This window comes from Pinus tabuliformis, chromosome 5_2, assembly GCF_031772625.1.
Source record: "Pinus tabuliformis cultivar Carrire ecotype Pingquan chromosome 5_2, CPIR1, whole genome shotgun sequence".
In the NCBI taxonomy this organism is placed as follows: Eukaryota; Viridiplantae; Streptophyta; class Pinopsida; order Pinales; family Pinaceae; genus Pinus; species Pinus tabuliformis.
Window position 1 is genome coordinate 1,050,643,840 of NC_142306.1, and position 72,089 is coordinate 1,050,715,928.

At 40.0% G+C, this 72,089-nt stretch overlaps 1 pseudogene; it reads left to right on the forward strand.

The window, feature by feature from the left end:
• Window positions 1-4,233: 4,233 nt before the first annotated feature.
• Window positions 4,234-27,690, forward strand: LOC149162843 (calcium-transporting ATPase, endoplasmic reticulum-type pseudogene; annotated as a pseudogene).
• The last annotated feature ends 44,399 nt before the right edge of the window (window positions 27,691-72,089 follow it).

The following is a 72,089-nucleotide window of genomic DNA, read 5'->3' on the forward strand; positions in this document are numbered from 1 at the left end:
GCTTCTTCTAAGAGCTCATATAAGTTGGCTTAAGCTCCTAGTGGACTTGTGCCAGCTGACCAAGTGACAGCTGCGGCAAGAGCTAGTACTTGTGCATACAGCACCGTCGCTTCCAAGTTTGTTACGAACTACCGAGTTGATAAAATTAAAGAAGGGAGTTTCAGGAGTTGTAGCATTATTGCTACAATACTGGGGCTCACCATCTTTTTGGCGCCATTGCCGGGGAAGCGTCAGAGTATTGGTGATTGCTGCTTTTCTTCTATTTTCCACTACAATCTTCTACTAAGTAGTTTATTTCATTTCCATTATGCAATTTTGTTTTTGCAAAAGTAGATTAGCATTTCCCGCTTTCATAGATTAGCATTTCAATTCTGCAATTTCATTTCTGCAAGCGTAGATTAGCATTTCAATTCTGCCAGCGTAGATTAGCATTTCATTCTTGTAATTTCATTTGAACAAAATAGATTAGTCCTTTCCTGATTTCATTTCAATTCCGCATTTTCATTTCAGCAAGATAGTTAGTTGCAGTTCAATCTATTTTAGTTTTTGCAGGTACAAGCAGAAAAAAAAAAAAAAAAAAAACAACCAAAAAGATTTCCTTTCATGCCTTGTAGGAGTAGAGATAATTTAGAAAAATGATTGCACAACACCCCCACTACTTCACACAGCCAACATTCTCTCTTCTTCGATGGCTGTGATTAAAGAACCCTTAGGTGGACAGCAAAAAATATTTGAAGAACCTCAAGGGAAGAAGAAGAAGAAAACATTCCTCTGGAGCAAATGGCTACAAACAAAAATCTTGGGAGCAGCACCTTGTCCAAAGACTAATTTGAAAATCATATTGAAGATTTCAAGAGTGATATGAGGCAGTTTCTTGCCATGCAACTGGATACCTTGCGGATCCAAAAGAAGCAAGAAGAAGCCAAGAGGGCTTTGGCCATTTTTTGTCCTAGGTGCACTAGAAAGCATCCTAGGAACGAATGTCCATTGTACTCCATAAAAGTGTGTTTTGTATGTGAAGAATACCATCCTACAGATCAGTGCCCTTCCTTACCCAGAATCAAAGCTGCATATCAGAGAGCCAAAGGAGCCACTGAATCACTCTACTATATGAACCAAAGGAGGCCACATGAACCTAGACCTTATCAGCAGGAACTGCAAGGGACATCCGAGACCTATTATGGCCCCTATCAAGCCACTTTCATGCCTTCTTGGGGTCCCCCTACTCATCCTTCCTGGTTCACACCTCCTCCTTGTTCCTTCATAGATCCATATTATGCCCAACCAGCTGCTCATTCGTTTCACTCTTATGATCAGCCACAGCCTCAGTGGAATGCACCTCATCAGGGGTGGAGGCCCCAGTACAACACTCCTCCCACTTCTTTTCCTCCACCACCTGCTCATCCACAACCATCACCTCCTCCTCCACCAAGGCAACCCCAAATGCCTACCCAACCACAACCCCATCCGCATCCATCTCGAATATACACCCCCACTGAGCTACCCATACCAACATTTCCAAACTTTTCCATTGGAGTAGCTCAACAAAATTGCAATGCTGAGACACAACATGTCCAAATGACTCCTCTTGAGCTCGATGATCTTCACCATAGCTCAGGAAGAGTGTTGCAAAGCAGAGATTATCTTGAAAGCATTGAAGGACCACATCCGGCAAAAGAAGATTCAAAAGAGGAGATCAAAGAACCATGGGCTGCACTTGATGAAGAGAAGAGATCAAAATCAGAGATCGAGAGAGCTCCCTCATGGTTACCATCAAATATTCCATGTATTCAAGAGAAAGATCAGCAAAAAGAGGAAGATGAGGAAGTCACGTTAGAAGGTGACATGAAACATGATCCAGGTCAACAAAAGAACCAAAGATATCAGAGCTATATTGAGATATGGTTTCAGAAGGTCACTAAGTTGCAGCAGTACTCTGTTCTTCAGCTATGTTTGATCCCTTCAAAGTCAAATCATTTGGTCTCTGAGATCCGGATAGCTGTCAAAGCATGCATTTCAAGCCTCCACATCAGTTTATCTCTAATCTCGATGTGCACATGGCTCCATTGGAAGTATTCTTATACTTGAGAACGATTTTGTTTTTCAAGTAGGGTAGGGTAGAGAAAAAAAAAAGGAGAAAAAAGAAAAAGAAAAAAATGAAAAAAGAGGAAAATAGAAATCTAAGGTGAAAACCTTCTCGGAGGCGCCTTAGATTGGCTCATTGATTGAAAACCTCCATGAGGCAGTCAATGGGTTGGGAAAAAAAAGAGAAAAGAGAATAAGATCTCTGGGTGAAAACCTCCCTTGGAGGCGCCCAGGGCAGGCAATTAGGGTGAAAATCTCCATGAGGTGCCCTAGTTGTTTTTCAAAAAAAAAGAGAAAAAGAAAAAGAAAAATAAATCTAATTTCCATTGAATAATTTCAGGTTGCAACAATGACATTGCAGGTCAGGAGGATCATTCAAAACAAAGACAAAGGAGTTTTTGTGCCTTCTAGAGGAAGTTCTATATTTCTACAGGAAACATCCTGTAGAACCTTCAAGCGAGCCAGATTCGATTTTGGAAGGGGATCTAAAGCTTGGAATCCATTTTTTATGCCTGCAAGCATCCATGTTCCCATTCCTCACCCTTTTCCATCATCTTTTCCACCTCATTGTGCTTCTACAAGAAGTTCCTGTAGAAATTGTAGGAAGCTAGAAATGGATTTCAAAAAGGTGGTTTGGCGAACATGGTAGCTTCCTCAAGGGTTCAGAAGTCCTCTTGCACTTTTCAAACTCCTCCTCCATCATCTTAATGCCTGCATCACAACCCAAGCTCATTTTTCTTACCATGCAACAACACTGCAAAATGCCTTGAAGAAAAAACACATAGAACAGAATTTGTTTCTTCCATAACTTGAAAACCATGCATCCATTTGAAAAACCGTTTTATGGGGAATTGTACAGGGGTGATGGTAACATTCCTGAGCAGTTTCAGCCAATTCCGGTGCACGGTTTCCAAGAAATTAGCCTCCATCACCATCAGCCAGTTTTGCATTTTCTCCATATCCGTGCATCCGTTTCAAAACCTGTTTCATGGGGAGATGCACATGGATGATAGTAGCCTACCCAAGCAGTTTCAGCCAATTCCAATGCACGGTTTCTGAGAAATTGATCTCTGAAATCTTCAGCCATTTTCCATTTTTCTCAAAATCTGTGCATCCATTGATAATGATTTTGCTATGGGAGGTGAACCATGATGATAGGAACATGCTCGCAAATTTTCAGATCGATCCAGTTTACCGTTTAGGAGCAATGGCGAAAACAAGTTCTGGTCCTGTGAAAATTCAGTAGCAGCAGCTTGAAGGTGCAGATCTGAACGTGGAAATGAACTCCTGCAGCATGCATCTAGCCAAAGGACACCTGCACAAGGAAAAAATAGCCATGAATCATCAACCAAGCCATCATGCAACCAAAGAAACAAATGCATGCAGCAACAAAAAGGACACAGCAGCACACCGACTTACAGGTATGTGTCTAAATCGGTTCCTCTATTTGCATCAATATGATTTAAAAGTGCATAAATGAATGAAATGGTGAGATTAAGCCAGGAATCTAGCAAAGTTAACCCAACAGTACCTTCTCTAGTGCTCAGCCAGAAATCATGCAGTATACGTGGATAGTCGACTCACGTGGAAATAAAAAACAGGGAGTGTTGGCTGTTTGAACTCCAGTGCAACTGATCTAGAAGAGAACATGCAGTTCATGATAGCACTGCAGTTTGCATGTGGCCACGTACCCCTAGCCACTTCACTCCCTCACCGCAAATCATGCCGTAATTGAAAAATGCTCGGCTGACTCTCACCACCCGCTGATTCATTTGCACCTGTAACGTCCTTAGCCGAAGTACGTGTCCTCTGCTCCCACAATCTGTTAACTAGTCGTCCTCCATCGGGTTTTCTACCTGTTTTCGAAATTATCCCGCGTATCAGGCTCGCTTAGAGGTGCAGGGGCACTCTACAGGCGTTTCTACAGGAAGTCGTCTACAGGAAACGCAGAAAACAGCTCTGCAGAAGGAAAACCCGAGATTTTTGTCAAAATTCAAGCTTGAAATGAGAAAAGTAGTTAAAGCTCGTGTCCAAGGTTACCAGGGTTCTTGAAAGTATTGATTTTGGAGTTTTTCAAATGCATTATAGATCTGTTAATGGTGGAGCAATCTGTTTGAATTCAGAATCTGATCATCTATTTCATAGTCCATGGAGGACAAGATATTCCCTGCTTGGTCTAAAACTGTTGAAGAATGCTTAGAAGAATATGATGTGAGCTTAGAGAATGGTTTAAATTCTCATGAAGTGGAAAAACGCCGTCAAATATATGGATGGAATGAGCTCCAGAAGAAAAATGGTACACCTTTGTGGAAGCTGGCAGTGGAGAAATTTGATGATACAGTTGTTAAAATACTTCTACTGGCAGCTGGCATTTCATTTCTTCTCGCCTACTTTCATGATAATGTGTCTTCTGAGGAGGGCATAACAGCCTATGTAGAGCCCCTGGTCATTCTCCTGATTCTCATCCTCAATGCCATTGTTGGAGTATGGGAGGAGAATAATTCTGAGAAGGCTTTGGAAGCTCTCAAAGAAATGCAATCTGATCATGCAAAGGTCTTGAGAGATGGACATTATGTTGTAGATCTTCCCTCCAGAGAACTTGTTCCAGGAGATATAGTGGAACTGAAGGTGGGAGACAAGGTTCCTGCAGACATGAGAATTGTGTCCCTCAAGACATCCACCTTTAGGATGGAGTAGAGCTCCCTGACCAGAGAGAGCATGCCTGTGGTCAAAAGAACATATCCAGCCACCTTGTGTGACCGTGAGTTACAGTCAAAATCATGCATGGTGTTTGCAGGAACTACAGTTACCAATGGCTGCTGCACATGCATTGTTGTGAGCACTAGCATGTTTACAGAAATAGGTAAAATTCAGGCACAAATTCAGGAAGCTTCAATGGAATGTCATGATACCCCTTTGAAAAGAAAGTTAGGTGAATTTGGTGAAAGACTGACAACAGTGATTGGTGCCATTTGTATTCTTGTCTGGATCATGAACTACAAATATTTTCTTTCATGGGAAGTCATAGATGGGTGGCCAAAAAACTATCAGGTTTTCCTTTGAGAAATGTACGTACTACTTTAAGATTGATGTTGCTCTGGCAATTTCTGCTATACCAGAGGGATTGCCTGTTGTGATTACTACATGTTTGGCTCTTGGCACTTGTAAGAGGGCACAAAAGAATGCTACTGTGCATAAGTTATCGAGCGTGGAGACTTTGGGTTGCACCACAGTGATTTGCTCTGATAAGACAGGTACTCTTACAACCAATCAGATGTCTGTCAGTGAGTTTATAGCCATAGGGCACAATGCTGGTTCACTTAAAGAGTTTACTGTTGAAGGAACAACATATAATCCTGAGGATGGAAAAATATTGGATTGGCCTGCACATAATATGAGGGAAAATTGAGAAACTCTGGCAGAAGTTGCTGCAGTTTGCAATGATGCAGGGATATCTTGTCAAGGTCACCAGTTCCATGCTACTGGTATTCCCACTGAGGCAGCCTTGAAGGTATTGGTTGAAAAAATGGGAGTTCCAGACCTAATGGCAGGTGATACAAGTGCCATTCTCAACAGTGGCACAGTGAAATTGGGCAATTGTGATTGGTGGATACAGAGATCAAAGAGGTGGGCTTTATTGGAGTTTGATTGTGATCGAAAATCCATGGGTGTTGTTGTCATGGAACCAATGGGACAAAATCGTCTGCTAGTGAAGGGTGCCATGGAAAATTTGCTTGAAAGGAGTGCTTTTCAACAACTTGCAAATGGATCAGTTGCTGAATTAGATGATGCATCAAGGGAATTACTCTTGAGGAAGTTTCATCAAATGAGTTCAAAGGCTTTGCATTGTTTGAGACTTTCTACAGGAGGTTTAGAGAAAGGGCGGCAGAAGGAGAAATTGGATGAGATTTTAGCTAAGGAGGCAGCACCTGTGTTGGCCACCCTATGCGCATCCATCCCCTCCATGAAGACTCATTTTTTTTTCAGGGTTCGGACACAATTTAGTCATGGTTCAACCTTCTACAGGAAGCTACAGGACTTTCTACAGGAACTTTTGTATTTTTACCAGAAACATCCTGTAGAGGCCTTTGGGCAGGCCAGAATCAAGTATGGAGAGGGATTTGAAGCTTGAAGTCTGTTGAGGAGGCATGCAACCACTCTTCTCTTCCATCCTCCATGGGTTTCATCTCCTTTCACCACCATTGCCACCATCAGATTGAATATACTTGCACAATCATACCAAAGCTGAAACTTCTGTAGGAAAAGGAGCACAGGCAGTGGGAAGAACAAAGAAGCATGGTTTCATGACAGAGAAGAGGACATCACTTCAGAAGCTTGGAATGACAGCGAGGCCACCAAGGCCATCAAAGATGAGGAGATAGATTGGTTGCTCAGAGGATGAGCAACACTTTCAGTAGGGGGGTGATGATGAGCCCCAAAAATGGATAATTATTTGGGCTCATTCAACCTCCTAATTCGACTTAATCCACCATTCTCATTAGTTTATTGCATGTTTTTAATTATATTTACGCTAATAGAGTGAATTGGGTTAGTCATTATGCCAACAAGTCTAATGTGTGCTTTGTGTAGCCTTTTTGGTCAATTTGGACACAAAATTGAAGGTTTTAATGAGCACTTGGCAGCCAAATTCGTCGGAGAACAAGGGAGAGGATTTGTAGGAAGGTGTCCCCTTCATTTATGGGCCCTTACCTTGAATTCTCCACCATCAGCTCGGAGTTCAAAGGCAACCAAACCAATTAGCACAAGGGCAGCCAAGCAAGTCAAGTAGGACTGCTGTTAACTACAAGTCTTGGGCAACCGAGTCCCTAAAGTTTAGGAGGACTGTTGGGGTCCTCAATTTATATAAATAAGAAGGCTTAGGGCCTCATTTTGGTTAGCTGGTAGTTAGTCATTTCATAGTCTTGTTGTAGTCATTTTGTAGTTTGATTTTTTAGGCAGTAGATTAGCTTTGCTTTCAGCTCATTTTCAAGTTCTCCTTGTGGACAATTTTGATGTAACTCTTCTTTTCTTGCTCAATAAAGATGAATCCGGCTTTGCACCAGCTCTAAATCTCTCTTAGGAGGCTGTAGCTCTTGGGGTTGGGCCCATCTCAAGCACCCAGTACCTCCTTTGTTTACTTTCATGTGTCTTTGCTGCATTCTTAGAGTAAAATCTGCTATTTAGATTTAAAACTTGTTGTGTTATTTAGGTTGCTTTTGATGATTAAAGTAGATTTTCATGTTCAGATTGATTTGGATAGATTAATAACATAAAGGATCCTTGGAAAAAGGGGCTCAAGCACCTCTGATCTTACCTCTCCCTCAGTGGGATCGTGAGTTGGGACAAAGGTGACCCTGCTGCCCACAAAAACGTTGTTTTGCTTCACCATGCAAGTATTAGTGTTGGATTCTTAGTTGCCAAACTTGATATCAGTTTTGACTGCATGCTTAGGGTTATGATTGCTTAGTTGCATAGTTAGTTCATCTGATTTTTTGCAAATAAACTTCTGTTCCATTTCTTTTGCTATTATCTAGGTCAGATTAGGTCAAGGTAATTAGGTTCTTGATTTTCCAAGTCTTCATTTGTTAAATTCGAAAAATAACTTGCAGAGCACCTGTTATCCTTCTCTATCTACCCATAATCCATCAGATAATCTGCTCCAACCCTTAGTCCATGATTCGTACCCTTCATTTGCCATACTTTCCCCACCTTGCCCTAATTCCTACATTCTTATGCATCATCACTTCCTCCATCCTTGAACAAATCCAATTGCTCCTTAGCCTCATCCACCAAGTCCTAGACCTCTTCACACCCCTATTTCACCTCCATACTCATTCCTCCATCTTTTTCCCTCCATCCATGCTCCAAAATCCCATTTCGAAACATCCTGTAGAAGAATTACAGAACATCCTGTAGAAATCCTGAACATCCTGTAGAAACCCTGCAGACTTCCTGTAGAAGCTCATAAACATGGTTTCTTGGCAGCCAAACTTTGTGAGACTCTCTGGAAGGGTGTTAGGGACCCCTTAGACCCTCTCTGAACCTTCCCAACCTTTCCCAAGCATTTCTCCTCCTTGATCCACCTCTGCACATTCAAAAATAGTTAGAAGCACATGCATGATAATTCCAACAACTTAAACAAAAATACAAAAAGATGTTTTCTTCAGATAGAGGTAGTCTAGACACATGTATTTTACCTTCATAGAAGCAATGGCATCTCTTTTAGTAGTTTGCATGCTCTCCTTTGCGTGAGTAGGACTAGCTGGTAGAATTAGGGTTTGCTAGGGTTTGCGTTTCTTTTTGGCTTTCAGTTTCTTTTTGCAATTAGATTAGCTTCCTTCGAGTTAGCGTTCATCCATCAATTAAAAAGATTCTTCTAAGAGCTCATAGAAGTTGGCTTAAGCTCCTAGTGGACTTGTGCCAGCTGACGAAGTGACAGCTGCGGCAAGAGCTAGTACTTGTGCATACAACACCATTGCTTCCAAGTTTGTTACGAACTACCGGGTTGATAAAATTAAAGAAGGGAGTTCCAGGAGTTGTAGCATTATTGCTACAATACTGGGGCTCACCAATCATCGATCAAGTACTGTATCGATGGCGTCATCCATTACCAGGTAAGGCAAGTCATACCATTTCCACGCATGGTCCTTTCGCACCGTGATGGCCACATGGTGAAAATCTACTTTGAATTCTGCGTAGCCCTGTGGGTTGGCAAACACTGTAGGTGGCAACCACAGTTTACAATTGATGGCCATGCAGATGTTCATCCCTATCAAGATCCAGAATATCTTGTTGTTCTTGATTCCTTGTGCATCCTTGGTTGCCCACAGTGAAGCGTACTTCACTGCTTCTGGTAGGTCTGGCGCGACTGAAGGGAATTGGCTATCCTCTGGCAGCTCCCATGCTACTAGCACAATCGCCAGCAAGAGCCACGCATAGTGGAACATCTTGCTGAGCTCCTGTGCTTCGTGGAAGTTTGATAGGAACTCTTGGTAGAGATATTTTGCGCAATTGAACTAAACTCCTTTGGCGCACTGGGATCCTAGTGTGACGACACGCACTGGCACCTCATCAACGCAACACTTCCTCATCACCTTCCCTATCAAAATCTATGTAGCCCCCTTTTATAGCAGGGTCACAGATGCTAGATATGGCATATCCATGTGGCATCTTCACCAACTTAAACTTCTCCTTCATGGCCTCTACGAGGGCCTTCTCACCACCTTTTGCACCAAATATCATGGCTAGAGTTTCTCCTGTGTAGGGAAACCCCATGATCATGTGGATCAATCTGTCAGTGATGGGTATTGGCTCCTCGAGCCACAAACACCCATCATCCACCAAGCATAGCAGCTGCTTGATGACCAATAATGTACCTGGGTGCGATTGTAGTACGAAACCCAAAGAAGGTTGAGAAAGATTGCCTTGTCTACTCCTTAGAGCCACCTCCACAGCTCTAATGTGGTGATTCCAGTGGTTGTATCGATGATGCAATGCATCAACTGCTTGATCACCAGGTGTGGGAACCTCTCATGGTCGGCCAAGTCCCAGTCTTCAAGCTTTAACAAAGGAACTAGCCCTAAGCGCGGTCGTTCAAAACCAATTTCATCCGGCAGTAAAGGGGTTTGCAAGGGGACCTTGCTCTCATTGATATCCTTTGGTACCTTGGCCTTGCCCTTGCACAGAGGGACATACTCAAGAAACCGAGTGATAGGGTCAACACCTTGGGCTTCAACTTCCTCCACGTCTATCCCCACATCCTCATCATCCATCGAGATGTCTTCAATTTCATCCTCCTTCAGCTCTACATTGATGGCTTTTCCCTTCTCCTGTGCAGTGGGCTTCGGTGGGTTTCTTCCTGGTGATGTGCACACTGGTATTGTAGGTTGCTTTCCCTTCTTATCCATAGTGGTCTCCTTGGTTGGGGTGGGCTTTGGTCTCGGTGTTCTTGGTGATTTGGGGACTTTTGCTAATACTTCAGCAACCTTGAGAGAAACTTCTTTGGCCTCCATATCAATTTCTGACACCAACTCCTCTACTTTAGTATCTATAGCTTCTGTGGGTGTTGACATGATGTTCTGCAAGAACTCTTGTGTCTCCTTCGGTAATGTCTCAAATACTGAACTGGCTATCAGAAGTTCGAAGTGCTCGCACTTCATGTGCACCTGATAACTCAACAACTCGATTCTTGAAATGCAAAGTGTTTTTCCCTGGACAACCACCTTAATTTATAGGGAATTTTGAATTCAAATCTGACAGTTCCCCCCAAATTCGGTTCATTAATGCCAAATTGGTGGCAAATTTTCAAGGATCTAATCCATAAATTTTGTCTTAAATGTCGGTCGCCTACTCCATTTGGTCGCATTTCTACCATAAAATAATGAATAGTGACTTTAATGGTCATTTTCTAATTCACTTGCGCTATTTATCCCTAGATAGCGCAGCTCCCTTCGCGTTGCCCCGAACCCTGTGACACTTCCTTTCTTCGCACAATCCTCCAATCGCGCAGCTCCCCAACCTGGGCAGTGTAGTTTATAATCTCATGCCTCCTTTCAGCTACCTGGAGCACTAAGACTTTGCTACCTTCATATAGTCACGTGGTCAGACCACCAGTGTATGGCTTCAAGCAACTACGATTCAACTTTCTTGGGAAGGGATCTCCATTCAATTTGACCAGTTGTACCACTCATCTGTCGGTAATATCTTTAATGACATAGGGCCCTAACCAGTGCATTCTGAATTTCCATAGAAATTTATCAAACTTGCTGTCATATAAAAAAACTAGGTTATTTACCTAAAAGGTGCACAACTTAATGTGTCGATCATGCGCTGCTTTTTCATGCTTCTTTTGGACCTATTGGTGAAATCTAGCTAGAAATATTTCTTCCTCAAGCTCAGCCAGGTATGTGAGCCTCTCTTCTAGGGCTCCGTGATCTATCATACCCGTGAGTGCCACTATGTGAAAACTAGGCACAATGTATTCCATGGGCATCACCACTTCAACACCATAAAGAAGCCTAAAGGATGTTTGTCGAGTTAATTTCTTGCATGTCATTCAATAGGCCCATATTACTACGGGTATGAGTAGGTCCCAATCACTCTGCTAATCTTTGAAAACCTTGGTTAGTGCATTCTCCAGTGCTTTAATGAATGCTTCCACCATCCCATTAGCCTGTGGGTGATAAGGCATCCTCTTCTGGTGATATACCTGAAATTCCTCCATTGGCTCACTGATCGTTTCATTTAGAAAGTGTGTACTGTGATCACTCATCTTTTGGACACCCAAATCGCACTAGGACATACTCAAAGAGGAACTTTGCAGTAGTCGCGCCTGTGCAATCCTTCACAGGATGTGCGTCCACCCATCGATTCAAATACTCCATCGCGGTGATAATGTACCTCACCCTCTCTTCTTTCCTTAGGGCTGAATGGGTCCCACAAAATCTATCGCCCATTTTTCAAAGGGTTGTAATGTCATATGTGGATTCAGAGGTTGCTCATCCCTCCACAATCATCTACCAGTCCTTTGACATACATCACACGCTTTACAGTACGCTTTTTAATTGTGATGGAGGGTTGGCCACCACAACCCTGCGCATAGAATATTTTGTGAGATCATTCTCCCTGCATAATGTCCTTCCTCTGCACCCCCATGAGCGTCTATGAGGATAGTGCTCCTTTCAAACTCTGGTACATATCATCACAATATCCCATTAGACCCCATTTTGTACAGATGCCTGACAATGACAAAAAGGTCTGTCACACGCACCATTAACGTCTTCCTCTACTGGATAGTGTATGCTTTTGGGGCAGTTCCTATCATTAGGAAGTGTATGATATCTTCAAAGTGACCATCCATGATGCACACTGCAAATAGCTCCACGTCAGGCAATCCCTCTTCCAAATTAGTGGGCTCTTCCCCTGTTCTGATGCGCGACAAATGGTTTGGTCCTACATTCAGTTGTCTAGGCTCACAATAACTTCAAAATCATACTCTTGGAACAATAACAACCACCTACAGATTCTCCCCCCCAACACAGGCTTATTGTCCAGGTATTTCAACGTGGAATGATATGTATACATCTGAAAATAACCACACAAAAAATAGTGTCTAAACTTCTGGAGTGCATATACCATGGCTAACCCTTTTTTATAAGTGGTGGAATAGTTATTCTCTGCCTTGGATAACCTTCTGCTTGTGAACGTTATAGGATGGTCCAAGTCCCCTCTACCAGCTTGTGTTAGTACTGCTCTTGGTGATATACATGATGCATTGACATGTACATGAAACTCCTTCTTCCAATTCGGGAAGACTAGAATTAGCGTGGTGACCATCTTTTCTTTCACTACATCCAAGCTCTTCTTGCAGTCCTTGTTCCAGTAGAATGTGACATCCTTTTCCAACAACTTTCCATAAGCGCACTAATCTGGGCATAGCCTTTGATAAAAATTTTGTAATATCATGTATGTCCTAGGGTAGCGTGCAATTGTTTCACACCCCTCGGTGCTTCTAAGTTAAGTATCACCACGATATTTGCGGGATATACCATCAGTCCCTATCTACAAACCACATGACCCAACAGGATCCCAAAAGGAAAACAAAACAGACACTTCTTCAGATTGAATGTGATCTGGTATCTTCGATAGGTTTCTAGCATCAGGTGCAAGCTTTCCACATGGCACTTCACTAGCCCAAACAAAGTCGATTCATAAAAGTATACTTCCACAAACTTGTGAATAAATTCCTTGAACGTCGCAATGAATACGAGTGAAAAAATCGTAGGCACATTCTTCAATCTGAAAGGCATTACAGTGTACTAAAAACATCCCTACTCAGTCATGAAGGTCATCTTGCTCCTATCCTCTGGAGCTATTTTGATCTGATAGTACCTAGTTAACCTAATAGTGTAGGAATATGCTTCTTAGCCACCTACATTGTCCAACACTTCATCAATGAATGAAGTCGGGAAAGGATCATGTACACAAGCATCATTCAACTTCTTGAGATCTACTTATATCCTTATTTCATCATTCTGCTTCTTTTCCTGTACCACCATTGGGCTTAGGCAATCAAATTTTTCTACGAGCTCAATGATGACTACCACCAGCATCTTGTCTAGCTCTAAGAGTACATTCTCCTTATACTTTGGATTGAGACAGTAAGGTATTTTCATAAGTGATTTTGCATCAAGCTTTAACGTGATCTTCATAACACCCAGGTCCCCAATTATCCCTTTAAAATTGGTAAATTTGGTAGGGAACCAATCTTGGTATTCGCGGAGCAATTCAGCGACCTTATCCACCATTGCAAAATCCCAATAATATCCAATCTTCACGAATTTGGGCTATGCCTCCCTACCAATATTTACCTGTTTCATTTTCAGTGGCACAGTTATATCAGGATTCTCAATCTGTAATTCTTCAACATCGCGGTGACCTTCTGTTTCAGGGATGTTAAACTTTTGCAGATCCTCATCTTCTTGTTCATTGGTTACATTATATCATTCCAGCACGTGACTCAGCTGAGTAGTCTAATCGAGCTGAATCAGATCCAAAGGATCCTATGTTATCTTAAATATTGTTGCTTTTACTTCTTGTAGTGCCTTGTCAATATAGTCAAACCCATCTTCAAAGCTGAATTTCATTATGAATCCTTTGCGCAGAATATCCCATTCACCTATACCATGGTGGAGATCCATTTATAAGTACCAGTTCATCAGGATGAAATATAGGGTGTGATAGAACTGTTAGCTCTACTATACAACGAGGATTTTCTATGGTCAGAGACAGGCCTGGTCTACTTGGTTGTGCTCAAATAGGATGCCAGTGTTAGCCTTGTGGGAAAATGGCCAGAAAATTGGATTTAAAACACTCTTGAACTCTTGATTAAGATCTTCCCAAGGTCGAAACAATCATATGCAAAAAGCCCTCAGGAGAGTGGAAATACACTATCCAGAGGGAAAAACACTCCAAAACCATGAAAAATACCAAAATCATAGGCTTAAACAATGGATGCACAACAGCCATTCAATCTAGATGATCAATGGTCCAAATCTAATCGGTGGATCGCATCAGCAGATCTGATCAGCACAGTTAGGCAGTGGCAATCGGCACATGACACTGCCAATCAGCGATCACAGATGATCAGATCGGTGGGTCGCAATCGGCAAAGCCAGATTGGCGTTATCGGCACAGACCAGGGGGAAGGAGCGATTGCGATTAGAGATTAAATGTGGACCGTCGATCACGTGCGCAGATCGACGACCCACATCGTATTGCTATATCGCTATCGGCGGAAACCAAAGGGGCATAGCCTTTACATGTATATGAGCACAATGCAATAAGACCCAGACCCGATGGATTTCAGAAGCAAAATGTTTAATCTTTCACGTCTACCAAAGCCCATTTTCAAAGTATTTTTGTGCATTTTCGTTGTATAGACAAAATACAAAGGAACCTTGGGGCATTGCGATATGTGACAGTGACCCAAGGGTGGACCCGATAAAGGAATTAATCATGTTTATGGACTTTTTGAAGTCTGAAAAGGACAGAGAGGAGCGAGAATTTTCAGAATTGATGTGATTTCTGTTCATAACAAAAAGCAATCACTATCCATGTTGTAAAGGGATTTCATAGGCCCGAAGAGGCATTCTGTTGGGTCCCTATAATACTAGTGATTACCCCATTACTATTATAGTTATACCCCTTATTTATATTGTTGTGCCCCTATTACCCCCATATTGTTATTTCTATGCCCCATAGAATCCCTCTATTGTTATTTTTGTGGCTTTATATTATTATTGTTAGGTCGGCTGGATTATATTGTGACTCCTTAGACTCCTATATATAGAAAGGAGGTTTTGTCACTTGAATCATAATAGAATTTTTCATTTATGTAATGTAAAGGAGGTTTCCCCCTTGAAGAGGCTGAATTCTAAGGCGTTGATCTATCTTTTCTATCTTTTCTTGAGCTGGTTTCATAACATTTGGTATCAGAGCTTTGGATTCTAGGGTTTCACTGCTCCAAACAGGTCATCGTGGAATTTTCACTATAAATATTTTTTCTGTGACGTTTCAGAAGTCGCAAAAAAAACCCATTTGGGAAGAAATCGCGCTAAACCTTGGGTCCAAAATTCAGATCTTTTCGCATGATATTTTCGGAGATATGATCTGAGGAAGTTGGTCTTTTTGCAGACTCCTGAATTACATTCAAAACAGGTGACCTGGGGAAAATTGTCATAACTTTCTCTCTGGGAATCAGATTGAAATTTTGTAAGAAGGTACAGAAAGAGGACGGACTGTAGTTTCTTGTATATCGTGTTCAGAACCAAATATCAAAAATTGTACACGTGGAACTTCATACAACTTCGCTCTTAGGGAAAGGTCTATAATCAGGTCATCTTGGGAGATTGTGCATAACTCTTTCTTGGAGAATCCAATTTGGATCAGACTGGTTGCATTGGAAAGAGGACATAGAGAGCTACTACAAGTCACAAACTGAAAACTAGATGATTGGAAAGTACAGAGATACATCAGAGGCGATAGCGAGCTCCTACAAAGTGAAAAAGGGTGTGTAGATTTTTTTAAATTTTTTCTTAGGCTTGGTTTGAAAATTTATTTTGAAGGAATTCAAAGGGCATATTAGAGCATTATTATCGGTAACTAATGCCCGGAGGAAAGAAAATGCAAACACCTAGTAAGGAACCTGAAAGCTCTAGCATGACTCATAAAGAAGAGGAAGAAATGCTACATGATATATCAAAATTACAAGAACAAGTGCAACAAATGTCACGCTCACAAAAGTTAACAGATGCTAAGATAAATGCCGTGGAAGCTAAGATAAATGGCATGGAAGCTAAGATGAATGGCAAGGAAGCTAAGATAGACAATTTCAAGATAGATTTGAACACAAATTTGAAGACAGGCATGGCAGATTTGAAGACAGATTTGACAAATTTTCTACAAGAAATACTTACTAATGGTGAAAAGGTAGTAAAGGAAACTCATGATGAGAACAAAAGAAATGTTAATCATGATTCCATAGACGCTAATATTGGATCGAAGAATCACCATATTCCAAAAATCAATATGAGGAAGTTTGATGGCAAGGATCCCGCCACATGGATATTACAGATGGAGCAATTCTTCGATCTCAATAATGTGCAAAACACACAAAAGGTACGTATGGCAACTGTATATTTGGAACCAAATCAGTTTGTATGGTATCAATGGCTTTGTTCTCGTAAACAATTTATCACTTGGGCAATTTTTACGAAAGAATTGATAGCACATTATGAGGATACAAAAATCAACACTTTTTTTAGCCAATTTGATAAGTCTCAAACAAAAGGGTTCAATAATGGAGCACATTAAAGAGTTGCAAAAATTGAACATAAGGGTAAAAGATATTCCAGAGGAGCATAGGATTGATGTGTTCATAGGGTCTTTAAAGGATAATATCCAACATGATGTTTGCCTTTGGGAACCTGATTCATTAGAGAAGGCATTCAAGTTAGCAAGAAAAATGGAAAGCAAAACTATGGCAACTAGGAAGCATACCACTCACAACTATAAAGACGGAAGTGTTGGTGCCCCTAGTCTTCCACAACCTACAAGGTTGACACCACAACAATTGGAAGAAAAAAGAGCAAAAGGGATTTGTTACAATTGTGATAGAAAATACACAAAAGGTCATAAGTGTGCTGAGAAGAAATTATTCTACATAGATTGTGAAGAGGAAGAAGAAAAGGAGCAAGAAAGGTCAAAAGAAGAGGATATATTCCAGGAACAATGCCTAGATGAAGAACAAATAAATCCGACCATATCTTGTAATGCATTGGCGGGAATTACCACTCCTCAAACCATCAAGATAGAAGGACAAATCAAGAAGAAAACGGTAATAGTGTTGATTGATTCAGGAAGCACCCACAATTTTATTCATTGTAGGGTAGCAAAAGAATTGAATTGCTTCCTATATCCAGCACCAGAGTGTCAAGTGATGATTGCAAATGGAGGAACAATAAATTGCTTTGGAAAGTGCCATAATATCAAGCTATCCATGGGAGAATATGTATTGACTAGCCCAATGCTTTCCATTCCAATGGGAGGTGCCAATGTTGTACTAGGAGTCCAATGGCTACAATCCTTGGGTACAATAGCTTTTAATTTTCAAGAACTTTTCATCAAATTTTCTGCGGAAGGAAAGGAAGTTGAATTAAGGGGTATTGCAGGGAAACCAGGAAAGATAATTAGCTCTAATGGCATGACTAAGCTTCTAAAAAGGGAGCAAAGAGGTGTAATTGCACAATTATGTTCGCTAGATGTTTCCACATTGGAATCATCTATTTCTCCAAATCTCCAAAATGTCCTAGACAATCATACCAAGGTATTTGAGACTCCCAAAGGTCTCCCACCTATGCATGATCATGATCATGCTATTCATATGATTCCAGGAAGTGTTCCTCCAAACATCAGGCCGTATAGATATCCCTATGTCCAAAAAAGTGAAATTGAACGTATGGTTGCAGAAATGCTAGAGGTTGGTATAATTCAACCGAGTCAAAGTTCTTTCTCAGCTTCAGTAGTATTGGTGCACAAGAAGGATGGATCATGGCGCATGTGTCCGGATTATAGGGAGCTCAACAAGCTCACTATTAAAGATAAGTTCCCCATTCCCGTCATTGATGAATTACTGGATGAATTGCATGGATCAATTTACTTCACCAAGTTGGATCTTCGTTCGGGATATCATCAAACCAGAATGAAGATTGAAGACATTCCAAAAACGGAATTTAGAACTCATGAGGGTCATTATGAATTTTTGGTCATGCCTTTTGGCCTTACCAATGCACCTTCAACATTTCAAGGTTTGATGAATTCAATTTTCGAACCATTCCTTAGAAAATTTGTGTTAGTATTTTTTGATGATATACTAATCTACAGCAAGTCTTGGAAGGATCATGTTGAACATGTTGATAGGGTGCTACAACTATTGGAGGACAAACAATTATATGAAAAAAGATCCAAATGTTTCTTTGGAGTCCAGAAGGTGGAATATTTGGGTCATATTGTATCTCATGAAGGAGTTAAGGTAGACCCTAGCAAAATTAAAGCCATTAAGGAATGGAAAATCCCCACATCCATAAAGCATCACCTCTAACAACATTACTGAAGAAAGATTCATTTTCATGGACTCCTGAAGCAACAAAGGCCTTTGAACATATTAAAGAGGTAATGTGCCAAGCATCGGTCTTAGCTACATCGGACTTCACAAAAACCTTTATTGTGGAATGTGATGCTTCAGGAAATGGAATTGGTGTTGTTCTAATGCAAGATGAAAGACCCATTGCTTTTGAAAGTTGTCCAATCAAGGGAAAGTTTTTAAGCCAAGCTATTTATGAGAAGGAAATGTTGGCAATACTCCATGCACTTAAGAAATGGCGACCCTACCTAATGGGAAGACACTTCAAGGTAAAAACGAAAAATGATAGCCTTAAATACTTTTTAGAACAAAGATTATCCTCTGAAGAGCAACAAAAGTGGGTCACAAAGATGTTGGGTTATGACTTTGAAATCATCTACAAAAAAGGGAAGCAAAATGTGGTGGAAGATGCACTCTCAAGAAAGGATGAGGATGTGGAAGCATTGTTGCATGCCATTTCTATTATCCAACCAGATTGGATAAACGAAGCAAGGGAGGAATGAAAGAATGACGAAGAAGTGTGGGCACTTATTCGAAAGCTACAACAAGATTCCAGTACTTCTGATACATTTAGCTGGAAAAATGATTCGTTATGGTACAAAGATCGCTTATAACTCTGTAAGAATTCCCAGCTAAAACAAAAGATTCTTATGGAATTGCACACTTCTCCCTTAGGAGGGAACTGAGGATTTTTAAAAACTTACCACAGGGTTAAGAAGGAATTTTTTTGGGATGGCCTTAAATAAGATATTCAAAAGTTTGTGGCCAAATGTTTGGTTTGCCAACAAAACAAAGTTGAAACAATTAAGACATTGGGTCTATTACAACCTTTATCCATTCCAAGCCAACGTTGGGAGGAGGTTTCAATGGATTTTATCACAGGTTTACCCAAGTCTGAGGGAAAGAGTGTCATCATGGTGGTAGTTGACAGACTTAACAAGTATGCACACTTTTGTGTATTATCACACCCATTTAAAGCCATTACAGTTTCTACTGCATTTATGGAAACAGTTCAAAAGCTACATGGAAACCCAAAGATTATTGTAAGTGACAGAGATCCCATTTTCACTGGAAATTTTTGGACAGAATTATTTTCTTGTCTTGGTACTCAGTTAGCTCATAGCTCATCTTATCATCCTCAATCTGATGGGCAAACTGAGTTAGTAAACAAATGTTTGGAAGGATATCTTCGTTGCTTTGTATCTGATAAACAGACACAATGGGTCAAATGGTTGCCTCTGGCTGAATCGTGGTATAACACTTCCTTCCATACAGCAACAAAAATGACCCCATTTATGGCACTTTATGGGTATCAACCACCACCCATCACATCATATTTAAGAGAAAATTCTAAGGTTCAGGCAGTGTAACATCACATTGAACATCAACAACAAGTCCTCCAACTCTTAAAGGATAACCTCGTGTTGGCACAAAATAGAATGAAACAACAGGCAGATCAACATCGCAGGGAAAGAAGTTTTGATGTAGGTGATTGGGTATTCCTACGGCTACAACCATATAAGCAAATGTCCCTAAAGCAAGCTAAGAAGGATAATAAACTATCACCAAAGTATTATGGTCCGTACAAGGTGTTGCAAAAGATTGGTACTATGGCATACAAATTGGAGCTTCCTGCAGCTTCTCGATTGCACCCAGTTTTCCATGTTTCATGTTTAAAGAAGGTTAAAGGCGACAAGCTCCCAATTCAAACAATATTGCCAGAACTTGACGAGGAAGGAAAAATTATATTGGAACCAGAAGCAGTCACAGAAACAAGAACTCGACAGCTATGAAATCGATCAATTTCAAAGTATCTTATCAAGTGGAAGAACTTATCCGCTGAAGATTCCACATGGGAGGATGAGAATTTTATGCAGAAGTATCCTGAATTACTCAAGTGTTGAGGACAACAGTTTTTTGAAGGAGAGGGGCATGTTGGGTTTCATAACACATTCCACCACAGAGCAGAAGTTGAATCAATGACAAAGCAGTCTTGGAGCATAGACAGTGCAACATAGCCATTTCATACTCCCGAAAGGATGAAGGTGGCTAGTGTTCAACACTCTGCACAGTTACTCTTCAACCATCGCATCTAATGTGAAGAATGGCCGAGAAGGAAAGGACCAGCCTTGGTAATTCACATCATTTAACAGTTATGGAACTTCTTCCATACGACACTCCACCTGCTTGAGAAGGACAACAGAGCAACCAAGAAGATAAATTTTGTTCACTGAAGCAGCAGACTACACCGGAGACTCCATCAAAGAGTTAAGGTGGTTGGTGCTCAATTATGACCCCTCCACACATAGAACAGTAGCATATCTTTGTAAATAAACTCTATATATACCAAGAAAATAGATGTAATCAGGGTTGATGGTTGTAGTTTTGATGTAAGGTTCAACTTTTGGAGACGGTAACTACTTTGATACTTGCAGTGTCTGGTCTTCATTTTTAGCTAATACAAGCTTCTTTTGTTGTTAATTGCTCACTTTCCAATTCTACTCTATTCTAGGCTATGCCTGTTATGCATTTGTTCATGTGCTCTTGATATTTAGCATTAGAGGGGTTGTCATCCTGCCTCTATGTTGAAGTCTAGTATGTATCATTGAATGTGTTATGTAGGTTTCTGTTTACTTAGTGCCAGAGAGTTTTCATGCTATCTGTGCATTAGGAAATAGATTTGCAAACATCTTTACTGGTTGCAGTCAGCCATCACATGGTCTTGTGCATCTGCTGGTGTGGTCAGTATTCTCCATGTTCACCTAATCCTCAAACTATGAGTAATTGGTGGTCTAAAGCCTTGTAGTTTGGGGATGTTCACCCATGATCAGAGTTAAGCATAGTAGAAGTGGTTATCTGGCTTGAACAAGCATCATTCCTTCCATTCATCCATTTCCAACATTTTGTTGAGTTTTTTAATGTTCCCGAGCATCTCCGAGATACAACCTAGGAGAGTTTCTTGGGGTGATAACATTAATTGGCACCATTTCTGGGGAGAGGAGGTTGAAGCTTAGCTTCCCTGGGAGAATGACACAGTTCCAGATTTTGATGATAGACAAAGTCTGGGAAAATTTCTGGTTGTAATCATCTATCTGGTGACTCCACTGGAGGAAGACTATCCTTTGGCGACTTGACATCATAGTCGTGGCTTAGTTTGTCAGACATACTCGAAGAAATCCTCATACATCACCAGCTGAACTAGTGCCTGACCCTGAGAAGATCGTTAAGCAGAAGAAAACTTCAGAGAAAGGAGCATCACGATCAGGTAAGCCTAAAAAATCCCATGTATCTCTGCTAGTGAAGAAATACCTTCAGAGATTCACAGAGCTGCTTGTTCATTTAGTCCCCCTTTGAAACTCAGTCCAAATAAAGCATCCCATACAGTCCATCACATTCCTTTTTCTCCATCATCCATTGCAATGCTTCATACCGCTCAATCTACCTGTTAGAGTCGGTTTGGTCATCCCTCCGTTAGAGATCAAAACTCTTTCTGAATTTCATGTTTAGGTGTCCCATCGCTTTCGATCAGTTTCATTTCGCTAGGAGCATGTCATAAATCTGACGAAAGGGCTTTTTTCATTAATCCCCCTCATGCTTTGCACTGCTGGCTCAGGTTTGTCAATCAAAATCGAATCTTGAAGTCATTTGTAGTCCTGTTGCAGTTTCTAGGTCATAACAGTCATTTTAGTCATTAGGTCTAGGGTTAGTCAATTTGGTCTTCGACAAAGTTTAATAAAACCAGCAGGCCAGAGGGAGGTCCTTGATAAGTTGTTATTTCAAAAGATTCTTATCGTCATATGGATGGATTATGACTTTTCTTCAAAACTCTATTTTGAAGATAAGCTGGCATTTCGTTTTTTGTAATAATTTTCCAAAATTTTTAGTTCTTGAATTCTCCAAGTGCAGCCGTGGTCTCCTTTGCCAAATCCCATGTCAACCATCCCTCCAAAAAATTGCCAAGAAATTCATCATTTCAACCAAAAATCAAGGAGGAAACAAAAAGGTCAGAGTTCTATTAATTGTGAAAAAGTGTCAATTGCAAAACATTACAAAATGGGTTTTGGAGAAACAAAAATCAAATTGATGTCTATATAAATGTTTTTCCATGAAGATGAAAGTCATGTTGCATGCCAAGGTTGGAGAAAAATGTTTTAGAGTGAATTGGGTGAGAGCAGTGTGTGTTTTGGAGAGAATTGGCTTGCAGCTACCGGCGCAGTGCACTGGAAGCGTGTGGCGCACTGGGGATTTCCGCGCAGTGTTAATTTGAATGGGCATGACACACATAGAGAGCGTGGCGCACTGGGTTCTTAGTGTGACGCATATAGCCTCAAGCCCGAAAATTGCTGGAAACTTCACCAAATTGCCCATACTTTGCGTAGTTTTTCTAGGTAGGCTTGCTATCTTGCTATTGCATCAAATTTTATGATAAGAGATGGTGGTTTATGGGTGATAGTGGTTGCAACAAAAATTCTCAAAACCTACTTCTAAAGATCCTCAAGCCAATTATAGCCAAGGTTTAAAACTCACTATTTTGCCACCAAGATTTTGTCTCCCTCCCATTGTTCCCTTATCTTCACTAATCCCTAATTCCCTATCACCTAAATTCATTACTCCCTTCTCCTACATACTCTATCCCAAATCCTCTAACCTCACACCTCAAAACCTATACAACTAATCCCAAACCCTAAACCCTATTCCCATACATCAATCCTTCAAACCCTCTCCCATATTTCCGTATTAAATTTCTCCCAGTAATTCCCATTCCTCAATATTGTTTCCCTTCCTAGCAATCCCTAACAGTCCCTGTTGTACATCCCTAATAGTCCCTGTTGCATTTATTTTTTCCCTTGGTGGCAGAAATTGAAATACAACACCAAAAAGAGCAGTTCAAGCACAGTTCATACGCAACAGTCATCTTGCCTTTAAGGTATTTTGCATAGTAGTCATGGCATTTGAGCATTCGTCGGACTATGAGGTGGAAACCCAAAGTGACTCTCCCTTGGAAGAACAGGCACCCCGAAGGCCTCATAAAAGTGGTAGACATGTTAGGGAAGAACTGACCACCCTTACAGAATTGCAGGCCTGCTCTCTTGCTATGCAATGTTTTCATCATCAATCATGCTATGAGTTTTTTCAAAAGGTGGCCAGTGTCCAATTTCATCATGAGTTGGCTCGTCTTTTTGTCTTGCACTTGCACGGAGATCAAGCTATCTTGGATGGTGTCACCTTCGCACTTACACCAGAATCTGTCTCATTAGCAACTGGTATTCCAAACATTGGTGAACCATGGCACAAGAAACAAAAGATTGATCGGCAGCATTATGAGCCACAAATTAAAACCAGTTCCTTGAGGCAGCTCAAGAGAGTGTTCCTGTTTCAGTATCTGAAAGATGAATATGCTCCACTAATGAGATTGATCATGAAATATTTCAGCTGTGAAGGACAATTCTCTTGTCTTTATGCTTATCACATCAGGTTGCTCATGCATTTCACGAGGGTACGGATGATGAGCATTCCGTATTTCAATTGCCGAAACATTGAGAGAATGATCACCTTTATACAGCGTAAAACCCCTCAGCACCAACTTAACAGTGTATATCATTTTGCTCTTATTAAGATTTTGGTGGTTCATCAGCTCGGATTGCAGGGCATCACTTGGGATGATTTCATCTCTCGTGACTTCTTCAGAGCTTCAAGGGGAGTATCAAAGGTTAAGCATGAGGGTGAACCTTCTCATCAGTATGAGCGCCATGAGACTGCTAGTGTGCCGGTTTTCATCACATATCAGAGAGGCACCAGATATTTGTTTGCAGCGGCAAAGCGAGCTTTATCTCCACCCGGGGTGGAAGGGGCCTCACTTTCTCCATCAGCTTCACAGGAATAAGAAAAAGACAAGGAGACAATGCAGGATGAGGGGCCTTTAGGTGAGCCATCAGGTGGACGAGAGACTGACTTCATTCTCCTTCATGATGCTGATACAGATACAGGTCCACAAAGCACCAAACTTAGAGAGATCATCCAGGAGCAGCAATCAAAGATCGAAGCCTTATCCCTTGACTTGGAGAGGGCTAAGTGGACCATGAAATACTCGGAGCAGAGGAACAAATAGCTTGAGGATCAGCAAGCGATCATGGAGCTACAAAACATTCGTGAGCATCACCAAGCTACACAAAGGAGAAGAATTGAGCTCACGTCACTCGAGCAAGAGATTAATGAGGATCGGGAGGCCAATCTTGAGAGAGTGAACATGAACTTAGAGAGGCTATTGGACAAGGCTGACAAAGACCATGCACTACTGAGACACATGGCTTTTCACTACATGGTGCGCAACAAAGTGTGCAAGGCCCGAATCAGGAATTTGAAGGCGAAATTGAGGAAGGCAATCAAGAAGCAAAAGAGGAAAAGGGAGCTTGATCGTCTTCAGATATTGGCCGAGGCCTCTTTAGCCCAGCATAACACTTGATAAGGAAGCTCTAGCCCAAATTTCAAGAAATTTGGGGCATTTTTGGTATTTTTGGAAATTTTTGTGCAAAAAACAGGGTTTTTCTCCCTATGCGCCGCGCCACGTGGCGCGCGCTTACAATAGGAGGCTCCAAATGAAAAAAAGTTTATATTTTTGGATTTTTCATGAAATTTGATGACTTTTGGTGCATGGCCAAGAAATTTGGGCAATTTTTTAGTCCACAGGAGGTCAAAAACACCCTAAAAATGACCTATCTGCCCCTAATTTCACACACAGGAAGCAGTCTTGGGCGATTGATGTTTTGGAGGGGCAAATGGGCACCAAATTCAGAAATTCCACTTGGGTTGGAAAGTAAACAAGTGGGTCTTTCCACCAAGAACATTTGTGCTCAATTTGGACTTCAGAAGTTGCCTAAAAATCAGCTCCAAAGTGGCACGATGAATACAGATTTTGATGCGACACACAAAGGTTTTTTGACCAATTGTTCACCTTCCAGCTCAGAAATTCGGCCAGTTTGACTAGTTTTGGTTTTTGATGTAATTGAGTGAAAATGATGTAATTTTGACACTTATTTACTTTTTCTATAGGATTCATTCACCAAGGAGTGAAAATTTAATGAATGAATCAGTTTCCTATCTTATAGAGGCAAGTTGTTTTGATTGCCTAGATTTTAGTGCTTTGTTTATAATTGGTTGAAACAGCTCCTAGAATGATGAGCTTGACCCCTAGAGGCAAGGGAATGGGTTGGGCTAGTCTATATCATGTATTTTCTAAGTCATTGTCAGGGTTGGAATCTTGGGAAAAGCTTGGCACTCTATTGTACATTCACTTCTGTACTTTTGGCAAAGGAAAGACCAGTGTTTTGCAGCATTGTTTGGGATCCATGTGGCTTTATGTTTTGATGGTGTTCCTCTCTGAGTAATTGTAAGTTTATCTAGTGTTATGTGTATCATTTTCTTGTTTCTTCTTCTATATTTGAAACAAATGAGTGATTAAGGTGGAATCCATAACTGTTATGCTCTGCCTTTGAATTTGTTTAAATTTACATGTTTTCTTCAGTTTAAGGAGAATCCTTGAGACTCTCTTGCTCTCCTTGGCTCCTCACCTGCCTGATATACCCATCTCACTTGCTTTAAATCATCAAAATGATTGCCTTCCTTGCCCCAATCAGACCTCTGCAGAAACTGTGCCTCATCCCCAAGCCCAAATTTGCCTTTCCCTTTTTTTCAACAAAACCATTTAAAAACCAAATCAAATCCCTGCACCTAATACCTAGCCTAAGATCAGTTTCAAATTTAGTCATCTCGAGCCTCATCGATTACCTTTTGCCGAGATTGACCCGGAGAGTGCTGAGATTGACCCGGAGAGAGCCCTCTCCTATCCTCGTAGGGCTAGCTACCAGGCTGAGCGTGGTTTCTTGTGAACCTAGAACCTTGTCTTTTTAGCCTGAGACAAATCTAGGCTCTAACACTACCAATACCATTCCACCTACCTCAGTCATGGCAGGCCAGCAAGCACCTACAAAGATAGAAAGAATCGTTGCTGCTAGGTATGGACCCGTGGTCTTTCCTGTCCCTTTAAATGCCATGCTTGCAGGAGATTATCAAAAATATATGCCTAAGTTTACTGGTACAGAGGGAGTAACAGCTGAAGAGCACCTTGAATCCTTTTATAATTATGCTGATAACTTAGATATAAGTGAAAGTGATGTGTGGATGAGGGTTTTTGTCCAAATCCTAGATGGGGAAGCTAGAAAATGGTTCAGAGAATTAACCCCTAGGTCTATAGCAAACATTGAGGCCTTAGATGATGTGTTCCTAAAGCATTGGGGGGATAAAAAAGATCTGCTCTACTATCATACTGAATTTGGGAACTTACAGAGGGAGAATGGTGAACTGTTGTTTGATTTCAACAAGAGATTCAACCATATGTACAACAGAATACCATATGAAGTGAAACCCACCCCTACTTCTGCTATGCTAACTTATGCTAATGCCTTCGATTCTCATTTCTGTTTGTTACTTGGCGAAAGAAGATGTGCTTCTTTGGCTGCTATGTAATATGCAGCCTTTGAAGTAGAATCAAACATCATAGCTGCTGAGAGGCTAGGAGGTGATGCTGATAGGAGAAGACAGAGGCGTGAGCTCTCATCATCCTCAGATCCTAAGATCGATAAATTGGCCAGGATGATAGAGTCATTAGCCTCTAGAGTTTCCACATTAAGAGTTGAGCAGCATTCTAAAGAAGCAGGAGCTCATAAATCCTTTTCTCTTCCAAATCAAAATCTACATAGAGGAACACAGGAGTAGCTGCAGATTTTGCAGGGAAACAAAGATGCAAATGAACACAAAAGGGCGAAGACCCTTTCTCAGAGTATAGTCATGGAAGAAGAGCAGTTTGAAGAAGAGGAGGAGGTCCATGGTTTGGAAGATAAGGGTAGTGCCCCTTTCTTAACTAGAGCTGCCTATGAAGAATCATTATCTAGAGGCACTGCTCGTGAGTTTGTTGTACCTGCAGAACAACAAGATTATTAGCAGGAGCAATCAACAGCATGTCCCACGATCCTCGAAGACCTTGAGCCTAAAGCCATCCCATGTTCCAATGAATATGCAAATATGTGAATCGACCAGCCTGTTGTTATCCCCAACCCAGTGATCAAAAAGGGAAAAATCAGTTCCCCATCATCTCATGCTTCTTCGTCTGTTCAAAAGACAAGCCCTCATGATTGCCCATTAGGCACTAGAGCAAGCCATAATTCAATGCCAAGGCTGATACTGATTATCTCAGACATGATATTCTGATGCCTGCCCAGTTAGCCTCCACACAGCTTGGAAGGGCAGTGTGCCAGATCACAGAGGAAGAGGATGCACAGTTTTGGGACACTTCCTTCGATGTGGACTGCTCTAAGAAAGATGCAGGAGTAGATGAAGTCTTTGTGTGACCCGCACAAGAATACATTGGTTCACCATTCATACTAATTGTGAAGGCCACAAATGACTTAGACAAGTGCACAACAATCATTATTGTTTAGAAGGTGTACAAAGGCTTCCACAAAGAACATCCAAGGATGAGAGCATACAAAGAGGGGGTGAAATATAAGCCATCTCTACCCGATAAGGTCAAATGCCCTAAACTCTTTGAGGTAGAAGATCAAATAAACCCAATTTTGCAGATCTTTGATGAACCAGCTGATAGGCCGGTCGAGAGGAGGAGAAACAATTTTGATGGTCCAGTAGATGGCTAGTTTTTGAAGATTTATGTTGTTTAAGGTTTACGAGCCTTAATGATTGTAAGCATGTTCTTTTATAGGTTTTAGTGTAGACTTAATTAGACTTCGTGCTCAATGGAATACTATGAAATGTTTTTAAGCTTGTTTTGTATGAAGGCATTGGTCTGCAGTTCTTGAGACCTCACAGGGAGGATCTCATCCCCAGAAGGAGCCAATGTTAGCTCTGCTATACAACGAGGATTTTCTATGGTCAAAGATAGGCCTGGTCTGCTTAGTTATGCTCAAATAGGATGCCAGTGTTAGCCTTGTGGGAAAACAGACCAAAAAAGGGATTCAAAACACTCTTGAACTCTTCAAGAGTTGATTAAGATCTTCCCAAGGTCCAAAAAATCATATGCCAAAAGCCCTCAGGAGAGTGGAAATACACTATCGGGAGGAAAAACACTCCAAAACCATGAAAAAGACCAAAATCGCAGGCTTAAACAACGGATGCACGAGAATCATTCGATCTGTCCGATCAATGGTCCAGATCTAATCGGTGGATCGCATCGCCAGATCTGATCGGCACAGGAAGGCAGTGGCAATCGGCACATGACACCGCCGATCAGCGATCGTCGATGATCAGATCGGTGGGTCGCAATCGGCAAAGGCAGATCGGCGTTATCGGCACAGACCAGGGGGAAGGAGTGATTGTGACCCCCATCATCATCGCTTCCTGTCATCCCACTATAACTGAGTTTGAAGTCCTTCGCCCAGACCAAGCTATCTCAATGAATGAGGTAGGTCTGCCATGGAATCAACCCATATCTCCTAGCATCCAAGGTCGAATGAAGGAAACTCAGAATAGTATGATTTCCAGAGGGATAACTGGTGAGAGGTCCTAGAGATTAAATGTGGACCATCGATCGCGCGCGCAGATCGACGACCCACATCGTATCGCTATATCGCTATCGGCGAAAACCAAAGGGGCACAACCTTTACATGTATATGTGTGCGATGCGATAAGACCCGAACCCGATGGGTTTCAGAAGAAAAATGTTTAATCTTTCACGTCCACCAAAGCCCATTTTCAAAGTATTTTTGTGCATTTTCATTGTATAGAGAAAATACAAAGGAACCTTGGGGTAGTGTGATATGCGACAACGACCCAAGGGCAGACCCGATAAAGGAATTAATCATGTTTATGGACTTTTTGAAGTCCGAAAAGGACAGAGAGGAGCGAGAATTTTCAGAATTGTTGTGCTTTCTGTTCATAACATAAAGCAATCACTATCCACGTTTTAAAGGGATTTCATAGGCCCGAAGAGCCATTCCACCATAGAGCAGAGGTCGAATCAATGACAAAGTAGTCTTGGAGCATAGACAGCACAACATAGCCATTTCATACTCCTAAAAGGATGAAGGTGGCCATTGTTCAGCACTCTGTGTAGTTACTCTTCAACCACTGCATTTAACGTGAATAATGGCCGAGAAGGAAAGGACCAGCCTTGAGCAGCTCACAACATGTATCAGTTATGGAACTTCTTCCATATGACACTCCACCTACTTGAGAAGGACAACATAGCATCCAAGAAGATCAATTTTGTTCACTGAAGCGGCAGACTGCACCAGAGACTCCACCAGAGAGTTAAGGTGATTGGTGCTCAATTATGACCCCTCCATGCATAGAACAGTAGCATATATTTGTAAACAAACTCTATATATACCCAGAACACAGATGTAATCAGGGTTGATGGTTGTAGTTTTGATGTAAGGTTCAACTTCTAGAGACTGTAACTACTTTGATACTTGCAGCATTTGGTCTTCATTTTCAGCTAATACAAGCTTCTTTTGTTGTTAATTTCTCACTTTCCATTTCTACTATGTTCTAGGCTGTGCCTGTTATGCATTTGTTCATGTGCTCTTCATATTTAGCATTAGAGGGGCTGTCATACCACCTCTATGTTGAAGTCTAGTATGTATCATTGAATGTGTTATGTAGGTTTCTGTTTACTTAGTGCCAGAGAGTTGTAATCCTGTCTGTGCATTAAGAAATAGATTTGCAAACCTCTTTACTGGTTGCAGCCGGCCATCACATGGTCTTGTGCATCTTCTAGTGTGGTCAGTATTCTCCATATTCACCTAATCCTCAAACTGTGAGTAATTGGTGGTCTAAAGCCTTGTAGTCTAGGGGTCTTCACCCATGTTTGGAGTTAAGCATAGTAGAAGTGGTTATCTGGCTTGGACAAGCATCATTCCTTCCATTCATCCATTTCCAACATTTTTTTGAGTATGTAATGTTCCCAAGCATCTCCAAGATACAACCTAGGAGAGTTTCTTTGGGTGATAACAAGAATAGGTGCACCCATTCAGGTTGGGGCTTCTCTCCATAAACCTGACCCCATTTGGCCAAGTGCGCACGTGGATCATCCTACCCTTCATATTTGTCTATCATTCGTACCTTCGTCTTCTCAAAACATGTTCTCATCATCCTCCTACATTCGTGCCAATCATCAAAGATACCCTTGTGTGTAACCCACCACCTTACGGGCATAGTGCATAGTGCCGAGTCCAAAGCCTAGAACTGTTGCCTTTCTGGTACCTCCCTCTCAAGTGAATCCAAAAATATATCTACATCATTCAGGCCATCATAAGTGGGCAGATCCCTTACCTCTTATGACACACAACACAGTGACTAGGTCAGCATGTTACAGCTCAATGTGGTTACTTCATGTAACTGACTCTACCAACGCTCTAATTCTTCATCAGAGTCCAAGGTGCAGGAACTCTCACAGTCCCATGTAATTCATCCATCCATTGTTGACCCAATCTTGGTCTCACGTTGTTATCTTATAGATACAGTCCAAATCGTCATCGCTCTCATAATCATGGACTAGTTCAGTATAGCGTGATCCTTCAGCAGGATCTAGGTGTACTATTACGTGGAGCAATTTCTTCTCAAATATCATCTTTCACTTCTTTAGGTTGATTACCCTATTCATTTCGGTAGCTTAATCAATGCCAAGGAGTACACGGTAGGGGTTTCTATCATCCAAAATTTCTATTACTTCAAAGTCAGCCAGTGGGCTCACGCCTTCAATATCTATAGTTGCCCCTTGCATCCACACCATGGCGATGATCTTATGTTGATTTGCCATCCTTAACTAAATCGGAGACCACTGCAGTGCGGGTCTTCACATCTGTTCCCAATTCTTCTTTGGTAGGACATTCACATCCAACCCCAGGTAAAAAATAATCTGATCCATCTAATACTCTCCTATATGCGCGGTCAACCTCATCTCCCATCCTTTCCTTGTTTTATGCTTACCAATCTTTTGTACCACACACGGTTCACCCGGAGTGTTTCCATTGCATCTATTTATAATCTCCTGTAATCCTTTTACAACCTTGCTATTGTGCAACAACTTCATGTAGGTCTCTAGAAAGGCTGTAAGCATAGAAGGGTCCGTCTCCTGATCAGGATTATCCTTGCTCCCTAAGGTGGAGGCCTCAGCAAAGCTCTTCTTTTCTTCCATGAATGTTTCATGTTCGTGCTCCAAATTGAATTCATCCTCCTTCATCGGAGCTTTGCAAACCCATGTGTTGTCTTCAGGTTGTTTCCCCTTATCATCCCCTATTGCAATTCCACTTTGGAGTACTATATTCACATTTGGATCCTCTTCATGAGGCTCAGACCTCATCATCTGCAGGTTCTGAGTCAGTTGAGGTGGTAGTGCCCCTTTGTCACGTATCCTTGCTATCAGCGTAGGATAGTCTTCTATCTCATGATAAAAAAGAGTGCAATATTTGCACGACAGATGCATTGGGTTAGTGCAATCGCGGGCATAGTGTCCTGGTCCTCTGCAATTGTAACAGATTAGCTATCCCCGACCTCTGCTAGGTCCTCCTCCGCCTCGGCCTCGTCCACACCCCTGAAAGCCTGTTCGCGCCATCCCCGCACTCTGGTTAGGGGGTTGTGTTTCTGCCTGAACCATATAGGCAGGTGTTCTATCCATCATCAATTCATAACCTCTGAAGTTGTGCCCATCATGCCCTACCAACCTACAAAAGTTGCATAACAGTTGTTGTGGTGTTTGTATAAACTTTTTGCAGCAAATGACAGTGATGTAGGAAAACCTTGCTTATACCCACAGTATGCATATTGAAATGCAAAAACCATTTTTCCCATGAATTAATATGACTATCAGGTCAAATCTTCATTTCATAATGGTTAAGGCCCCTTTTATTAAACCTCTGCAGAAACAATTCCATAAACCAACCATGGTTAAACCCTTAATCAATCCTTTCATCATCGGGACTTAAAACTTCATTAACCTTTATGTCTACACATATAAACCAAACCCCGCACTTGTCCTTTGATTATATTGGTCTTAACCCATAAAACTTCTATCGTGATATTTCTATTATGATTCTCGTATAATAGAAATACACATAATACTAACGTAAACCATACCTTTTCCACTTTTCCACAGCCTTTGCACGTTATCCAATGCTTCCTTTATCGCTATCGCAATCGCAATCTCGCAAATCATACTAATAAGCCTTCCTCCTTTCGCATTCGATATGCTATAACCTTCTAGACTTTAAATCAAATAAAACCGCATTCATACCATATCGGTTCTGCTCTTATCGCACATCGCAAAACTTCAACATCGCACATTGCATATCGAATTTGTCAAGGCACAGTACTCCTACCATAGAATATTGCGATGCGAACTAATCGTCGATCGCATTGGATATCGCATGTTGCACTTCCTTAAATCCCATGGTCCATTCACTCAACATTGAAATATTACGATGTGGGATTTACTAATGATCCTCAACCATTGATCAAAGCACTTGATCCAATAGTCAACAATAACATCGCTTATCGCAAATCGCAATCACTTAAGGTTGGGGTTCTTTACTCCTGCAATTTGTTGTGATGTGATATTAATTGCTCCATTCCATGTGACTTAATCTTGTCCATTGATTGTAAAGATCCAACAGTTACTGTGTATCAAACTTTACTTACTCGTTCCCATTTTCACTTGGATTGTATTCCAATTCTTTAGTTCGACTGTGGTTTCGGATTACTCTAAGGTTTCTCACCCTTCGTTGCTTTGTTGTGCAACTCCTCCTGAGCTTAACTCTATGTGTTTCTTTGATCAAGATCACTCCAAACCATTACTTGGGTTCTTTGAATGGATTCAATGACCCATTACATTCCTCTGTATTATTATTCTCCTCTGTGTATTCGCCTGGACTCTACCTGCATACATATACTGTGCAGAACTCTACTTCACACATAACTTATCATTAATATGCAAACACACACTTACATAGTTTGGAATTAAATCTTTGTATATGTATATACAAACCAATGGTTACATAATAAGACTCTATGTCTATCTTTGGCCTGATCTTCTAATTACAGTGGCATCTGATTTACAAGCTGCGTATAGGCTTACAATCACACTCTAACTAGCTAACCTATCTAACCTCTCTCTTATGCCTTTTTTTGCTTACATTTATACAAAAGCATTCTAAAACCAATTCCTGGTTTAGATCCATAAACCTCTCAACAAAATCCTAAAATCTCTTCCTTATCCCTAAGGATTCTCTTAAATCCACAAAATCATGAACTAACTCCTAATCTGAGTTTTACAGTCAATTCTCAAATCCCTCAGTTCTCTCAACTATTCTAAATCTCTCATATTCTCCTACATCCGAGAATATTTACAAATATGCCTCACTATATTCAATTAAATCCTATTCTATCTTACCTCATTAAAATCACTCAAAACTCTTAATAATTACATTAATTCAATACTTAGAAAACCAACTTCCCTAAAACACAAGACCCCCTATCTCTACTAAAATACAATGATAATGTTGAGTTGAATGCTCCTGCATTAGACTCTCCATGTAAGAAAATTTATGACCACCTGGTCATAAGTTTAGATAATTAATTCCTTCTCGATCCGAGACTTTATTTTGTAATCTACCTTTGCTTGTCAATTGTTCTATTGTTGTTGTTCTCCAGGTCTCCATACCTTATGTTGTAATGCTCCACTTTCCATGCTTTCATAGTCTAATCCTATCTTCCTCTTATTATCACTCCTTTCCTTTCCTGTTTTTGTCTTCTTCTCAGACACTTTCATCATTAACCTTCTTATCAACTCGATTTCTTTGTCCAACATATCCTCTGACTACTGATTGCCTTCAACTCTTGATTGCTGAACTCTCATTCTTGCTTCCACCGTTACATCCTTACCCTCTTGTTCACAATTGTCTAGCACCTTTTCAGCTGTTGCCATATTGTCTTTTAACACAATTTTCTACTTTTGTTTTTCGTACCTGTCAACTTCTTCTTTTCTTTCATTTATGACAAATTCTTTGTCATCCTTCATCAGCAGTTTATCCTGAACATTTATCCTATGTTCTTCCAACTTCCTCCATTGAAAGTCTAACTCTCTATATAATTCAATGATTTTACTTGGAGTAAACTTTGGAAATTTTACACAATCTCCCATTTCTTCATTTGCTATTGGCCCATCATCACATGGTCCTTCTTCCTCTGCTAAATCTTTCTTAACATCCTTCAGTAGATGTTCTTCCTCTTCTTCTATCATTGGGCTGTCCACCTATGCCAAATATGTTCTAGCTTCTGCAACAAAATCTTCATTCATAAGACAAACATCAAAATGAAAAATACAAGGCCTTTGTAACTCTTCTTATTCTTTTGGCAACCTTTCAGCGTGTTGCTCTGATCTCTCCTTTAACTCCTCCGTCAGCACATCAATATGCTAATTCAAACTCAAAGAACTCTTGAGACTATCAACAAGTCTCGCTCCAACACCATCCATTTTTATGATGCCTCTCTGCACTTGTTCACTGTAGCAAACTATTTATTTTCCAATATCCTTGTCATATTTTACTTCAAAACTTTCATTTTTTGGAAAGTATTCTTTCATGTTTTTGACAGCTTTAAAAGACTGTCTATTTTCTTCCAAACATGCAACCATACACAAATTATCAGTTTTAAAATCACAAGTCCTTACAGTCTCATTTGATGCTTCAATCATCAAGTCTTCTAGCTACTCTAAATCATTCATATGATCCTACTCCACTGGCTCTTCATCACTTTCAAAAAGTAATTGTCCACGTTCTGGTTCACATATCAAAATTTCCACATCTTCTTCAGCATCTCCCTTTTGTTGTGGCTCAACTCTTTTGAGCTTCTTTGTCTCCAATTTGGCATCTAAAATATGTTCATGTTCCCTCAGCTCCTTTATTAACAACATATTCACCTGCTGATTCCTCTTCCCTTGTAGCCTCTGCCACTTCACTTTCTTTCTCATGACATAACCATATTTCTGGTCTGTTTCATTTCCCTGCAACATCTACATTAATACTTCAAGATGAGTTGTTATCTCATCCATTTCTATATCATATTCTTCATTACTCATTCTTATGCCATTTTCCTTGGCATCCTTCTCCTTTTTTCCTTTGATATGATCTCTTTCAAAACCTCTATTATGACTGTCACTAGTCATCATCCTTTCCATCTCTATGATTTCTCCACTCACTTCACTATGAGTTGCACTAAAACCTCTATAATAGCAAGTCCTCCCTCCTGTCACTTACCTCACCAAGCTCTACTCTGTACTTGGTATTTTGGCAAGCACTTGGTTCTCTATCTCTAGAACCTCCTTTGAGCACTTCTCTTTGCTCCTTCTAGGCTTCAACTCATCTGCATCTTCTAAGAACACAACTTTCCTCTTTATCCAATCCCTGTTGGAATTTCTCAAGGTTTTGCCACATTTTTCTTTCATTCAGAAACTCTTACCAGCTTCATTTATCTCTTAGAAATTCTACCCACATCCTCTGTGGAATTGCCTTTGGGAGCTGCAATAAAACTTTTGCATCAATACAAAGACCACAACTTTCCAATCTTCAAATCAAATTAAAACGAAAACATTCCATCTAACCATCAAGATCTATGTCTGATCTTGTCTCCCCATTCACCTGCACTTTGAATGGATTGCTCTTTTCACTAGCCTTCAGATGTATCTTCAAACTCTGTTACTTCAAGATCTTGCAAACGTCCCTCTTATAGTTTAACTATTGTAATCCTGCTCTAATATTTAACTCATTCAATATCTTCTAATCATTAGACAAATTTTCATACCTTCACCTATCTTCAAGATCTCACCATTTCTGAAAATCTGTTTCAGCAGATCTTCATGGTTCCACTGTGTAAACTTTCACCATTTAGCTACTGTCAATCAGATTTAGAATATGGTTCTTTATTTAAATCTTCTAGCTTTATCTTGGCAAAGCTTAACTGTCGACAACAATTTCTCCTACCCTGAGTTTTCTTCCACTCATAAATCCTTACCAGTTTCTTTCATTACTGCTTCTTAAAGATTATTATTCTTTTGCTGAGATACTTCATTAGTTGCAACTATCAATCTTCAATCTATTTCTTTATCCAGCAAAACTCAAATCAGAGTTAAATAAAACAATACCTGCATGATTTCACAAGCAATCTCCATCCACTCTTCACATTCCAGTGAATCTCCATTCTTCAGAACATTGTTGTGGATTCTTTATGTTTTTGTAATCTATTCTTAATTCTTACTCACCTGCCTCTAAGAACTTAACTGTTCTTCTCCAATTTCAATTTCAAACATTTCACAATTCCAATTATGCAGATTCATTGGCTATAAATCACTTTCTCTACTTTTCTCAAAATATGAACATTCTATCAAAATGTAGGAATTACAAGATTAGTATTCCTCTTACCAATCTCCCAGCTTTACCCTAGTCAAAATCAGCAACTGTCAACAATACTATGTCCCTTCTTCTGCACACAAAATCTTCTTCTGCTCTAATACCACTTCGATGCATGAAAACCCTGCTTATACCCATAGTATGCATATTGAAATGCATAAACCATTTTGCCCAGGAATTAATATGACCTATCAGGTCAAATCTTCATTTCATAATGGTTAAGGGCCCTTTCCTTAAACCTCTGTGGAAATAATTCCATAAACCAACCATGGTTCAACCCTTAATCAATCCTTTCATCGTTGGGACTTAAACCTTCATTAACCTTTATGTCCGCACATATAAACCAAACCCCACACTTGTACTTTGATTATATTGGTCTTAACTGATAAAACTTCTATCGTGCTATTTCTATTATAATTCTCGTATAATAGAAATACACATAAGACTAATGTAAACCATGCCTTTTCAGTTTTCCACGGCCTTTGCACATTACCTGATGCTTCCTTTATCGCTATCGCAGTCATAATCTCGTGGATCACACTAATAAGCCTTCATCCTTTCAGATCCGATTTGTGATAACCTTCCGACATTAAATCAAATAAAACCGCATTCATACCATATCGGGCCCACTCTTATTGCACATCACAAAACTTCAACATCGCACATCCCATATCGCAGTTGCCAAGGCACGGTACACCTACCATGGAATATTGCGATGCGAACTAATCGTTGATCACATCAGATATCGCATGTCGCACTTCCTCAAGGCCCATGGTCCATTCACTCACCATTGAAATATTGAGATGCAGGTTTTATTAATGATCCTCAACCATTGATCAAAGCACTTGATCCAATGGTTAGTAATAACATCGCTTATCACAAATCACAATCACTTAAGGTCGGGGTTCTTTATTCCTACAATCTATTGCGATGTGATATTAATTTCTCTGTTCCATGCGACTTAATCCTGTCCGTTGATCGTAAAGATCCAACGGTTACTGTGTATCAATCTTTACTTCTTCTTTCCCCTTTTCACTTGGATTGTACACCAATTCTTCAGTTCAACTGTGGTTTCAAATTACTCTAAGGTTTCTCGCCCTTCATTGTTTTATTGTGCGGCTCCTCTTGAGCTTAACTGTATGCGTTTCTTTGATCAAGATCACTCCAAAGCATTACTTGGGTTCCTCAAATGGATTCAACAACCCATTATGTTCCTCTGTATTATTCTTCTCCTCTGTGTATTCGCCTAGACTCTGCCTGCATACATATACTGTGCAAAACTCTTCTTCACACATAACTTATCATTAATATGCAAACACACACTTACAGAGTTTGGAATTAAATCTCTGTATATGTATATACAAACCAATGATTACATAATAATACTCTATATCTATCTTTGGCCTGATCTTCTAATTATAGCGGTCTCTGATTTACAAGTTGCCCGTAGGCTTACAATCATACTCTAACTGGCTAACCTATCCAACCTCTCTCTTATGCTTTTTTTTGCTTACATTTATATAAAATGATTCTAAAACCAATTCCTAGTTTAGATCCATAAACCTCTCAACTAAATCCTAAAATATCTTCCTGATCCCTAAGGATTCTCTCAAATCCACAAAATCATTAACTAACTCCTAATATGAGTTCTACAATGAATTCTCAAATCCCTCAGTTCTCTCAACTATTTAAATCTCTCATATTCTCCTACATTCGGGAATATTTACAAATATGCCTCACTATATTCAATTAAATCCTATTCTAGCTTCTCTCATTAAAATCACTCAAAACTCTTAATAATTACATTAATTCAATAATTAGAAAAACAACTTCCCTAAAACACAAGACCCTCTATGTCTACTAAAATACAATGATAATGTTGAGCTGAGTGCTCCTACATCAAACAATTAGTTGTGGCATGTTTTCCTGCTACCTGACATATAGCACATCACAATGCAGGCCCCGCACTTGGTCCTGCTTGAACTTCTGGCCTCTAAGGCATCGATCCCCCTCTTGTAATGTAATTCACAAAGACTGGGCAATGGTCCTAGTTGTGCCCCTGACCCTTGCTTTTCAAGCACCATATCTCTTTGCAGACCTCTGATCGAACTGTCCTGTCCTACTTCAAGCTTTGCATTTCAATGCAAATATTTTGCAACCGCATATGGATCTGCTGAACCCCCATATTCGAATCATGCATCGGTGTTTCATGTAGTCTCATTGCAATCTCCAAGGCCTCTACCTGAGTTGTTATCTTTTTTTGTCACAGCGCAACCCTTAGGTGTGGCAGGAGAAAAGCCACGAACCACTTGTGGTATTTTCCATTTGTTAAGTTCATATTAGCTTCACGGATTTTACACTTCAACCTCTGATCTAATTCCCAAGGTGTCTCACCTAGTTTCATCGCATTTTCCCTGAACCCTACAATAAATTGTGCCTCAGATTTCGGTCCACTAAATTCTTTATTCAGTGTGGTCTAGATGTCCGCCACCCCAATGTTTGGATTATCATTAGAGTACTTGATGTACCAGGTTAGTGCGATCTTGGAAGGAACTAACCAATGTTGCCTCCTTTAGGTGATCATTCATAATGCCCTGAGCTTCCCATATAGCTTTCACGACGAACCATAACTAGTCCGGGTCCTCATTTCCCAAGCCTTTGAACAAAGGAAGCTTCACTAAGTTGGCCATGTTGGACTGCGATGGAGGTCGAAGGGGTATGGGTGAAGTCGCAGGTGATGGTGGTGAAATAGGAGGTGGTGTGGGTGGAGGTGGAAGTTACAGGAAACCTTGTCTTATTATCTAAATAGCACTTCGTGGAGAAGCCTGCGCTACTTCCTCTTCATCACCCAATGGAGATGAAATCAATGGACTATATCCAGGGCCCTTCCTTCCTTCATTTCTGTAAGTATTTCCACTTCGCGTAGCTCCGAACATCAAGATAGCTACATAACCCGTTTTTTGCACAATAATGTTTTAATCCAAGTATTCAAAGACATTAAGTACTTACCTCGTGGACCTTTGAAAAAGCATCACTCCACCTCGCTATTGTTGACTGAGGTATCAACCATGAATTCGGTCACAAATCATCCTATGATGTGATCGAGCCAATGATCGATAGCACGAGTGATCTTATCATCAAAGGCTTCTCGTCTTTGCACTAACTCTAGGGTCCAGACAATAGGACCGTCAAGTCTCCACCTTCCTTAACTATCTGCTAGCTTCGCGATCCACTCGTATAGCTCAACCAGAAAGGAATAGAAAAAGATCTCGTGGATATCTATGTATAGGTACCTATCTAGCCATTGTTCCTTTGTTAGTCATGGATTTTTGTTCTCCTACACCGTGAATCCATGGATCTTTCTATCCAACCAATCTCTAATCTCTTTCTTAGTTGGATTCCAGTGATACGACATCACACATCTCTTATTTAGATTCCGGTCTCGGCAACGGAACCATTTGTTGGCTTGGTGGGACTTGACCCAGGTTTAGTGTTAGTTAGCCAAACAAATCCGTACACTATTGGCCCTTTCAACATCAGCCCGTGAAGCATGGATTGAAGTCTCACCCGAAGCAGTATGGGGAGATGCTGGAACCAAGTTTCCGCACCTTGCTATGGTCATGATTTATGTTTATTCCTCGTATTCTTGCGTTCGCGCAGGTCATTAAGTTCTAGGGCTTTGTCAGTCTAGCCTTTTTTTCTGCCCTTCAGTACCTCCGTGAAGGGGTACGATTGGCCTTCACGTAGCCCGAACCTGCAGTTTAGGTACTTTCGTGCTGCTAAAGTAGCATATAGAAAAGTTATCCTTAAGTGTTTAGTTATCTTACTAAACAATTAAAGTTATCACCGCGTAACAGATATTCTTGTTGGCATTATGGCATTATGATCATATGTTGAACTTGATGGCAACCCTCTCTTAGACGGTCATTTCTCTTATATGCACCATGATGGAGCAAGAGGAGCCAAGAGGATCCAAGAGGAGATAAGAGGAGCCATATATATGTATATGTCACATATATGTGCCAAAGAAGAGGAGCATACACAATTATCGGGAGCCATCGGGAGCCATCAGGAGCAACAGCCAGAATTATCGGGAGCGCAGACAGAGCCATCACGAGAGCAAAAGCAGTTATCGGGAGCCATTGAGCCATTGGGAGCTTATCAGAGCAATAGAGGCACATTCTCATATATAAAGAGCCTATCGGGAGGAATCGGGCCTATAAAACCCTTGGATGCATGCTTAATCATTATCGAGAGTCATCAGGCCATATATGCATGCTTTAACACTATCGGGAGTTGTTGGGTGCCCAAATCCCATATATATGCATTTTATAATAATCAAAAGCATTTCCCCTTTTGGCGGATAAACACAGTTATATGCGTTAATGTATATATTTCGGCATATATGCACGTCGGGGGTTCGGCTATGTGACACCGTTGAAACCTCTAATTGCGAGCGGACCCGATGGTGGCATTAAACTTGGTCCATAATAATATCGCATCCGCGGCAATTGGTCAAGCCCTGCCTCACCCGAATGCCAATTGCGACAAGAGGAGGCGAACCCGATGGAGGTATTAAAGGCAGTCTATAATCATATCGCATCCGCAGTATAAAGGGTCGCCCACCCCAATCCTCCGATTGCGATAACATATGGACCCAATGGCATATCAAATGTGGTTTATAATAATATCGCGTACGCAGTATATCGGAATGCATAAAGGGTCGTCCACCCCAATCCTCCGATTGCGATAAGAAGTGGCGGACCCGATGGGAACTTTAAAGGGACTTTATAATATATCGCATCCATCGCAAACCACCGATAGCGATAAGGAGCGGACCCGATATATTTATAAAGCATGATTAATGGCCATATCGCATCCGATCCATCGGATCGCCCATCGGCAAATAGACAATGTTATATAGCGATAAGGAGCGGACCCGATATATTTATAAAGCATGGTTAATGGCCATATCACATCCGATCTATCGGATCGGCCATCGGCAAATAGACAATGTTATATAGCGATAAGGAGCAGACCCGAGATATTTATAAAGCATGGTTAATGGCCATATCGCATCCGATCTATCGGATCGGCCATCGGCAAATAGACAATGTTATATAGCGATAAGGAGCGGACCCGATATATTTATAAAGCATGGTTAATGGCCATATCGCATCCGATCCATCGAATCGGCCATCGGCAAATAGACGATGTTATACAGCGATAAGGAGCGGACCCGATATATTATTGTTATGGGTGCATAATGTTTAAAGTCCGCCTTTTGTTATTTGGACCATTTTTCATCATTTTCCCGTCGTTTTTATCACTTAAATCATTCCTTAAGAGATCGGTCAAAGCAAGCAAGCCCTAGGATTTCGAATCCTCTAGTTTCGACTCATGCTTTTATTAAAAGCGTGACTATATAAGAAGAAAAGAGATCCTTTGGCACTGAGGGAAAATGAATTGAAGATCTTAAGGAAACTGTGCAGCCGCAGACAAGCAAAAAGGCAGAAGTCTCTTCGGGTGTGGAGAATCACTATTCAGGAGGTCATGTGGGAGAGGTCACCCACAGGTTCTTTTTAAAAAAGCTGCAATCATTTCTTATATATGCTCTAGCCGCTTCTGCTGTTTACGAAAGGGTTCTAGGTGTGCAATATTAAGTTTTTTCTTGTTTAGCCTTTGGGTGTGCAGCAGTATGTAAATCCTCTATTTGGGTCTTGATATCAGCCTCTGTTGTCTAAATCGGGTGATAACTGTCATGGATATGGTGCTTGGGTTGGCCCTTGAGTGATTCTGATAGATCCGCTATTTGAGTAATTCTGAAGATTTGTTTGTACTTAATGACCATTTTATCTTCTTGGATCCAGTCTGAAAATTAATGAAACGTGGTCCTTGAACGAAGTAGTGGGTTGTAGCTCCCTTCCAGGAGAGATTGGACAACGAGAGAGAGTTGTAGCTCTCTGTAGGTTGCATCCTGCGTACTGGCAAAGGACTGCACCAGTACAAAATCATTGTAAAAGAAATTCTATTTGAAAGAAGATAGAGACATATTGCAGCAGGTGGTTTTCACCCACATTGGGTTTCCACCTTATATCTGGTGTTCATGTGTGTGACTTATGTGTGATGATCTGTTCTATTTTACTGCACCAGTTTACTGTTAATATGGTTCTAATGCACTCATTAAGGATCAACTAACTGAATCATAAGAAGTTGTGGAAGTAGCATATATGAATCTGAATATGGAAATGAAAAAGTTTTATTAATCTGATAATACTGATTCACCCCCCCCCCCTCAGTATTATTTCCAACAATTGGTATCAGAGCGGGTCCTTCAGAGAAACTTGATCGCTTGAAGGAAGATCATTCATTATGAGCAACTACGAGAGGGAAGCATCGATCAGGCCACCGATTTTTGATGGGACAAACTTCAATTATTGGAAGGTAAGAGATACTGCCTATCTTCAATCTCTTGGTACAGAAGTTTGGGATATCATAGAGACAGGCTACACTTTTCCTTCAACTACTCCTACAGATCCAACCGAGAAAAAGAAATATGAAACAAATGCTAAATCAGTCAATACTCTGTTGGGATGCTTATCTCAATCAAAATTCGTAAAGGTTATGCAATATAAATCCGTAAAAGAAATATGGGACAAGATTGTCTTGTGCGACGAAGGAGATGAACAGGTAAAGCGTGCTAAAATTCAAACCCTCAGGATTCAGTATGAGAATCTTAGAATGTATAATGATGAAAGTGTGGCTAACTATTTCCTTAGGGTAGATGAGATTGTTAACTGCATGAAAAACTTGGGTGAAGAAATAAAAGAGGCTATTGTGGTTGAAAAAGTTCTAAGATCCTTGTCCACCAAGTTTGAATCTAAAGTGTCCGCCATAGAATAAAAGGAGAATCTACGAACTCTCACCATGTCACAGCTGCATGGAATTCTAACCGCTTTTGAAATGAGAAAAGGAGGTCCTTCAGATAGGAGAGAAGCTGCCTTCAAGGCTTCAGGCAAAGGAGAGTACCTTGAATCAAGTCATGTGTCAGAAGAAGAAGAAGAAACAAATTTTGTCAGAAATCTTCAACGAGGTACTGGCAGATTCAGAGGTAAGTTACCCTTCAAATGTTTTGCTTGTGGAAGAGTAGGTCACTATGCTGCCAAATGTCCTCATAAGGATAAGATTGACAAGGGAAAGGAACCTGTTAGATGGAACAAGAAACAGAATGAAAATAAGAAGAGCTATTACACCCATGAAGACAGTGATGGTCTATCAAACAACGATGAAGATGGACGAGGTAATCCCTATAAACTTTTAATGGCTTTTGAAGATGATGATTACATGGATGCTCTAGATATAGATAGCTATTATGAGGAGATGTCTAGACTCAAGACATGCTTAGAAGAAAAGAATGTGATCATTGAGACTCTGCAAATCCAACTTGATGAAAAGAAACAATCTCTTGAAAAGTTAGAATGTGAAATTGTTGGGCTTCGAAAAGAAATTGAGAAAACAAAGGCTCTCAATCTTAAATTTGTTAGAGGATCTGAAACTCTGGATGAGATCATCAATGTACAGCGCTCTCCTCTAATTAATACAGGTCTGGGTATAATGGAGAAACATCTCAAGAAGATATCTCAATGCTGCAAGAAGATATGAGCAAAAGCCAAACAGAGATCACCAGGTAAAACAGGGACAAATTTCATCAAGAATAAACAAAGACTACCAGACAAATCAGGGACAATTCACCTTAAGGACGAAAAAAAGCTACAATCAGCCAAGATCCTCTCAATTTACCTCAAGAATGGATGAAAATAGAAATCACAATCATATGACTGGTAAATTTGATAATCGCAGAGGCTTCTTCAATGGCCAATGTTTCTCTTGCCATAACTTCGGTCACAAAGCAGCTCAATGTGTTTCCTACAAAACAATCATGACTAGAGAAGCCCAAAAGCAAAGAAGTATGTCTGGAATTACAAAAAGGACCTATAACAACTTCTCGGCTCTTGAAAATGAAATTGAATGCTCTATCTGTAATAACTTTGGTCATGAAGACTCTGAATGCAGGAGTAGGTTTCGGCAAACAAAGGAACAAGATTCAAGCACCAGAACATGGAGAATAAAGGAACATCGACCAGAAAGATGTGGGATAGCATTTTATGTAGAAGGATAGGAAAATCAATGGTACATCAACAGCGGATGTTCAAAGCATATGACAGGTGATAAAGAAAAACTTGAATCATACACTACTTTAGAAAAAGGAAAGAAAGTTTCATTTGGGAATGATACTCCTGCTGCCATAAAAGGAAAAGGTATTGCTCAATTGAAAGAAAAGGTCAAAGCAGGAAATGTTTTGTACGTTGATGGATTGAAACATAATCTTCTAAGTGTCAGTCAGATGTGTGATCAAGGAACCGAGGTAATATTTAGATCAAATGGATGTCGTGTTCGTGATCTTGATACAGGTGAAACAGTGATCAAAGGCAAAAGAACTCCAAACGATCTATACATATTTGAAGAAGGAAAACAACAATGCTATATGAGCAAGGATGATGAGCACTGGCTATGGCACCGGAGGTTGGGGCATCTATGTTTTTCACAAATAAGGAAAGCATGCAAGTATCAGGCAGTTCGTGATCTTCCAGATATCAAAATTCCAGAGAATACAATATGCAAATCATGTCATTTTGGTAAACAAACCAGGACTAACTTCCCTGAGAAGGAAGGATCAGCTAGCAAACCTCTCTAACTTATTCATACAGATGTATGTGGTCCATTTAGGACAAGGACACCTCGAGGAGAGGAATACCTTATATTATTCATTGACGACTTCTCCAGGTTTGTTTGGTTAGGACTTATGAAACACAAAGACGAAGCATTTGAAAAATTCAAAGCCTTGGTCGAAAATGAATCAGATCACAAAATTAAGTGTCTCAGGTCTGACAGAGGTGGGGAATTTACCTCAAATGAATTTTTTTATTTCTGTGAAGAGCATGGAATAAAAAGGGAATTCTTTACAGCAAGGACTCCTCAGAAAAATGGAGTGGTGGAAAGGATGAACAGAACAGTCCAACAAATGGCCCGCGCCATGCTTGAGGAATCTGGAACTCCTGCAACCTTTTGGGGTGAAGCTGCATATGCCACGGTTGTTATTCTCAACAAAACAAATGTCCGAGTAAACAGCACTCAAACTCCTCATGAGCTCTGGTATGGTAAGACTCCTTCAGTAAAGCATTTTAAAATTTTTGGAAGAAAATGCTATATTAAGAATACTGATGAACAGCTTGGAAAACTTGAGCCTAGAGCAGATGAAGGCATTCTCCTTGGTTATTCGCCTTATAGTAAAGCATATAAGTGTTACAATAAAAGACTTGGAAGAATTGTTGACAGCATTGATGTAGTGGTTGATGAAAAAGGATACATTCCTAGGCAAGTAAATCATGAAAATATCGAAGAAGATGAAGACTACCCTTCAAATCAGATTGATAATGAAGAAGAAGAACCTCAAGAGGCTCCAGAGGAACAGATAAGGATAGAAGAAAAGACTCCATCCAGGCATGTTCAAAAGAATCATCCAGAATCTCAGATTTTGGGGCAGAAAGAGGCAGGTGTACAAACAAGAAGAACAATAGCAGAAGCCTCAAGCTACTTGGCATTGCTCTGCTCCACTGAGCCACAAAATGTAAAAGAAGCATGTAGAGATGAATGTTGGGTCAAGGCTATGGATGAAGAACTTGAGCAAATCGAAAAGAACAACACTTGGGAATTAGTTCCTAGACCAAAAGATAAGAATGTCATAGGGACAAAATGAATATTCAAAAATAAGTTGAATGAAAATGGGGAAGTAGTTAGAAACAAGGCAAGACTGGTTTGTAAGGGATATGCTCAGCAAGAAGGAATAGACTTTGAAGAAAATTTTGCTCCTGTTGCTAGACTTGAAGCTATCTGAATGTTCCTTGCTCTCTCAAGCTTTCAAAAATTCAAAGTATTTCAAATGGATGTGAAATCAGCTTTTTTGAATGGAGATTTAGAAGAAGTATACATTGAGCAACCAGATGGGTTCATTCTTGGGAATGATCCAAACCTTGTATGTAGACTGAAAAAGGCTCTCTATGGTCTTAAATAAGCTCCAAGGGCTTGGTACTACCGTTTGGACAAATATCTTCATCAACAAGGTTTTTCAAAAGGATCAGCAGATAGCAATCTTTATATAAAAATTGAAAATGACAAGTTGCTAATACTTGTTGTGTATGTAGATGATATTATTTTTGGCAGCAATGAAGAAACTATGAGTCAAAACTTTGCCTCGGTAATGCAGAAAGAATTCGAAATGTCCCTGCTAGGTGAACTGACATACTTTCTTGGATTGCAAATCCAACAAAATAAAGACGGTATCTTCTTGTCTCAAACCAAGTACCTCAAGCAGATTTTGAAGAAGTATGGCATGGAAGATTCAAAACCAGTATGTACTCCCATGGTTACAGGATGCAGTCTTAGTGCGAATGATGAATCGACTGCAGTTCATCAACCAACATACAGATCTATGATTGGAAGTCTACTTTATTTGACAGGTACCCGACCAGACATCATGCATGCAGTTGGAATAGTTGGAAGATTTCAGGCAAACCCAAAGGAAACTCATCTTCAGGTAGTAAAGAGAATCTTCAAATATCTTCAAGGAACTCAAAACTTTGGCTTATGGTATCTTAGAGATACATATCTCACACTTCATGCTTACACAGATGCAGATTGGGCTGGAAGTGTGGATGTCAGGAAAATCACAAGTGGTGGTGCTTTCTTTATGGGTTCCAGATTAGTATCTTGGTTCAGTAAGAAACAAAGTTTGATTGCTTTATCTACAACTGAAGCAGAATATGTGGCTGCTGCATCTTGTTGCACCCAACTTCTTTGGATGATGCAGACTTTACAGGATTTCCAAATCACTTGTACTCCACCTATCCCCATCTTATGTGATAATACAAGTGCAATCAGCATTTCAAAGAACCCAGTCATGCATTCAAAAACCAAGCACATACCGATCAAGTATCATTTTCTCAGAGAACAAGTTCTTGAACAAAAGGTCAAGTTGGAATACATTTCCTCTAAGGAACACGTGGCTGATATATTTACCAAACCATTGCCCAGGGAGACTTTTGAATACCTCAGGCAGAAGCTGGGGGTTGTCGACGCATCATCCTGCTGTTAATTCTCAGATTGGTGCTTGTACGCGAGGTTCTGATGGGGTATACGCGTACAAGGTTCAGGGGGAGCATAATTCATTGTTGGCATTATCGTATTACAGAAGGAGGAACATGTTGGGTAAATGAACTGTATCTATCCATGGCAATAAAGATGTTGAATTATGCTATATGTAGGCAGTATAGTGCAGTTCCTATTTTATATATAGCCAGAATAGCTCGACTTTCTGTCCTAAAGACAGAGGGGCAAAATCAGGAGGAGCAAGCTCTCAGGGGGAGAAATAGTTAGGAGAAGCAGATATCTGTCCTTTGCCCTTGATGTCAAAATGGGAGAGTGCTTTTTGGATGGTGTTGTTGCCATCAAGTCCAAAGGGGGAGATTGTTGGCATTATGGCATTATGATCATATGTTGAACTTGATGGCAACCCTCTCTTAGACGGTCATTTCTCTTATATGCACCATTATGGAGCAAGAGGAGCCAAGAGGATCCAAGAGGAGACAAGAGGAGCCATATATATGTATATGTCACATATATATTCCAAAGAAGAGGAGCATACACAATTATCGGGAGCCATCGGGAGCCATTGGGAGCAACAAACAGAATTATCGGAAGCGCAGATAGAGCCATCAGGAGAGAAGAAGTAGTTATCGGGAGCCATTGAGCCATTGGGAGCTTATCAGAGCAATAGAGGCACATTCTCATATATAAAGAGCTTATCGGGAGGAATCGGGTGTATAAAACCCTTGGATACATGCTTAATCATTATCGGGAGTCATCAGGCCATATATGCATGCTTTAACACTATCGGGAGTTGTTGGGTGCCCAAATCCCATATATATGAATTTTACAATAATCAAAAGCATTTCCCCTTTTGGCGGATAAACACAGTTATATGTGTTAATGTATATATTTCGGCATATATGCACGTCGGGGGTTCGGCTATGTGACACCGCTGAAACCTCCGATTGCGAGCGGACTTGATGGTGGCATTAAACTTGGTCCATAATAATATCACTTTTTTGCAATCGGTCATGCCCTGCCTCACCCGAATGCCAATTGCGACAAGAGGAGGCGGACCCGATGGAGGTATTAAAGGCAGTCTATAATCATATCGCATCCGCAGTATAAAGGGTCGCCCACCCGAGTCCTCCAATTGCGATAACATATGGACCTGATGGCATATCAAATGTGGTTTATAATAATATCGCATACGCAGTATATCGGAATGCATAAAGGGTCGTCCACCCCAATCCTCCGATTGCGATAAGAAGTGGCGGACCCGATGGGATCTTTAAAGGGACTTTATAACATATCGCATCCATCGCAAACCGCCGATAGTGATAAGGAGCGGACCTGATATATTTATAAAGCATGATTAATGGCCATATCGCATCCGATCCATCAGATCGCCCATCGACAAATAGACAATGTTATATAGCGATAAGGAGCGGACCCGATATATTTATAAAGCATGGTTAATGGCCATATCGCATCCGATCTATCGGATCGGCCATCGGCAAATAGACAATGTCATATAGCGATAAGGAGCGGACCCGAGATATTTATAAAGCATGGTTAATGGCCATATCACATCCGATCTATCAGATCGGCCATCGGCAAATAGACAATGTTATATAGCGATAAGGAGTGGACCCAATATATTTATAAAGCATGGTTAATGGCCATATCGCATCCAATCCATCGGATCGGCCATCGGCAAATAGATGATGTTATACAGCGATAAGGAGCGGACCCGATATATTATTGTTATGGGTGCATAATGTTTAAAGTCCGCCTTTTGTTATTTGGACCATTTTTCATCGTTTTCCCACTGTTTTTATCACTTAAATCATTCCTTAAGAGATCGGTCAAAGCAAGCGAGCCCCAGGATTTCGAATCCTCTGGTTTCGACTCATGGTTTTATTAAAAGCGTGACTATATAAGAAGAAAAGAGATCCTTTGGCACTGAGGGAAAATGAATTGAAGATCTTAAGGAAACTGTGCAGCCGCAGACAGGAAAAAAGACAGAAGTCTCTTCGGGTGTGGACAATCGCTATTCAGGAGGTGATGTGGGAGAGGTCACCCACAGGTTCTTTTTAACAAAGCTGCGATCATTTCTTATTTATGCTCTAGCCACTTCTGCTTTTACGAAAGGGTTCTAAGTGCGCAATATTAAGTTTTTTCTTGTTTAGCCTTCGGGTGTGCAGCAGTATGTAAATCCTCTGTTTGGGTCTTGATATCAGCCTCTGTTGTCTAAATCGGGTGATAACTGTCATGAATCTGGTGCTTGGGTTGGCCCTTGAGTGATTCTGATAGATCTGCTATTTGGGTAATTCTGAAGATTTGTTTGTACTTAATGACCATTTTATCTTCTTGGATCCAGTCTGAAAATTAATGAAACGTGGTCCTTGAACGAAGTAGGGGGTTGTAGCTCCCTTCCAGGAGAGACTGGAGAACGAGAGAGAGTTGTAGCTATCTGCAGGTTGAAGCCTGTGTACTGGTAAAGGACTGCACCAGTACAAAATCATTGTAAAAGAAATTCTATTTGAAAGAAGATAGAGACATATTGCAGCAGGTGGTTTTCACCCACATTGGGTTTCCACCTTATATCTGGTGTTCATGTGTGTGACTTATGTGTGATGATCTGTTCTATTTTACTGCACCAGTTTACTGTTAATATGGTTCTAATGCACTCATTAAGGATCAACTAACTGAATCATAAGAAGTTGTGGAAGTAGCATATATGAATCTGAATATGGAAATGAAAAAGTTTTATTAATCTGATAATACTGATTCACCCCCCCCTCTCAGTATTATTTCCAACAATTCTTACTTGTGTTCAATTATCCAACTTAATTACATAGATTCGCGCATCCTATAAGCATTATAAATGAAATTCATACCCAATATGACAAGATGCATTAATAGGAAACAAAGACACAAAATTTGTAAAATGCTTCTCTTTATTGATATCTTCAAATGATTATAGACTCTATCCACCCTGTGCACACAGTTGTAGGGGTCCGCACACTCAGCTGGGAACTTCTACCCTAGGCCTCTGCGCACTCATCTGCAGAGCATCTACCTATGCTACGACCCAAAACTTAGAATTTTCTCCTTATCCTCAAGACTTCATACTTCTTAGAACTTCCTTCTTTTTTTTCCTCTAGAGGTTACTTACTTAGCACTTTTTATATAATCCCATGGTTCGCGGATCATGGGTATATCTTTATAGCCGAATTTACTTTACGAAATTAAGGGTGGACAACCCTTTATAACTCATGACACCTTCGTGCTCTGTGACCAAAAAATGCAGATACTTTACAACTTTACTACGAAATTTGACCCAAAACATGGGATTTTAGCCCCAAAACTCTCCTTGGGGGATCATGTTACCAACACATTGTTTAAGGTTTAGCTCGGAGCCCTTGTGATATGTTGGAATTAGAGGTACTCCTGTTGTATCCTTCAAAAGGGAGTTCTTTCTTCACTTTGATGAGAGTAGTTGACCCAAAAAACTCTCTAGTGATTACATTTCATATGTCAAATGTCGAAAAGCCTAACTCCCTCATCACATGGATTTTCAAGCTAAATCTACGTATCATAAGAATACCATATTTCATACTGTATTTTTGAAGGGGCTTCCACACGTGTCATGTCTATGTCATGTTGGAAAGCTATCGGGTCCCCTAAAATTGTTCCCTCTCCTACCCTTTTAACCGCATTTGATGGTCATTCTCATAACTCTCATGGGATTCTTCTTGCCTTCCTAGTTGATGTGGGGGAAAAGGTTCATTAATGTGGAAGTAGAGATAATGGATGCCAATATAGATTATAGTATTGTATTGGGTTGTGTTGTGGTCACCAACAACCCCCCTTCTTCACTTGACATTTGCAATAACGTCAAGCAAAGAGGGGACCCTGAACAAAAATCCCAAAAAATATTTTTCTAAAGTTTTTGTATTTTTCTCCCTAAGGCTTAAATCGCATCGCAAAGAAAGGCCGAAGCATTGCTCGAGTGCGAAAAGCAAGACTGCGAAGGAGCGATGCGAAGTTCATCGCGTCGCATACATCACACGCACCCCTCTAAAAGAAGACCTTCGAGAAATGCTGATCGCTGATATGCGATATCGCAAATCGCAAGCATCGCACTATACGGCATAACCATTAAACAAAATTTGTGATATCTGCGATTTGCGATCTGCGATGGCAGCGATTTGCGATCTGCGATCTGAAAAGACTTATCACACGATAAACCCAAGATTAAGTGCGCGCCTTGAAGAAATTTAATGACCACATGCTTGAGTATCTAGGAATGATTGCATTACATTTATCGAAGAGTCAAGTCATGATGAATGTCAGGGTTATGCATTCATTAGAGATTAATACTTTCACGTCAAATTTTTTCATTTCCCTTCTTCTTTGCGTAGACTACAAGACACGCAACTAATATAAGTTTATATGCAGGAAACATTTGAGGGAAAGAGGAAAGCGCCAATCAGATAGTAAAGAGAGAATGCCTCCGCAAACGGATGCCGCATGCAGCAGAACCGCGGATTCCAGACTATCAGCCAACCGACACTGATGAAATTAGACTATTCAAGACTCAGAATCAAAGGCGCACAAAAGCAGCGTGTTCAGAAAAGATCCTGAAGCTCAGACTTGGTAAAGCAGAGAAAGAAGCGCATGAGAAGGAAGACGCTTCAGGAAAACCTGGAACAAAGAACAGAAACAATTCTTAAAACAGGGGGATGTCCATACAGCACGACTCCTAACCCACTCAGTCATTCGCACGACCGGAAACCGAAAACAGCAACAGCAAAATCAGTTCGAGAAGAACCTGGGTTATGCTAAGTATACACGTGGCGAATACACCCAGCTAGAGAAAGGTTTTCGAAAATATCTTCTGGTCTGCCGGAAGGAAGTGCCAGCTCCTGTTATTTCCACTTTTATCTCCAAAGTGAAAGAAGAAAGCGGCCAGCCGACTCTTCCCAGGAAAACGTTGCACTGTTGACAGCACTAAAGAGAATATACAGAAACGGTCAGAAATTAGATTTTAAATTTAGAAATAAAGTTGCTTTTAGTAAAAGGGCGGTCATTTGAAGCCGATTCCCTAATTTCATGTAATTAAGATTGATTAGTTAGTAGTATTTAACCCTTCTCATGGTTTTTAGAAAAGGGTCCGGAAATCTGTCAAAAAACTTATCCTCAGAACATGCACTTCTGCACCCTCAGAGGAGGTTTTTGATGAATAGATGGATCAAGATTTATTTATGTTTGCATTTTAATATCTGTTTCTGATGTTGCACTTCTGTACTCTTAGCAGATGTTAGAACAAGTAGAAATAAATCATTATTACTTGAAGTTTATTGGTGAAGTTAGTCATAAATGGTACTTTTATCTCTTGACTAGATTCTGCTAGTATCCCTAAAGTGATATGTAGCTGAGTTCTTTATATGTTATTGTATGAATGTCTACATTACCATTTGGCACTTCTGTATGGTGGGATCATTTAATCATGCTTAACATATAGAAGACTGATTATGCGATATGCTGTTCACAACTATTCTGCCTAACTTCTTATGCAGAATGGTTTATCTTTATTGGTTTATATTCTGATATCAGTTGAATGATCTTTATTACCAGCTGCTGTTAGAAATCTTTCTAGATCGCATAAACAAAAGAAAAACACCCCGGGTTAGCATAGATCAGATGTATTTCTCTTCATTAGATTACATTAGCATAGAGTTAGTTTAGAAATTAGAATCGAGACTAGTTTAGAAAAACCTCTAGATTAATATCATCAGACTCTACGCACACACACACACCCATCACATTGGGAAACTGGTCCCATTACCCCCAGTCGGACCCGCTACTCCAAACGGGCAAGGATCCGCCAACCAGGTTCCGGACCGGGTGGGTATCCCCCTTGTTGTTGACCCGACTTTGGGCCTCTCAACATTTCTGGCGCTAGAAGGAGGGCCTGAGCTATGAATGGTGCATAATTCAAAATTCAAATACCATTCTAAGATGAAATCACCCTCACCAACTTCCCCGACTTCCCCGGTACGACTAAACTCGGAACTGGAAGTCGCTCGGACATCCACCGCTGATATACATCCCGATACATCAGAGCAACTTATTGTCGATCCCCCTGAAGTTCAAACCTTGATTCGTAAACTCCAGGGATTCTCTATTTTTAACCAGAAATTTGATAAATCTAAAGGCAGCTTGACTTCGCAATACAACCCTGCTCATCCCCTGACCCGATTGAAGAGTGAGAAGTTCGGCATTCAACCAACTGAAATCCCTCTCCCCACTAGGAAAAGAGCAAGGAAAGCACTTCAAGAGTCTGACAGAGAGACTCTTTCATCCACCTCGTCCATTTCAACTCCCTCTCCGCGAAGTCAACCACCCACATCTCCACCTCAAATCACTCATCCATCTTCCGCAACCCTTCCTCCACAACCGTCAAAAATCGTAACATCTCTATCTTCTCAACCTCGAAGATCATCTTCTGCACTTTTATTAACCAGCAACTCAGCGATGGCACAATCTCCATGGAACAACCCTGGGGCAGTTTTAATGCCTCCACCCCTGAGTCCACTACCTGCCCATCCTGAGAAGTGGTTACCAAAGTTCAATCCAGAAACTGGAATGCTAGCTGAAGAACATATCAATAATTTCATGCTTTCTGTTAATCTCAACGGGGTCACCAACGAAGATGCCGTGGTCCGACTCTTCCCCTATACGATGCAAGGGACAGCCGGGTCATGGTACTTTTCGCTACCCTCCGGATCTATCACCAGCTGGGATATTTTTCAAAATCAATTTCTCACCAAATTCGGTGATGATAGATCGACAGCGACACTGATCAACGATCTGTCCAATCTTAAAGCTGAGGCTAGGGAACCCATTAAAGATTTTAACTTACGGTTCAACAAGATCCTCAATAAAATCCCCGCTGCTTCCCAGCCCAGCGAGGAAGTAAGATGCGAATGGTACATCACGGCCTTACCTTCAAACTTGGCCATCTTCGTAGATAGGGCAAGCAAGACAACCTTAGTCGAAAACTTGGCTGAGGCATTGGCAGTCGAAAGACGCGTAGTAGCCCTAGAAAAAAGATCTACAATCGAAGAGCGTAAATCTAAGAAAATCTCTTTCAAAGAAGAAACCAAGAAGAAGCAAACGAAGGATCCTTTCGACATGGAAGGATTACAAAGAGTCTTGAAAGCCATGTCTAATGAGATGATTGACATAAGAAAGCAAGTAGCAGAATCGTCCCCAAGAAAGCCTTTTAGGAATTTCAAAAGAAATCCCCCTATGGAGACGAAGCCACCCAACGTGGTCTCAAATGTGGAATCTGAAGAAGAAGAAGAAGAGAGCACCATCGAAACGCAGACCGACGACGAAGAAGTGGTGGAACTGCAAGGAATGTGGGATTTCATCCTCCCACAAGAGGAAGATCAAGAAGCACTTCCGGTTAGCACACGAAGTAGAAATCAACTTGATCCTCCCCAGACTACCCCAAAACAGAAGGGCGCAAGCCCTCCAGCGAAAGAGAAGGTCGCAACAAAGAAGACAACCCCTAAAGTGACCTCATTTAGTCCAGTCCAATCAGAGCAATCGCCTCCATCAAAGACACTAATAGTGTCGGATGAAATGGAGTATAACATCATCGACGACATGAAGAAGACTAGGGCTAATATCACCCTGTACGAGTTGAGCAAATTGAAACACCAACAGAAGATCATGATGAAAGAGTTACACGCCGTACCTACTGCACCTCTACCTACAGCTATAGCTTCCCATAATATAGGAAGACCCCCAATCAACGCGATCAATAAAATCGATCCAAATGACATCGCTTTGATTGGAGGGAGGTCTAGATCTCACACTCCTCCTTTCCTCCTTACTTATGAGATCTTTAACAGAAACGTGCATAACTGCTTGGTTGATTCTGGTGCTTCAACCAATATTCTACCCAAGTCAATATGTGCCAAACTTAATGTTCAACCGCAAAAATCCGCAGTGCACATAGTTCAACTTGATCGATCACAAGTCGAAGTGATAGGCGAACTTAATCAAGTGAACATAAGACTGTCGTCCAACCCCAAGGTATGCCAGGTCATCGATATTCTAGTTGCTGACATCCTTGAATTTTATGGTCTAATTCTTAGCAGGGATTGGTCCGAGAAGCTCCACGGATACTTTTCGACTGACTGGTCACACATGTGGTTACCCTTCAACGGGAAGCCAAATCAAATAAAGGTTGAACGAGAACTGCACCAAAAGTACATAGTGACGGATTTGGAGGGAGAGAACGAAGCCATAGCATACAACAACAGCATCATAGGCAACTACTCGGTAGACTCTTTCCTTGGAAATTTCAATGCTCACATATCACCATATTTAGAAAATTCAGTCGTGTCCCAAGTAGAAAACTTTTCCCAGACTGATGATTCAAAATGTGTTAGTTTCTTAGATAACCCTGTAAATACTTCTTTATTTTGGAAATTATATTTTGATGGCTCTAAGTCCAATGAGGGAGCGGGAGCAGGATGCGTCTTGATTAGCCCGGACGGAAATAAGACCATGCTCACATGCAGGCTGGAGTTCGATTGCACGAACAACACAGCGGAATATGAAGCCTTGGTGCAAGGCCTATACAAAGCAATCCGCTGCAGCGTCAAATATCTTCAAGTCTTTGGAGATTCCGAGATCGTCATCAAACAGGTACATAACACCATACACTGCCTGTCTAGTCATTTAAAGCACTATCAATCTTTAGTGCAAGATCTCACTGCGCATTTTACAGCATTCAATATTTCATCAATCCCAAGACTTCACAATGCAAGCGCAGACCTGCTAGCAAACGTAGCCTCCAGACTCATCCCCTCCGAAGACTTTAGTCCAGATAGGTTTTCCATAGAATTAATTTTTAAACCATCTATCCCTGACAACATTACCAACTGGAGAGTATTCAACGACAACCCAGACATCGTAAGTTTCCTTACCTCTGAAGGCTCCTACTCAAACCAGATAATCGACGAGGACTGTCATGACCACCAAATACAACAAAATGGCACTGATAATGCTATACCCAAATCAGTGGTCAAATTAGAAGATTTGTATGACTTAAAAAGTCGGTTCAAAAGGTCAGCTAACGCCAAACTTTACAGTTCAACTCTGAACTATGAATCAATGAACTTAGGAACCGAAGAGAAACCCCAAAACGTCAATCTAGGCCAAGGCCTGGCTCCTGAAGAAAAGTCAGCATACATCCGTCTTCTACGACAGTACAAAAATGTCTTTGCCTGGAACTACGATGAGCTGAAAACTTATAACACTTCTATCATTCAGCACACTATCCCTATGATTGACAACGAGAAACCCATCCAACAGAAGCTCAGGAAAATCCACTCCAACCTGGAAAATCAGATAAAAACTGAGCTGAATAAGTTGTTGAGAGCCAGAATAATTTTCCCGGTCAGACATTCCAAATGGGTATCCAATATGGTACCTGTTAGGAAGAAAAATGGAGATATTAGAATCTGCATCGACTTTCGGAATCTCAACAAAGCCTGTCAGAAAGACAATTTTCCCCTCCCACCTATGGAGCAAATATTACAGGTTGTAGCAGGCTTAGAATTGATGTCTTTCCTACATGGATTTTCAGGATATAATCAAGTGCTGGTACACCCAGACGATCAGCTAAAAACCACCTTCCGAACTAAATGGGGTACCTACGCGTATCGGAAGATGCCGTTCGGTCTGATCAACGTCGGCGCTACTTTTCAAAGGGCTATGGACATTGCGTTCAAAGGGTTAGTCAATAAATCAGTAGTGATTTATCTGGATGATATAACTGTGTACTCCAAGAACCGAAGCGACCATCTCAAAGATTTGAAGCAAATCTTTCAAAGATGTTTAAGGTATGGAATCTCGCTTAACCCGAAGAAATCTTTTTTCGCGTTGAGTGAAGGAAAATTGCTAGGATTCATAGTGTCCAAATCGGGCATTCACATTGAACCTGACAGAATCAAAGAAATTTCCGAGATATCCATGCCCCATAACAAAAAGACCATGCAATCTTTCCTAGGACAGATCAATTTTGTGAAAAGATTTGTCCCAGATTTTTCACGTATTATTTCTCCTTTACAAAAAATGATAAAAAAGAATTCAAACTTTAGATGGGGTCTAGACGAGCACGAAGCGTTTAACTTAATCAAACAAGCCATCATCAACGCTCCATCCCTAGCAACCCCAAATTTTTCAGAACCATTCATCTTATACACGTTTGCCTCAGAAAATTCTTACGCTGCGATCTTGACCCAGGCAAACCAAGAAAAGGAAGAAGCCCCAATCGCATTCTTTAGCTCAAACTTACAAGGTGCTGAGCTGAAATATTCGGACGTAAAGAAACAGGCATATGCCGTTTTCAAAGCGGTCAAATATTTCAGACCCTTCTTGCTAAAGGCCCATACCAAGGTCATAGTACCATTCCCAGCTCTAAGAAACCTCCTGATTCAGAAAGACGTGGGTGAAAAGAGAGCGAATTGGATCACCGCCTTGCAAGAATACGACCTGGAAATCAAGCCGGCACACATCGTAAGAGGCCAAGGCTTCTGCAAGATGTTAGCCGGAGCATCGCAAATCCCCGAAGAATCGCCTGAAGAGGTACACACGTATGAGGTAAGCCTAAACGACGCAGAATCATTTTATGCTGACATCATTTATTTCCTGAAAAACGGATATGCTCCATTTCACCTGGATCACATCAAAAAGAGAGCCCTGAGGTTGAAAGCTAAACAATATCAGCTCGTAGATGATGTCTTGTTTAAAAGAAACTATGATTCTGTGCTTCTTAGATGTCTTGAGAAAACTGAAGCCGAAAAGGTTTTGCAGGAACTCCACGATGGACCAGCAGGTGGACACTATGCTGGAGAAGCCACCGCACACAAAATCTTACGTGCAGGATACTACTGGCCCACGCTGTTCAAAGACTCGTACAATCACGTAAGAAAATGCCAAGTCTGCCAAACGGCTGCAGGGAAACAAAAGAAGTCATCCATGCCACTGCAGCCGGTTAACATCAAACAGTCGTTCAGCCAATGGGGCCTGGACATAATAGGTGAGATCGTTCCTCACTCCTCTAAACAGCATAGGTATATCCTCACTGCAACTGACTATTTTACTAAATGGGTAGAGGCAGTTCCTCTCAAGACAGCTAATTCTGAAAACATTGTTGAATTCATAGATCAGTTCATCATTACTAGGTTTGGATTGCCAACGGCCTTAATATTTGATAACGCTTCATATTTTTCTGGAAATACCATGACTGAGTTCACACTCAAAAGAGGGTTCAAACTAAAGTATTTCGCCAACTACTATCCGCAAGGTAATGGGTTGGCTGAATCAACGAACAAGAACCTAATCAGGATCATCAAAAAGACAATCGACCAAAACCAAAAGAATTGGCACAAAGCGCTGGTAAATGCCTTATGGGCAGACAGAATTACCAAGAAAGCCTCTATCGAGACTTCTCCCTTTAATTTGGTTTACGGGAGGGAAGCAGTTCTTCCTACTCACTTACTCATTCCCTCCTTGTCCTTAGTACAATACATTGATGAAGTACCTACTTCTCCCTTACAACTAAGGCAAATGGAAATAATCAAGTTAGAAGAACGACGAGAGCAGGCCAAGAAAACCCATGCTCACCACCAAGCGCTGATAAAATCCTCTTTTGATTCGAACATAATGACCAGAAAAAACTTTCAGATGGGTGATTTAGTTTTGAAGTGGGATAAGGCTCACGAAGAAAAGGGCAAACATACGAAATTCCAGAAGCTATGGCTTGGTCCTTTTCAAATCGTAGAAGTCATAGGCCCATCGACTTTTGTGTTGCAGGACTTGACAGGCAGGAGAGATTCTCTGCCTGTAAACGGACAAATCCTCAAAATGTATTTCCCATAGAAGGTCATCCTTCTGTTTTTGTAGGATAATTTTAATTTTTTTTTTTTTTTTACGTTAGTTTTCCATTTTTTTTCTTCATAAATAGGGTTGGTTGTGAACGATCATAAATAGTATTCATGAAGAAACATACCATTTCTCTATCAGATTTTGATTTCACTTGTATAAATAGCAAAATTTTTCGAAAAATCTGACTTTTTTTATTGACAGGTCGAGTTAACTTTAGCCTGAATATGATGTTAGTTTCAACTTTACAAAGAAATCTGGGATGAAAGTAACTTTTGGAAAAAATTGTTTTATGCCAATGCAATGAAAAGTATCATCGATAGCAAAATAAGTATTCTCTGCAAAACTGCTGTTCTTAAACTCTATTATTATCGTCCAGAGATTTCTTAAGGAAAAACAATGACTTCCTCCCTGCTAAGGAGAATCGTAGCATCCAGAGAAACAATCCAAGAAAACACTATATCTCAAAGAATAAGAGGTCTCATCGCGAGCCGGCTTATCATGATCACAGATATTATAACTTGCTGACTTTGCCACTACTGTCTATCAAAACAGGGCAACGACTCAAGATTGTTGCAATCAAAAGACAAGGGGTCTCATCACGAGCCAGCTTGTTCAGCAAAAGTGTAAATCAAGTGGATGATTGTGTCATAATTTGGCCACCAAACTAAGACATTGTTCTTTAGAGAATAAAAAAAATTAAAAAAGAAAGAAAAAGTGTCAAAAGGGTTTTTCTCTGGAAATGTTGTAAATAACCTCAAGCAGGAAAAAGGATCATTGCTGGATAACATGGTAACCCTGTCGAGGCTATGGACGCTTGCGGGCAGCAGAGGCTCTACCTACGACAAAGGAGCATACTTTACAAAGCCAGTACGCAGAGAATACCTTATTTTGTCTTTGAAAAGACTGAGTAATGACTAGGTATGAATACAAGAAATAACCCAGAGGAAACAAACAATCAGAATGAAATAAGAAGTTGTGACGAAGCATCATTGACAGGATAAAAGGTAATACTCTATCTGTCCATAACAAAATTTAGGCATAAGAAAACTTTTCTGTTTTGGAAGTGAAAATGCAATAGAACAAGCAGAGATAACTGGTTCTTCACAGTGAATCGCCATTGTTGTGGTCACCAACAACCCCCCTTCTTCACTTGACATTTGCAATAACGTCAAGCAAAGAGGGGACCCTGAACAAAAATCCCAAAAAATATTTTTCTAAAGTTTTTGTACTTTTCTCCCTAAGGCTTAAATCGCATCGCAAAGAAAGGCCGAAGCATTGCTCGAGCGCGAAAAGCAAGACTGCAAAGGAGCGATGCGAAGTTCATCGCGTCGCATACATCACACGCGCCCCTTTAAAAGAAGACCTTTGAGAAATGCCGATCGCCGATATGCGATATCGCAAATCGCAAGCATCGCACTATACGGCATAACCATTAAACAAAATTTGCGATATCTGCAATTTGCGATCTGCGATGGCAGCGATTTGCGCTCTGCGATCTGAAAAGACTTATCACACGATAAACCCAGGATTAAGTGCGCGCCTTGAAGAAATTTAATGACCACATGCTTGAGTATCTAGGAATGATTGCATTACATTTATCGAAGAGTCAAGTCATGATGAATGTCAGGGTTATGCATTCATTAGAGATTAATACTTTCACGTCAAATCTTTTCATTTCCCTTCTTCTTTGCGTAGACTGCAAGACACGCAACTAATATAAGTTTATATGCAGGAAACATTTGAGGGAAAGAGGAAAGCGCCAATCAGATAGTAAAGAGAGAATGCCTCCGCAAACGGATGCCGCATGCAGCAGAACCGCGGATTCCAGACTATCAGCCAACCGGCACTGATGAAATTAGACTATTCAAGACTCAGAGTCAAAGGCGCACAAAAGCAGCGTGTTCAGAAAAGATCCTGAAGCTCAGACTTGGTAAAGCAGAGAAAGAAGCGCATGAGAAGGAAGACGCTTCAGGAAAACCTGGAACAAAGAATGGAAACAATTCTTAAAACAGGGGGATGTCCATACAGCACGACTCCTAACCCACTCAGTCATTCGCACGACCGGAAACCAAAAACAGCAACAGCAAAATCAGTTCGAGAAGAACCTGGGTTATGCTAAGTATACACGTGGCGAATACACCCAGCTAGAGAAAGGTTTTCGAAAATATCTTCTGGTCTGCCGGAAGGAAGTGCCAGCTCCTGTTATTTCCACTTTTATCTCCAGAGCGAAAGAAGAAAGCGGCCAGCCGACTCTTCCCAGGAAAACATTGCACTGTTGACAGCACTAAAGAGAATATACAGAAACGGTCAGAAATTAGATTTTAAATTTAGAAATAAAGTTGCTTTTAGTAAAAGGGCGGTCATTTGAAGTCGATTCCCTAATTTCATGTAATTAAGATTGATTAGTTAGTAGTATTTAACCCTTCTCATGGTTTTTAGAGAAGGGTCCGGAAATCTGTCAAAAAACTTATCCTCAGAACATGCACTTCTGCACCCTCAGAGGAGGTTTTTGATGAATAGATGGATCAAGATTTATTTATGTTTGCATTTTAATATCTGTTACTGATGTTGCACTTCTGTACTCTTAGCAGATGTTAGAACAAGTAGAAATAAATCATTATTACTTGAAGTTTATTGGTGAAGTTAGTCATAAATGGTACTTTTATCTCTTGACTAGATTCTGCTAGTATCCCTAAAGTGATATGTAGCTGAGTTCTTTATATGTTATTGTATGAATGTCTGCATTACCATTTGGCACTTCTGTATGGTGGGATCATTTAATCATGCTTAACATATAGAAGACTGATTATGCGATATGTTGTTCACAACTATTCTGCCTAACTTCTTATGCAGAATGGTTTATCTTTATTGGTTTATATTCTGATATCAGTTGAATGATCTTTATTACCAGCTGCTGTTAGAAATCTTTCTAGATCGCATAAACAAAAGAAAAACGCCCCGGGTTAGCATAGATCAGATGTATTTCTCTTCATTAGATTACATTAGCATAGAGTTAGTTTAGCAGTTAGAATCGAGACTAGTTTAGAAAAACCTCTAGATTAATATCATCAGACTCTACACACACACACACACCCATCACATTGGGAAACTGGTCCCATTACCCCCAGTCGGACCCGCTACTCCAAACGGGCAAGGAGCCGCCAACCAGGTTCCGGACCGGGTGGGTATCCCCCTTGTTGTTGACCCGACTTCGGGCCCCTCAACAGGTTGGAACTGGGTATATGAAATGGATGCCAAGTTTCATATTTGTTTCACATACTATGTTTTCCTCATGAATGGAGAACTGTTTCGGTTGATACGATATCGTATTCTCCTAATGACCCAAACACATATATTGACTCTACTATCCCCTTATTTAAGAATCCTAAGAAACCCATTAAGAATTTCTAATTTGGAATGTATTCCTCATTGATGGGTACTTTTGATCTTCCTTATCCTAGTGCATATGTCAATACCATCTCATCCTCTAGGGTGGTCTCTCGATAATGTTCATTTAGAACTCAATATTTTTTAGATCCTTCGACCTTGCCCCCTCTTATTGCCACATTAGAGTAAGCGAAAGTTTGTGGAATGGCTTATCCTATATATGTCGTAGAAATTACATATAAAGCCATTGTTAATAGTGGAGATCCTAATCCAATCCCTGTTTCATCAGAATATTTGGATGATGATGTGGCACCCATTTGGACAATTGATTCCACATTGGAAATGGATTGCCTTGATAGCATTTTATCATCTGCGCAGGAAATTCTAGAGGAAATAAAAAGTGTAGAAAGGCCATGGATGATTTGCATCATCAGTCATATTTTCTCCCTGACTTCCATAATGTCAAATCAAGTTTGTCTGGTCCTTCTTCTCATGGAAATGTTCATAAAATTTTGAACCCTTTGGCTCCAGCACATATCTTTGCCGAAGGTAATATGGCTAACATTTTGGAAACTGTTCTGGTAAACATTTCCAATAATCCCCATATCATTGAAAATGCCTTCATCGGAATCGATTATTCCCTTGAAGGGATTAAAATGTATACTAACCTCTTCAAAGAGTTTAGACATGTATTTTCTTTTTCTTATGAGGAAATGATTAGGATTGATCCTACTATAGTTCATCATGAGATCAAGTCTTATGAAAATGAAAAGCATGTGGGTCAAAAGCATCGGCTGGATAACCCTAAAAAAGCTACAATGATCAAGGCAAAAGTGAAGAAATTGCTCATAAGCAAGTTTCATCTACCTGGTTCCTCTTACTGAATGGGTTTCAAATCCTATCCCTGTGGACAAAAAATAAGGAAAAAATCTATGCATTAATTTCAGGGATTTAAATAAACCATGTCCAATTAAAAATCCCCCCCCCCAATTTATAGATCAAATTATCGATGAGTGTGCTTGAAATGATATTTTTTCTTTCATGGAAAAATTCTTTGGATATAATTAAATAACAATTCATCCTGAAGATCAACCTAAAATGGTGTTTATTTGTCCCTCGTGTATATTTGCATATAGGAAAATGCCTTTCTTCCTTAAAAATGTTGGAGCTGATTTCCAACGGGCTATTTCATATGCTTTCTAAAACATCAAGCACATAATAGAGGCTTATTTAGATGATATAAATAATCACTCTCACAATAGAATGGAACTTCGATGACATATTTGTTTAGTTTTTGTAAGGTGTTGTCACTATAAGATCTGATTAAACCCTAATAAGTGCATTTTTTCTATTACATATGGTCGATTTTTGGGATTCATCATTTCTAGTGAAGGGATTGAAGTTGATCCTTTCAAGGTTGAGACAATACTTCACTAACCTTTGTCATCTAATATTCGTCAACTTCAAAGTATCCAAGGAAAAGCTAATTTTTGAAGGCGTTTTATTGTAAATTGTGTTGACATTATAAAAGTATTTATGTGTTTACTTAAGAAAGGAGTTCCATTTATTTGGGATGAGTTCGCCCAATGTTCGTAGATGCTCTGAGAAAGGCATTGACCTCTACTCCCCTATTGAGTCCACCTAATTATTGCAGAGATTTTCTTTTGTATCCCACAGAAGTAGAATCAACCGTAGTTATGGTTCTATTTCAAGACGATGATTCCCTTAGTGAACATGTAATTTATTATCTAAGTCGTGGCTTAGCTAGTCCTGAACTTTGATACTCCCACATTGATAAATTTGCTTTAGCAACAGTGCATGTTGTTCAACAACTCCTTCATTATATTTTGTTCAGAAAAACCATTTTATTTGCTGAAAGCATTCCATATCAATTTGTCCTATGTAGGTCAGTGATTGGGGGAAAATAGAAAAAGTGGATTGTAATTTTACAAGAGTTTGATCTCGAGTTCATGTGAATAAAATCAAAGAAATCTTTTGTTTTTGCATAATTAATTTCAGAATTTCCTTTTGAGGGAGATTTCACTTATGAAGAAAAATTTCCAGATGAACCTATTTTTCTTAGCTCCTCACAAGATCTTTAGCATGGGGACATCATTGTATATCCCTAGAATTTGAATTTCCCTTGGTCTTTTTCTACGAATAAATGTCGAAAATTACATGACCTTACTAAGAGTTATATGATCACTAGTGATACCCTACATTGTCATGGGGTTGATTTAGTCCTTGGATGTTGTTTGACCTTAGAAGAAACCGAGTCAGTTTTAAATGATTATCACAGTGGGGCTTGTGGTAGTCATTTTTCTCGGCTTGCAACATCTCAGAAGATCTTCTATGCAAGGCATTTTTGGCCTTTGATTTTCAAAGATTCCATTGAAGCAGTAAAAAACTGCTACCCTTATAAAATATATACTTGAAAAATGCATGCTCATCCAAATTTTTTCTTTCTTGTTATCACCATTAGTCCATTTACCAAGTGGGGAATTTATTTTATGACTTGTTGCCTGACTTCAGCTAAGGTACACAAGTATATTATCGTAGCAGTAGACTACTTTATGGAGTGGGTCGAAGGTATGCTCACTTTCAATAATGATGGTGATATAGCATCAATTTTCATTTTTAATCAAGTTATCTCACGTTTCGGTATCCCTAAAGAGATTGTCACTAACCATGGTAGTCACTTTTAGAATAAAATGATGTTTGGGTTGGCTTCGAAATTGGGAATTCTTGAGGAGAAATTGTCTCCTTATTATCCTCAAGATAATGGACAAGTTGAAGACGTTAACAAATCCATTAAAACCATCCTACAAAAAATGATTAATCAAGTTAATTCCAACTATAACATCATGCGCTATCCTGCTTTGTGGGTAATTCATTATCCATCTAGTCAGTTGTTGTTCACAAGAGGCATACATATTGGTCTTGATTCTAATAATATGGTCTAATACAATGCCCTTATCAGTTTAATTTATGAGGGAATATCTTATGGTATTGAATCATTAGTCATATACTTGGACTCGTAACTAGTGGTCTCTTAGTTAAATAACATTTATCGTGTGAGAGATCCTTGATTACATCGTCAATTTCTAAGAGTGATATTATTATAAAGATAATTTAATTTTGTTACATTTATTCACATTTTATGATGATATAATGCATTTTTTGATTCTATAGATAACCAAGGATTTGATTGACACATCAATCATACATCACATCGAATCAAAAAATCAAACAATCATTTGTATATATGATAAAGTCGTCCCGAAGTCTCTCTATATATAGATAGATAAGTTTCAAAAATATTACAAAATGTGGAAAAATGTGCTGAAAAATTAGGCCTTATGCCTGATCATGTCTACCAAAATATTAGTCTAATCTAAAAATCTAAGGCCGACCGAGGGAACTACCCTATATGAGCCTCTCGGTAGAATATAATGGCACTCGTCAATCGTCAAAATAGTCACACCTAGTCATGTGGTACTTTGACCACCCATATTTGTATGGCCTTTGGAAGGTCCTTTGTTTCCAATATTAGAACTTGGTGATTAAAACTCTCGAAGTTCCTCTGTACTACTCAAAGGACACTCTCAGACTCAACAATTGGGCCTTCTACATCTCTATCAAGATGCCTATGCCTCAGTACATTTTCAAGTCTCAATCATACAACATATGCATCGTAATCATTATAATCTTGTTAGGATTTTTATTTCACAAAAAAATATTTCAAATTTGTTGAGATTATTGTTAAAAAAAAAAATCAAATATGTTAAAAGAAAACTTACCAATGTCACCCCATGCAACACCCTGAGTAAGTGTTAAGTTCAAGTCCACTCGGAAGTCCAGCTCTGCATAGGGGTAGTCCTCAATGGCTATGACTTTTTCCTCCCACCACTGGAAGAACTCATCATCAAATGTTGCCTAGGTGACTTGGTGTCCACCAAGTCTCTTCATCAAGTATGACCATCTAGCCATCCTAGGATCTCTCGGACTGCTAATAGAAGATGTTACTCTAGGTCGCAATGCATGGATTGGCTTAAAGAAAAATGAGCAAAGAATAGTGCTATAGCCAAAATATTTTGTCTTTCCCTATTGATAAGATGTAATTTGGCTCTTCATGTTTCCCAAGAGCACTATGCACCAATCATGTACTACGATTTTCTGGCACTCTACTACTAGAAACATCATAAGTCATGAATCCTGATAAAATGAAGTTGATATTGATACCATGACAATTAAGAAAAGGATGATATTTATAACCACATTTCTGATATTCTTGATTGGGATTTGTGACCCAACCTTTTGAGTACCTGGTGCATAGTATATGACAATGTAGTTGTCAATGTTTAGGCCCCTACTATCCTTTCCCTTCAAATTGACCACTTCTCCCCTCCTAGAGAGACCTGTAATGAAGTAAATATCTTCTACTTCAATTTGTAGTGGCATCAAATCTATGAAAAATTGTCCTTGCTCTGGGTCCCAATAATTGATTAACATGTTCAGTAATCTGGTTTGGGCTCTCATATTCTGCATCATAAAAAACTTGAGCAAGCCACAATTTTTAAGACCATCCAATGATTCTTGGTCCTCCAAGACTTGTCTATCAACTTCATCGTGTTCCCTCTCTCTCCAAGCAATCGAAATCCTAAATAATTTGACATATTCAATTGTTAGAAAAATCCATTTTTGAGTTTGGCTCTACATGTATCTAGATATAGTAAAAGACAATCATATATATACACGATTTTCCTTCTAACAACTGTTGTATAGGGCTTTCTATATGGGGCCTGATAGAACTAGGCTCGTGTATATGCAGATATGGCTTTAAATTCAATTTAAACCATCAAGAAATTAATTACATCCTTTAAAATTTGATCTAAATGAAAAGCAATATGGTGAAGAATTACCTTGAGCTTGCGGTTTCCAAATCCGTTGCTAAAATTGGTTGAATTTGCTTGACAATGTTTTCTCCCAAAGCTCTCTTCTCAATAGTTGAATGGTGAAAATGAGTTGGGTAAGTTCTAATTTTTTATTTTTTATTTTTTTTTAATAAAAAAACTCAAACTCACTTTTATAAAGTCCATTTTTACTTTATTATTTTAATTTCATGACATTATTTACCTTGCTTGAAGTGTTGGGAAGAGCCTCTTTTTAGGGTAATGAAGACTTTTATTGTCACTTAGTAATGTTTTCCTATTGTTTTGATTCCACAATCAGTGAACTATGATGGAAGGTATTGTTCTTGACCTCATACTATGATACTTAGCAACAAGGTCAACCCAACTATATTGTGATTTTTTAACCTTTCTAACTCGTTGTTTCATAAAATTGTAGCACAATGGTCTAGCCTTTCCTTCCATGGGTTTCCTAGTTAGAATCTCACTAGCACATGTTTCACACGCTCAAAATCTTATATAGGCTCGGGAGTCCTCTTTAGTCCTTCCATGACTTTGTGTTGAAGTCATATTCTTATTCTTCTCCATTTTTATTCTGTCTTTATACCCTAGAGGCTCCCATGTTTTAAGTTGTACTATTTCATTGCATATTGACCGCTTTCACCCCTCTTTTGGCCTTAAGCCAACTTCATTGGACTTGTATATATGCCACTTTTTACGGTCACCTTTCTACAAGATCAAGCATATATTTATTATCCTTTTTGACTTGACACCCTTTTCTGTGGAGGGAACATTCCCTGAGTGTCGATGACCAATATCCATCACCTTACATTGAGCATAGCAATGTTCCAAACCTAGGAACTAGTACACTCTCCCTTGACACTTGTTATCCCCACGGTACTATAGTCATTATTTTATTCTTTTTCATGACTTATAATATGAAAAAGAAAAAAAATCCAAAAAAAGAGTGGTAATGGGACAATTTCTTCATCATTTGATGGAAGCAAGTATCATTCAAGTCACCTTTGAAAAAAGCACTTAAAAATGAGTCTTTCTTCCATCAGGATGCGACTTAATTTGACTTTGGGGAAGCCAAAACCTTGTCTTTGAGTTAGTCCTCCACCCATTGGTTAACTCTTCCAATCACGTGGAGAGTTTGTTGATTCCTCCTGCATCACAAACTTATACAATGATGTTTTATGTTGCCATAAATGTCACATAAAGTCGTGCTTTAGTTCAAGGTATTTCAACTTTTTTTTGGCCATTCTTGGTTGTCCCTTGACTCATTTCTGTTGACCATACTGAGTCTATCAACTTATTCTCAGTATCACATCATTAACTTAATCCTTTACTTGTATCAGTTAAGAAGGTCCCCATTGACTTCCTAGTAGTGGAAATATTTGTTACATAGTAATTGTCACCGACCCTGCATTCCCTAATTCCGGACACTGCTGGTCCGTAGCATTGACATCTGCATTGTGTCATGTTGCAAATTATGTGTCAAGGTCTTCCTTATCATCTCAGGAAGAATATCTCAATTTACTTCTCCTGGAGCAAACCATTTTTTACTTGTGTTTTTGGGTTGTCACGGGACAACAGTTGTTCCACTTGTGAAGATGGCCAAGATTGCACTAGCCCTAGTGAAGTCTTCGCTCTGTCTCTGTGTTGCACCAGCAACAAGCTATTTTTGGAAAGTTTTTTAAAGAACTCATCGAAGCTTCAAAGTATAACAGCTTCATGGGCAGTCTTAGGTTTGGTTGTTGGATCATATGAGCTCGCATCTCTCCTTTGGGATGGTTGTTCCACCTTTTGTGCAACCTCTCAAAGAGATAAGCTCTTTCTCCCATATTTTATGGAAGATACTCCTCCTATAAATACTTCCTCCATGACTGAGATCAGCTAGCCTCAAAGTCCAAGAATTCAATAGTAAGAGTAGAGAGTTTTGTTAGAGTGTGTAAGTAGCCTCTCATGTAACTTAGCTTGGGATGGTTTTGAGTGGAGTTAACTTGATTATAAGAGTATTCTAGCATTAGCCTTTGGGTAGGAGAGAGAGTTGTTCATCTTTTGGGAGACAATATACGAGTGAATGCTTGTGGGGACATGCTGACAGGACCCCTCAAGGAGGCTTACGACATAAAGGCTTGGTTGTAATTTCTACTTTGAGTTATATTAATACAAATCAACAACTTATTTTCAATATCGTATGTCTAAATGCGTAATGATAGCTTGAAGCTCCTTAACTCTTTAAGTACTTAGTTTTTGTTGTACTCTATTATGATCGTGGTTGTGTTTTGTATGTTGATTTCAGGTACAAGTGATTAGAAGAATGAAAGCTGGAGCGACATAACAAGAACTCCATTGAACGGTTGAAGGTAAGCCTTCATGGCATCAACTTTCTAGGGAAATTTGCTTTGGTATTGTCTTTGCTGTGACTAGACCCACTCTAGGGCTAGAGGGGTTTCCTCTGTCCGCAGAGGGAAATTTCCTTTGTCACAAGTTGGCAATCATACTGGGGAACAATTTGCTTTTTGTCCCTTGAATTGAGTTTTTTATTCGTTTATTGTATCCTTTAGATTTGGGATGGAGTTTTCATGTTCTAGGTTGTTTTGACTACTCGTGGTAGTCTTCCCTTTGTCATGAGTGATAGGTCTGGCCTTCCCTCAGCTAGTTTTTGAACTTTTTCCTTTGTTTAAGGTCGTTGCAGTTTATTTTGTGATAGTAACGAAGATAGTCATGCCTGCGTTATCTACTTAGGTGCACCTTCTGCTATTTGGCATAATTAAGTTACCTCACAGTCGCAAAGAGTTTTGAAATTGGCTCGACATTGTTAACTGTTGTACTTCAGCGACGATGTCGCCAACTCATTAGTTAGGGAGGTGCAATGTTTTATTGTCAGTGCATGTTTTCTGTTTTATGCTCACGACGATTCCTGTAGGTTTCAATTTTGAGGTTTTGCTTGCTGATTGGCCAGTGTGTCCTATTTTTTTTTATCTTCTCTTCTGCCCTTTACTGTGTTTCAAATTGTTGATTACTAGGATATTTGATTTCGAGTTCCATTCCCTTGAAACTTCTTTGTTCGAATTATGTGGCCTATTTGCCTTATGGTTTCTTGAAACATTGGTTTTCTTGGGTTACTTGTTCATTTGAACTTTGGGCAGTGTTTGGCACAATCCCCTGCTTAGATTGAGGTTACTCTTCATTAATTTTTTTTCGTCTTCCTGATTGGTATGTGATGTTTGTTTACCAAAGCTTTCAAGTATTTTTTGTTTGGTTTCCTTCCATCACTTTGGCATAGATAAAATTTATGTCCGGTCAGTTAGAAAGCTTTCAAGTTTTGCAAAAAGAAAGATATTCTTTGTTTTAAGTTTTTGATTAGTTTCCAAGTGGAATGTTTCACTTTACTTGTTGAACGATTTCATTTAGAAAGGACTTAGAACAAGCATTTTTTTGAGTTTTGCATTTTATTGCTTGCCATCTATTTGAAAGAACAAAATATTGCATTCATTTAGTGTTAGGAAATATGAACAAATTTTTGCATTAGTAATTTCTTGTCATTTAGAAATTGAAAAGCGAAAGTTGTGTTGTTCATTTTCTTGATTAGGTTGCTTGCGTTTCTCTTTCCTCTTAGTTGGTTTTCTTGCCTCTGCTTGCTTGTCGCTTTGGTTTCTTCGAAATGAACCTCTAACTTTTCCTTAGTTAGTCATTCATTGAAAAGAAATGATTTCTTCACTCATCTAGTTGCATTCTAGGAGCTTTGGAAGATACATTCAGTAGGGCCCTGAAACTGAAATTTTAATTCAAGATTAACGATTAAAATTCATTGAATTAACCTAAGGAATCATTGAAACT